At 36.0% G+C, this 72089-nt stretch overlaps 1 protein-coding gene and 3 long non-coding RNA genes across 5 annotated transcripts; 3 read left to right on the top strand and 1 right to left on the bottom strand.

Moving 5' to 3' along the window:
* The first annotated feature begins 6059 nt into the window (after positions 1-6059).
* LOC145109881 (uncharacterized) lies at positions 6060-8248 on the top strand. Of its 2 annotated transcripts, XR_013709295.1 has the most exons (5): positions 6060-6277; positions 6441-6491; positions 7071-7208; positions 7424-7830; positions 7939-8248. It is a non-coding gene; the product is annotated as an uncharacterized LOC145109881 (long non-coding RNA). The 2 variants fall into 2 exon arrangements; XR_013709294.1 differs by having other exon boundaries at positions 7424-8248.
* An 8231-nt stretch (positions 8249-16479) lies between these two features.
* Positions 16480-16800, bottom strand: LOC145104734 (secreted RxLR effector protein 161-like). Its single transcript, XM_079041927.1, has one exon. The coding sequence runs from the start codon at positions 16798-16800 to the stop codon at positions 16480-16482; it is 321 nt and encodes a 106-aa protein (XP_078898053.1).
* Positions 16801-21288: 4488 nt separating this feature from the next.
* LOC145105405 (uncharacterized) lies at positions 21289-21966 on the top strand. Its single transcript, XR_013707302.1, has 3 exons — positions 21289-21364; positions 21704-21751; positions 21833-21966. It is a non-coding gene; the product is annotated as an uncharacterized LOC145105405 (long non-coding RNA).
* Positions 21967-23830: 1864 nt separating this feature from the next.
* LOC145103888 (uncharacterized) lies at positions 23831-25842 on the top strand. The gene is made up of 3 exons (XR_013706921.1): positions 23831-23889; positions 24354-24452; positions 25759-25842. It is a non-coding gene; the product is annotated as an uncharacterized LOC145103888 (long non-coding RNA).
* Positions 25843-72089: the final 46247 nt, after the last annotated feature.

A 72089-nucleotide genomic window follows, 5' to 3' on the forward strand; every position in this document is an offset into this window, starting at 1 on the left:
AGCCCTCCAGCAGTAAGATTTACCTTAAGACATATGACATCCAAATAATTAGTAGTATTTCATTAAAAAAACAAAAATTTATTAATTCCCTTTATAAAAATGTTTTCTTTTGTTTTTTTACAGTTTCACCGGATGACAAAGTTTGTATATTCAATTTTTCATCTCCGAGATGATGATCCTATTGCATATGAACTTGCAAGTGAGCACTAGACTCTGGCCCATACGGTATACCAGAAATAAAAATGTACTAGATCTATGTGGTACTCTTGAACCAACTAATCGTATCATGAAATATGTACATGTTATAGGGGTTTAATGCATTTCTCATGGTTCTGTAGGGTTGGAACTGTAAGTTCTCCATATTCTTTATAAATATCTCTAATATGAAATCATATTTTGACTAGGTTTGGTTTGCATGCGAGAGCCAACTTTTAATATGATATCATTATAATGCCTCATTGGACAATTGACATAGTTACTTGTGGCTCTTACTTAAATGATTTACATGGTTATGGAAGGAATTTAATTGTTCTATATGAGATTCTTTATGCATGTGTGGCACAAATGATTTACTTGAAGATAATAAAAGTAAATCTAAAAGACAAAAAGGTTATCATGCTCTACACCATGCTGATTTATAGTTACAGACAACATGGTTTGACTTCAAATGGATCAAAGTGGTTAATTACTCTTCCTAACAACTATTCTATTGGTTTATGTTCTACATTCCAAAAAGGAATTTTTTGTCATTTCAGGAAGCAATTAATATTATTGTGGCTTTGATTGAAGAGCAAGTACCTCCAAATTATCAAAACAATTGAAACTCAAGAGGGTGTTTGTTTGACTATATAGTGAAATGCTTGGTCAATTTCTTTGTTCATTTATTTGCTAAAGATTACTTCCAGATTTACTTATGTTTTTGTTTTAACTTTAAAACAAATGAACTATGTCTTGATGTTTAAAGGTACCATAATTGTGCAATATAAATTTTGTCCATAAGAGATAGAGCTCCAAGAATAAAAAATTATTTGCCAAGAAAGGATGAGATTGGAGCTTCTATGCATCACCATTGGCCATTTGTTAAGCCCAAAAGTTAAAGTACACGTAAGCTGTGAACTAAAATAAGTCAAAGTGTAGATTTATCATTTTTATTAGATTACATGTTTCTATAAGGCAGAGGCTGAGCCTTAAGTATTGTCAATTAATGCCTAAGTTCAACCATTGCAACAATATTCGGTTCATATGGGAAAATTCTTGCATATTTTCTAATTATACTATCAAAATAATCGTTGGTAAATGTTTAAAGGTTTTGAGTGGACACCGAAGAACACCTTCGGTGGTAAGATACAAAAGCATTAACTCATTTTTACTATTGTGACCTAATTAATTTAACATTTTACTTTCTTTTTTTGGTTTTACGGTTTAGATTCCACCTGTTGTGTCTGATGGGTACTTTTACTTTTTTTGCCATCTTTTTGCGGGCTAAAGAGTGTCCCCGCTTTTGTTTCAATGTTAAGGCATGATGATAACCTGAAAATTGGGATGGGAAGTAATATATTCTTGATCATGAATATAAGAAGCCTTAGCTAATACATATGTACATACTTTCAGTTATGTGTTCATGAAGATTTCATTTCTATTATGACAGCCTACTTCCATTCTTACATATTAAGGATGAAACTTGCATTTTTTGCAGCAATGGGGAACACTTTTGTTTCCACATCTTTTTGATATGATCAAGGTGCAAGATGAAAGGATGAAACTTGCTCTTTTTGCAGCAATAGGGAACACTGTTGTTGCCAAGGATATTGATCAGGTATTGTATTTATCCCATTAATTTTTTTTTGAAAATAAAATCATCCTTCCTGTTTCCCAAGGATATCTTTACCTTTTTTTAAGAAAAAAATAAGTATTGTTTCTTTATTTTATATCAATTTGATTTTATTTGGTTATGTAAATTTGCATGACAAAGAATTTTGCAATTACAAAAAATAGGTGGTGGTTAAAGGTATGCATAGTTTACTAACATACGATTTATATAAATTTGATATCTTTGCCCTTATTAAAATTTTGGATTTTTAGGAGGGTACGTTTAATGTACAGTTGATTACAATGAGAAACGACTACTTCATCTTCAGGTCATCGTATACTTGATTCTGATAAACCCACAAAATAATTGTCACTGTTCAATTTTGCCCTAACAGATTACCATCATTTCAAAATTTTGGGATAGCTTATCGTTCTTGGGTGATCTGATTACTAATTTTTTAATTCGACTCTCATCGTTTCATTCTTTTTATTCTACTTTTTCTTCTAACAATAAGTTAAGAGGTGAGTTACTACAATTAGTTTTATTTTATTTATTTTATTTGGAGTTACAAAAAATTGTTTTGGTTTTTGGTGTTGCTTTTAGGTTCAGATTGGACAGCCTCTTAATACTTAATGAAACATGTGACGTATATTGATGAATGCAAAGAGAAGAAAGCACGTTAATGTCTTGAATGTAGTTACAAGGATACATGGGGAAGCTATGAGTGCACGTTTAGTGGTCACCTTTTGTATATAAAAGACCATGATATTGTTCGTTCCGTTACCCAATGGAATGGAATTGACCATTCCGTTATTCTGATGTTCATTAGAAAAGCCAAAAGCAAAGTACATCGTTATTTTGTGACTTTTTAATGTTTGTTATATTGTCAAATTTGTAAAGAGACATCATTATCTATTTTAAATTTTACAAAAACGATTACCCTCCTTTATCTTACATCGTTCAATCAAAACAAATCTTCACCACACCCATCCAAAGCAGCGCCAACGGGTGAAATAGATGATGGTTCCATCGATATCCCCTATGCAAATCTTTCCATTGAATTAAAAATTGAAAATTTTAATGATCAATAATTGATGTAACGAGATCAGGAAGTATGTGTTAAATGAAGTACCATACTCATGTTTATATTATGTAATATTAATTATTTTTAATTATTTTTGTAGACATTATGACCAAGGTTTCTTACCGTAGGTTCCAGAAGATGAAAAGGAAGTTGCAGAGCTCTCATATGGGAGAAATACTAATACTCCATCAGGTTAACTATTATTATTTTTTTCTTTGTTTGTAGAGCTTTAAAGCTTTGGATTGAATGTTGGGATTGAAAATTAGAAATGATAAATATGAACGAGGGAAAAAAAGATAATGATTTGTTGTTAAAATGTGACAAGTTTGATGATGCACATATGGTGCTCGATGAAATGCTAGAAATTTTTTTAATTTCTTCTTCCTTCTCTGAAAAAACCCAAAAAAATTCTAGAGTTGGAGTAGTTTTGCTGATGCGAAATCCTATCTGAACACAAACTGTATTTCATTCTTTGTAGGGTCTTATCTCTTAATTCAAATGGAGTTTGGTTTGACTTTTCAACATGACAATGCTTATAAATATTTGACTCCATGAAAAAGTTGACTTCGAAGATACTAAAAAAAACATTTATGTATTAGTTTTGGTAGTTTCAGACTATCAAACCCATGTGTTGATAAACATTTACCTCTTCTAATAAATGAAACCAAAATTGCCACATGTCATCTTTCTTGACCCTATGTTTGATACATGTTATTTTCATATTATTTTAGAAAAAAAAATCCGGCCATAAATATTAAGTCCACAATTAAATTTTCTCCGATTAAATTGATATAATTTTACAGAATTTTCTCCTATGAATTAGGTATGCTTTTGAATTGATTAGGAAAATCCCTAAATTTTAGGATCGAAATTGATTTCTCAATTGCACTATTTATAGGGTTATCACTCCAATCCCATTTTTAGTTTTTTATTTATAGGGTTATCACTCCAATCCCATTTTTAGTTTTTTACCACTGCTATCTTCATCCTAACTCCAATTTCAAAACAAATGTTTTTCATTTTCACTTCCTTTGCATAATCTTTGTTATTTGTATTTTAATTTCTTTTTCTCTTATTAATTCATTAAACTGTTATCTAAATTAATTAATTTTTATATGAGAAATTGATTCTGATCTCTTTTGGGTTCATAAGTGAAAATTTTACTTTGTAGACTTTTTAAACGTTTTTAAAAAACGAAGCATCATTAGTTTCGTTTTCTATGATGTTTAAAGTTTTTTTTTATCTATTTATCTTAAATTTGAAGCTTTTTTAGGTCTTTCTTTGAATTTTAAACAATGCTAAATTTGAAATTATATGCTTAAAGATGCTACGTTAGAAGTCCTTTTTAAAAGTGTATTGTAATTTCATTACTTCAAGGTGGGGTGCTTGAATCAACAAAACCGAGTAAACCAACTATAATAAATTTTATTCAAGCAATTTGAGAGTTTAGACCATTTTTTTCATAAAAAGTTTGCTATTCTTTTTGAGGTTACAATTGGATGCTTAAGGTCAAAGTACATTTTGCATTAAACTTTTTTTTTTATCTATATTCAAGAAATAACAATGTAAAAAATTTTTGATTGTGTATTATTGCATCTTTGTGTAAACCGTTGCAAAAAGGCAATTTACTTCATTTTTTCTTATTACAGCAATGTATCGTGAAATATACCCAATTATAACATCATACTTGTGTCTCTACAAATGTCTTCTGATGCTCAACGCCTTTGGGGCTATTGTGGTGATTGCTTCCTAATTCCCAATCAGTTTCATTGTTAAAGTGTTGGTTGGTGCTATGTATTTAAGAGTTGGCTGCTAAAGTTTGTTGCATCTTTTTAGGTTCTCAAGTTATTTAGTCATGGCTTCCTTAAGACTCAAATTGAATCATAATTTTTCTTATTATCATTTTCCTCATTAAGACATTATACAATTGACAAGAAATGGCAACGTATTTTTGTTGATTTATTTATTATAGCATCATACTTTTAGTGTTTTCCTATGTAACATTGTATTTTGAAAAATTACCAAATTATAGCATGTCATCCAAATAGATTTAAATATTGTTGCTTTTTTCTTATTGCAAACCACTTATTATGTATTAGTTTTGCTATTTTAATTTTTTAATCCGTGTATCACACGGGTTTTAACCTAGTATATATATATATATATATATATATATATATATATATATATATATATATATATATATATATATATATATATATATATATATATATATATATTCATCAAAATCCTATAAACTCTTTGTTTTGGTTCGGTTTGGTCATTTTTCTTTTGCACTTACGGTCATTACTCTTATTTTACATGTCAAATAAGTTTATGTCATGAATAGCTCCCGGTTTTACGGGTGATATTAGAATTAATAGATTTATCCACATGAAATCCACCTATATAATTACTTATTTTGATTTCTTTTAACGTACAAGTAACTAAAAAAGTTCAATTAACATGAGATAATCTTTATTTCTTTTTCATCCCTCTTACCGTCTCTTCCATTGCATTGCTTCTCTGTTCCTTTAATATTTTTTTCTTGGAAGGTCTATTAATATCAGAAGTTAATTCATGCTTATGCCACCCAATCGTCGGTTGTCTTCTTACAATCATAAACCACTAGAATTCTTCAACTTTTCCAATAAAGCTCCACTGGAAGCATACTCCAACACCACATTATACAATATTTTACTGTTTTCTATTGTCATTGAATCTTCATAACACCTAATGATATCTGGGCAATCTTGAAGCTCTTCCAAGATCATACACTCGTTAGTTAACGAATCACAGTTAGGGCCGTTTGATAGTTACTGATTGAGTCAGATCAGACTGACTGAATGATAAAAATAACCATTTTAACCTTATATTTAGAACATGTTAATTTATCTCATGAATTTTCATAATTTTATTTTTTTAATTCATCATTTAGCTTTTACCAATTAATTATTATAGTTGGCACTTACTTATCATTTATTTATTTATTATAAATTATAAAACAAAAGCAAAAAAACGTATTAATACTATAGTTACTTTTCGTTTATTTATAATAATAATTTATAAAACAAAAGCAAAAAGAAATGTTAACTTTAACCTATTATATCATTCCACCTAAAGTATCTCTTTATTTCCATATCTTCTCATACATCGAACCCTAAACCATATTTTCTCTGCCGACATCATATTCCTCCGTCTCCTACCCCTTCTTCCTCGTGGTGTGCATATCAGTGATTCAAACAAATACCAAATTTGGAGTTGAGTTCCAACCTTATAGGTTTGATTTTGATGAAGATCAAACATTTTTATTTCGAAATTTGGGGAGTTTTGGTGTGTATGTTATTTCGACGACATCGACCTGAGTCCAGAATCTCAAGACGGTAATATGAAGTTCTTTGATTTTAGATATGTCAGCAATTGTAGTTTTTTTCTTTTAGATAGGTCTAGTTCTTCATAGTCTTCATAGTGTTTCCATAAATTCTGTGTTTCTCGTATTCGTAGTGATTCATGAAACTTCATTTGGATTTTGATTTTTGTGGGCAGGATCGATCGGTAAAATGCGAGGCAAATCATGTCTTTTTCTTCGGTCACCAGGTCAGCTATCTTTTTTGGGAGGACCGAGTCAGTCATTTTTTTGGACCGAGTCAGAGGTGTGCCTTGGGTTAGATACAAATCAAACATTCCGACTGGACCGAGTCAGACAAAAACTTCTAACCGGACCCGGTCAGCACCAAATCAAACAACCCCTTAGACACTCCACAAGGCTTCACTACCATTAATGGCGGAAAATATGAAGTGTAGTTTGTGGGTTTCCCCTCCGCCTTACTCTTCCTTCGGTGACCAAATCTATAGGGACCACTAATTTTTTCTTTTGAACTAGATAAATAATCTACATATTAGAAAATCGGAGTCCTCAAGCCCATTCTAGAGTTATTAGTGATAGCCTCTTGGTTTGTTTAATCTAATTTTCTTTTGGATTTATCGCCTTTTATTTTTCTTTTGGTTTGACGTGGACTTCACTCTTTTTTTTTCTTTTTCTTTTGTGGTTAGGCATAAACTTGTTATTTTTATGATTCAGATACGATATTTGATTTGTACATTGTTGTATGATGACTTGCGGAGATGAAAATTCAGATGCGATTTTTTTATTTGGACATTTTTGTTATGATTCAGTTTCTCATTTAATGAAAAAATGCGGTGGGCAAACCAGATTATGGTTAGGTGGTGGGTGGAGGTTTAGAGAAGATGAATAGTGGTGGTGGACGGTGGATTTAGTTGTATCGGCCCGAACTTTTCCATTTCATCACCGAGGTTAGTTTCGTTATGTCTTTCCATTAAGTTACCTTTATGATGGGTTAAAGTTGCCAAACATGCATGAAAATGATACTTGACCATATAAAGGCGTCATGGGGTCATTTTCTCACACTCTAAGGGCCTAAAATGAAAGTTAACTCATATTTAAGGTAGCCTAAACCCTAAATTCGGGAATACAACCCTAATTCCAACCTCCATCTCTATCTTTGAAGCTTGTTGGGAAATAGTTACCATTTGTGAAGTTGTATGAAGATGTAGTGAAGTAGAGTGGTGTTTTTGGTGTTATTCTTGGGAGGAAATCATCAAGTGACGATCAAGTAATCTTCTATCCTTTCTTCTCCTAGAAATCTATCATATTTCCATAGGTAATCATCTTGTTCTTTTCATCTCTTGTCACTTTCTTGTTGCAAGTTCTATTGGTTGGGGTGGTGGCCATGTTTATGCACTCAAGCACGTGTTATGGACATGTTGGGGATGTTTTGGACACCCAAATGCTGGCCACCATGCATAAGACCCATGTAGATGTTCTAGGAACAATCTTTCCAGTCGAAATGTTCATATGGATGGTCAGAAAAAAAATGGAATGTTAAAGTCGCAAATCCCGGAATCTATCTGTCACGTAAGCGTCGCCACACCCTTCATGAAACGCGGCATGCATGACAAACAGTGAGGGTGTTTTTGTTGTTTTTGCTGTCGTTCTGATTCGGGTTTTTCCAATCTATTGTAGGGTACTTTGTAGTTGCTTTTTGGTCGACTTCCCCCATTTCTAACTCATTTCATTTGGATTAGAGGTGAGTCAATTTTTGTGGCTTACTTAGTACATGATTTGGATGCTTGTATGTTTGCTACAAATTCATAACTTTGGTTTATGAGTGAGATGTTGTAATCTGAATTTTTGATGATGTTTGGCTTCTGAAAATATGTCATATGGCTGTAAGAAATAATTTAGGAGAAGTGTGATATTCTGGATATAATAAAATAGAGAGTTTATGCTTGAAAATAGTGGTATGATCAAGCTAGTGGTGAGGACTAGAGTTTGTGACATGTGATATTATACATGTCAAGGTATTATTTTCACATGATAATATGAAGGTAGGGAAATGCATCCTAGTAGGTATATTGTTAAAATGAATGTTCCACCACACACTTAAGTGTGAAATCATGTGGTGAATTTGTAAATACGCCTTGCTTAATAATTGGTGAGTTTTGTCATGTTTATGTTGTTTGGTGAGTTTTGTCATGTTTTTGCTGTTTGGTGAGTTATGTCATCCTAACATGATTATTTATGAGATTTGACATGATAAATGCTAGTTGGTGAGTTTTGCTATGTAAAATCTTTAATGGTGAGATTGTTAAAGTGTAATGCCATAAATGGTGAGGTAAAAGTGTTGCATGTATAACTCATAGATGAGACTTAATAATAAACTAAAATAATGGGATATACATATAGTGGGTAGTAGCCTAAGTCAGGGTGCATACCCTGGGTGTACATTTTGGTGAGGCAGAGAGATACAACTATAGTCGGTTCTAATGGTTTTCTAAGCGACAATTCGGACACATGGTCCAATATGCGATAATGGAGTGATGTTGGTGATCTCGGATGCCATGTACAAACATCATGTTTGAGTGGGAGACATGTTCGCGGAAGTACCTGTAACGTCCCAAAAACCCAGAACCATTTATATATATATATATATATATATATATATATATATATATAAAGTAAACATCAACCAAAAGTGTTAATCAAACCCATAAGAAAGTCATAGTGTATATATATATATATATATATATATATATATATATATATATATATATATATATATATATATATATATATATAAAGTAAACATCAACCAAAAGTGTTAATCAAACCCATAAGAAAGTCATAGTGTATCAATAATTACCCAAAACACATCAGAGTCAATAAAACGGAAAAATCGTGGTGTGTGCGATACGATCATCCCGAGCTCTTCCCTTCGAACCGGAAGCACCTGAAACATAAATTGAAAACCGTAAGAACAAGGCTGAGTGAGTTCCCCAAAATACCCCACGCCATACATACAATGGGCCATGCCCACCATCCATCGGGCCCCGCCCGATACAGATCTGCCAGTCATATGCGATGGGCCCCACCCAACGTACTCATCAGATGCCACCTGGCGTCGAGACCCGCCCGACATACATACAACACATTCAAGAGTCACACAGACAACTAGCATACAAATAACAATAATCCATGGACCAACATTGTTGCCTTCGACCCGCCAAACACTAGGAGGAGACTCACCTCAATCTGTTGTCAATCAAATAGATGCTGGAACTGTTGATTGGAAAATCCCCGCACTATATGATCAAATAATACCCTAGTTAATAACTTGGTCATAAACCATAACCGAGACTTAATTCACTAATCCCGACTCCTAGGGTAAAAGACCATTTTACCTTTCCCTTAAGTGGCCCAAACTCAATGGCACTCAAAGCCCAATAATGGCCCAAATCCAAAAGACACTTAAATCCCAAAACCCTAGAGTCCAAAAGTGGCCCAAAATCAAAAGAAGTACACAACACAGTGCACGCCTCGTGTACCCGGCCTGTATGCCCCGCATACGTGCATTGACCTGAAAACAGGCGGTTGACCCAGTACGTGCAACATACTAAGAAATACGCCCGACGTACTAGCCATTGAGCCATTCTTCCACTATTTGACTTAATCTATTAAGCCCTTAATGTCTAACCAACATATCTACTTCATTTAAAGATCTTAACACGTAAAGTTGGCGACTTTACTCACTTGCATGTCTTAATGGGACCCAACACTAAGCCAAAGGTCCAAAACTTCATATAAAGGCCAACAAATCAAACATGGGTGAACTTTAACTTCCAAAATTCGATTTTTATGACTCCATGCACTCCTAAATGCTCAAAAGAACAACTCAAATGGTCTGGAGTAGTCCATACTCAAAAGACCAAGGTTTTGGGACAATAAAGTGCATAAACATGAACATAATAAGATCTAGAACAAAGAACTTCAAGGTGTGAACTTGATACCTTCTAAAGATGCACAAAAACGTGTAAAATTTGGATCCAAGGGCTTGAATGCACCACTCCTTCAAGGAACTTCCTTCACCACCAAGAACCACACAAAACACCAAAAGATCACTAAAAGGCTCAAGAACAATAAAAATAGGGCTTGGCTTTTGTGGGATATCTTCTAGGGTAAGGAGGCTGATGAGGGGAAAGGTCTTTAGTCTATAATGTTGCTTAAATAGGGTCCAAGCCCTAAAAATCAGGGTTTTTCCCCGGACAACGTACCCCCCGCATACTAGAGTACACCCAGCATACACACCCCTCCCTAAATGTTTCACTTTTCACCCCTTGGAACCAAATTTGTAAACTGATTTAATATCAACGGTCAAAATAAGAAATACCTAGAATCTGGGTGTTACAATTCTTCCCCACTTGAATTAGACTTTGTCCTTGAAGTCTCCTGTCGCAAATAACTCTGGGTAGTGCTCCCTCATCTCGTCCTCAGGCTCTCACGTCCACTTTGAACCCTTTCGGTGCTGCTAATGCACCTTCACGAGATCCACCGCCTTGTTAAGTAAGGTCTTCATCCTCTTATCAAGGATCGCCACTGGTCTCTCTATATAATCCAGGCAACCATCCACCTGAATGTCCTCTAATGGAAACACTACGGAATCGTCAACTAAACATTTCCACAACTGAGATACATGAAAGGTACTATGGATCTGACTGAGCTCCTCTGGCTGATCCAGATGATACGCAACCCTGGCCACCCGGGCTATCACCCTGAAAGGACCAATGTACCTGGGGCCTAGCTTACCCCGCTTCCTGAATCATATGACACCCTTTCAAGGTGACACCTTCAGGAGTACCATATCCCCAACCTGGAACTCCAAGTCTGACCGGAGTCTATCTATGTAACTATTATGTTGGCTCTGTGTTGTCTGAAGTCTAACGCCAACCTGATGAATCAATTCCATCATATTGAGTACCACCTGCCTACTCCCCATGACCCGCTGACCGACCTTACCCCAACATAACGGGGTCCTACACTTCCTCTTGTAGAGCATCTCGAAAGGAGGTCGATCAATGCTGGTGTGATAAAAGTTGTTATACTTACGCCAAAGGAAGATACATATCCCAACTCCTGCCAAAATCCAATACACATGCCTGTAGCATGTGCTCCATTGTCTGAATAGTCTGCTCACTTTGACCATTAGTCTATGGGTGGAAAGTCGTGTTGAAATGCAGACGAGTACTTAAATCCTCATGGAATCTCTTCCAGAACCTGGAGGTAAACCGAGTATCCCTATCGGAGACCACAGAAACCGGCACCCCATGCCGTGTCACCACCTCCTGAATGTAGATATCTGCCAACTTCTCCTCCGAAATATGCTTCTGAATCGGAATAAAATTCGCGCTCTTGGTCAATCGATCCACAATGACCCATTTTGAATCCACTACGCACGCCATCCAAGGTAATTTGGTGATAAAATCCATCATAATGTTTTCCCATTTCCAAACGGGGACTTCCAGCGACTCCATTTTTCCGTGAGGTCGCTGATGCTCGACCTTGACATTTCTGCAAGTCAAGCACCTGTCCATATACCAGGCCACTTCTCGCTTCATATATAGCCACCAATAGTCAGACCGAAGATTTTTATACATCTTCTTCTCTTTGGGATGAATAGATAATCTCAACTTATGTGCCTCCTCCATTAGAACCTGACGCGCACCACCTCAATAGGGAACCCACACCCTCTGATGAAGGGTCAATAATCCTTAACTATCATAATCAAAGGAAGCCACCTGACCCACTATGCGCTCACTCTTCTGGTGCTCTTCCTTCATAGCCTCAACCTAAGCCTCTCGAATATGCTCTAAGAGTGGGGTAATCACTGTCATCCTCAAACACAAATCCCTAATCGGTGTAGCAACAACCTTTCGGCTGAGAGCATCGACCACCACGTTGGCCTTCCCTGGGTGATAAATGATCTCACAATCATAATCCTTCACCATATCCAACCATCTATGCCGCCTCATGTTCAGATTCGACTAATCCATCAGATAACTCAGACTCTTGTGACCAGTGTAAATAGTACAACAGACCCCATAAAGGTAATGTCGCCAAATCTTGAGGGCAAAAACCACCGCTCCCTGCTCCAGTTCATGCGTGGGATAATTCACCTCATGAGGCTTCTGCTGCCTCGAAGCGTAAGCGATCACATGACCCCGCTGCATCAATACCACAACCAAACTTGTGATTGATGCATCACAATACACCACAAAATCCTCAACACCCTCCAACAGGTTCACAATCTCTTTCTCAGAGTCTCAAAAGCTGCCTGCTGCTCAGGCCCCCAACGGAAACTAACAGTCTTCTTCATCAATCGGGTCAACAGAACCACTATCTTGGAGAAATTGTTGGGACATGATTTGTGGTTTATACTTTACTTTACATAGCTTTTAGAGTTCTCGGTCTAGGACTGAAAACACCATTAATTCGGTGGTGTTTGGACCGAAATCACCATGTGATTTCGGTGGGCTTAATGATGCTTTTGGTTGGGCTTTGGGTTGGGCCTTTGTAATTAGGTCTAGGTATATATATAGTATTAATTCAGCCGTGTTTAAGGTTGGTCATTCTAGTTGATTGATTTCGAAATTTTGAGAGAGACAGAGAGAACCGAGAGACATATAGAGTCTTATGTACTAGACTATTGATTAATATAGTGTGCATTGAAGATTCAACATTGTGTTCTTATTTCATATTTAAAATTTGTGTCATTCACTTGATTGGGATTCTACACCAATCTAGTGATTTGGATTGATACCTAGATCGGGGTTTTAACAATTGTATCAGAGCAAGGATTAGTATCAATTGATTTGACAACGTTTCTTGGAGTTTCTGGTGTTTTTGAGTTCTTTTTGATGAAAATTATTGCTGCTGTTCTTCGTGTTCTTCACTACATTGGAGACTTTGATCGAAATTGGTCTTGATAAATTACCATTTCATGTTTCTGGTGTTTTTGGGCGTTTTCAGTAAGATCTGGACGTTTTCGGCGACAAACTTCAAGTTCTCGGTTAGGTTTAGGAGTTTTCGGCGGCCAATTGATCGAATTCGTTTAGGGTTTTAATATTTGACTTCACATTTCCTCGGCCAGCTCCTCGGACTCAACTTCGGAGCTCTCGGTCTTAGCCTCGGAGTTCTCGGCGGCGACTTTGTGCTCTCGGCTAGGTCAACTTCACTTCTCGGTACATTTTGAGTCTTCGTTCAACGTATTTGGTCTGCATATTTGGCTCCGCATCTTCGGTTCAGCTTCTCGGTTATTGAGATTTCGGCTAAGGTTCTCGGTCAAGAAACCCCATTCTCAGGTGTTGACTATTGGTGTTTTTGGTCAGAGAGCATTTATTTTTGGTTTTCGGTCAAGATCAAATTGCACAATCAGTTTTTTTTTCTGTTAGTCAATAATGAGCTCTTACATCAGTTCAATCACAACTCCAGGTACCAAAGAGGTAAGTAAAACCTCAAGCTCTCAGTACTGCGAAGATAAAATAAATAAATACCGTGAACAAAATGAATTATTAGTTAGAGAAGTTTTTGATATTAAAAATGAAATCTATGAAATTAAGAAAGTAAACAAGCCTCTTAAAGAAAAACTAGATGCTCAAAATAAAGATCTAATTAGGATTAAGGAGGAATATAGCATTAAAAGTGTTCACCATCGTTATGCTAAAGAGGAAATTGCCAAATTAACTGCCGAACTTGATGCATTAAAAGATAAATTTAAAGATGCTGATTTTAATTTTAAGAATTTTGATGTGTCAAGTGAGATAGTTGAGTCAATGATAGAAAAACAATTAAAGTGGAAAGATAAACAGGGTGAGGGTCTAGGGTATTATAGTGTTCCACCTCCTTTCAATGATAACTATACTCCGCCCCTTGAAACCAAAGAGATAGAGACACCTACACAATATGGCCAGCCCCCTGTAACCGCCGCAATCAAGACTGAACAATCCGGCCCAACTGAGAGTATTATTGTGAACGATACTAATGTTTCTACTTCATGTGCAGATAAAGTAACAGTGCAAGATGGGTTCGAGCAGAACAAAAATAATTCTAGTTCTGTTGAAAATGCTTCAAAAACTTGTCATGATAATAATCCTACTGTTGAAAAATTCAAGCTACAAAAATTTGTTAAACAGTCTAATAAATGTGCATGTGCTTGTGCTTGTGGAAGTTCTTTGAAACAAACTTCATTTGGACAAGGACCATGTTACAATCTTATTTATTTGAAAAGACAAACGTTTTTTAACTGTGGGACTCCCGGTCACATTGCTAGAAATTGCCCACATGGTTCATATGTTCCCTATTATGAACAAGGTTGGCAGAACGTGCCAAGGGGGAGATCTTCCAAAAGAAATTCATCGAGGTCACGTTCAAGCAATGGTATTGGAATGCTCAAAAGACCAAAAAACAAACTCTCCAAGACAAGAAGATTGATTTGAGAGATAACTTTGTCAAACCAAGATCGGTAAGTTCGAAGTCATCTCGACGATCGGTCTCAAGCTCCAAAATAAGTGTTGAAGCGTCCATCCGATTAAACAAGAAAATGGTTAAACCTGACTACAAATTGGTACCAAAAGTTCTCACTCCCAAATCACCTAAAAATTCTAACATCTCTTCATTTTTTGTGTTTGATAAACATGATATGACTTGGGAATGCGTATCATGCGTAGATGGCAAAGGTCAACCCAGTTTCAAAATGGAGTGGGTTCGCAAAACCAATTAATCCCGCACTCTGTGCCGGAGTAGCTATGGAGGAATATCATCAGACCTCGGTATGTTGATAATGACTGTTCCAGGCACACGATAGGAGACATCTCTCATCTGCATGACATTCAAAATTTTAATGGAGAGCATGTGTCCTTTGCGGAAAAGGGAGAAAGAAAAGATCACACAAATGGGGACCGTATTTAACGGCGTGATGAATTTTGAATAAGTTAACTTCGTTCCATAATTGAAACACAGCTGAGGTTGAATACGTCGCTGCTTCTGCTTGCTGTTCTCAAGTCATCTAGATGCAACTTCAATTGCTGAATTACGGTTTGAATTTTCTTGACACTCCTCTCTTCTGTGATAATGATGCTGCTATTCAAATTGTTAAAAATCCAGTTCAGCATTCTAAAACCAAGCACATAGATATTACAGTTCATTTTATACGAGATTGTTTTGAGCGTAAACTGGTTCATGTGGAACAAATCCACACTGATAATAATGCGGCCGATTTATTTACAAAACCTTTTGGAAAAGCTCGTTTTGATGTGCTTGTGAGTTTTCTTAAAATGATTCGTTTTGAAGACTGACATAATTTTTTTTTTGTACATTTTGTATTTTATTTTTGTTTTCGTTAAATTTGTTCATATTTTTTTTTCTTTCTCCTCTATACACAAATTTAAGGGGAGAATTAAAACCAAACAAAAATCATAAAATTCAAAAAATATGTTTATTTCTGTTTTTTTTTCTTTGTCTAGAAAATCCTAAAAATCCAAAAATATTGTGTTGAGCGTATTTTAATTTTATTTTTATTCTTAGTTATTTTTATTTGTTTTGTGTGTGCTAAGTTTATTTTATTTTTATTTTTTTATCTCAAAAATTTCATTTGTCTTAAAACGCGAATTCAAAAGAAAAGAGACCCAAGGAGATTGTGTTGGAATTTTCTGTGCAAGAAGAGACCTCGAAAGTAATTGACGGACATTACACTTCACGCTACTTTCACAAGGAACTGAAGGCATGAAACTGTACAAATTGTCAGTTATGCAGTATCTTTGTAAGAACTGTCGTATTTAAGGAATTGAAAGTTTGAAACTGTACAGATTGTCAAAATTGGTCTTGTCAGTTATCTTTACCTAAGAACTGTCATGGCACCAGGGCGATTCACCCAATCAGGAAACAGATATCGCTGAACATCTTGCCCAGGGTCTTGACATTCTTTTGGCAGATCACTTGACTAAAGGTCTGAAAAGAGACTTAGTGCACAAGTCTGTAATCGAGATGGGAGCGCCATTATTTCACAAAATCAACCGAAATCACTCCATTCATGCTTAGTTCTCTAATCATACTATGTCTAACACCTAGGTGTTTAGACTTGCCATTATAAACTTGGCTGTATGCCTTAGCCAAAGCGGTTGCACTATCACAAAGGATATAATAGGTGTTATCGGTTTAGACCAGAAAGGAATCTCATATACTAAATTCCCTTAGCCACTCTGCTTCTTTACCAGCAGCTACTAATGCAACAAACTCAGATTCCATTGTTGTGTTTGTAATGCAAGATTGCTTCTTGGAAGACAAAGAAATGACACCTCTTCCAAACAATAATACCCAACCAGAAGTTGAGGAATGGTCCTCCATGTTGGTTATCCAACTTGCATCCGAATGACCTTCTAAAACTGAAGGAATCCCCAAGTAACTCAAACCATAACTGATGGTTCCTTTGAGATTACTAGTGCACCTGCTCAACTTGCCCACAACAAAAGCAATATCAGGTCTGGTACTTGTCATGGCATACATCAAGCTACCAATAGCCTTAGAGTATTTCAATTGTGAAATGGGAACGCCATTAATTTGGCATTAATTTCACACTTGGATCCATATGAGTACTCACAGGAGAACAATCGGTAAAATTAAACCGCTTGAGAATTTTCTCAATATAATGACTTTGTGTCATTACCAAACCTTTGTTCATCCTTTTAATTCTTATTCCAAGAATTACATCAGCATCTCCTAAATCTTTCATGGAAAACTTAGATGATAACAATTTCTTTGTTTCATCTACTTGATTTTGGTCGGTACCCAAAATCAACATGTCATCTACATATAAGCAAATGATCACTCCAACTCTAGTAGCATCATCAAATCAACTATAAACGCATTTGTCACATTGGTTTGTCTTGAAACCAGAAGACAAAATGACCTCATCAAACTTTTGATGCCATTGTTTAGGCGCTTGTTTCAGCCTATACAAAGATTTGACAAGTTTACTAACCATATGCTCTTTATCGGGCATAATAAACCTTCTGGTTGTTTCATGTAAACTTCCTCGTCAAGATCACCATTTAAAAAGGTTGTTTTAACATCAATTTGGTGAATAACCAGGTTGTGGATACTTGCTAAGGCAATCAATAATCTAATAGTAGAAATACGTGTAACTGGAGCATACGTATCAAAATAGTCAACACCAGGTTTTTGTCTACAACCTTGAATGAATAACCGGAATTTGAATTTTTCAATAGTCCCATTAACATTCATTTTCTTTTTGAAAATCATTTGCAACCAAGTGGTTTAGAACCTGGAGGCAAACCAGACAACACATATGTGTTGTTCTCAAGAATTGATGACATTTCATCATCAATTGCTTCCTTCCAAAAGGCACTATCGCGAGACTCCATGGCCTCTTGATATGTCTTAGGATCATCTTCCATAAAATATCAATAAGAGTATTCAATATTAATTTCATCCCTTGAACCTTCTACCAAATACAGTTGGAAGTCGAATCCGAAATTTTTAGCAATTTGGCCTCTTTTGCTTCTACGAAGCTCTTGTGGTTCTTGCACGTTACCACCATCTTGACTTTCTGAATTTTTCACTTTATTTGTACCAAAAGTCAGATCCTTAGGCCTTTGAATCGATGAAAAACGCATCTCATCAAAAATTGCATCCCGTGATTCAATAACGGTGTTAATCGAAACCGAATCATTAGGTTCTATTACATAAAACCTATATGCCTTGGAATGTTCAGCATATCCAATGAATATACAATATGTTCCACATTCCACCAAAATTTTCTTTTTGGGCTCGGTGAGTTTTACAACTGCTCGACATCCCCAAACCCGAAAATAACTTAGATTCGGCTTTTTGTTGAACCAAAGTTCATATAGGACTGTTTTGTTCCTTTTATTTGGAACCCTATTTAATATATAGTAGGCCGTTAACATGGCCTCTCCCCATAATCCATCACTCAATCCCGAGTATGACAACATCGAATTTACCATTTCCTTTAATACTTCATTTTTGCATTCAACAATACCATTCGGTTGGGGTGTGTAAGGTGTCACTACAAGAAAAAGACCCTTTTACGACGCGCAAACCACGACACTCATTGATTTATGTTACAAAAAAGAGAGTGACATTAAAAAAGTGTCATCTCTTCAAAAAAATATAAGGATTTAGGTCACGCATTATTGCGTGCCCTGAAATTAGTGTCATAAGAAAAAAAATTAAAAACACGGAGGGCGCTGTATCTTAAATGCGCGTCCTCTAAAAGTGTTGCTTTATAATTTTAATGAACGCGCGTTTAGTAGATACGGGGGAAAATGAAATCCCCAAAATTTTCAAAACCCGCCTTGTTCTTTTCTACCTTGTTTCTATCTTTCATCGTCGCAATCGATTCTCCTCTCTCCCTCCTCTCTGATCTGCTTCTCCGCTACTCCTGACCTTACTTGTTAATCGTCTCATCGGATCTCTACTCTAGTGTCACTCTGAAGATCAAGAAATTTCAGGCCCTAGTCTCCCTCTGAGACAGAGACGAAAAGAGAAGAAACATGAAGAATACACCTATCGTTGTTACGACTTATCATGCTTCTCAAAGATTCTCAAAGCTTTTGATAAGAACACCGACTCAGATGCTTCTCAAAGCTTTTGATAAGCACACCGCCGACTTTGCATACCAGAACATCTCATAATCTTCTATTTATCCACCTGTATTTCTTGCAACAAGTGTAATTTTCACTCTCTAAACCTCACTCCATATCTCGATTTGTATGATTTATAGCCCTAATTTAAATTTCTAGATTTTGCAGATGCTCGCATGCCTTTTTCCGGTCATCCTTCTACCTAGGTGTTGTTTCTTTCATCGGTCCTTTCGATTGGTCTTCTTCTTCATCACCATCTACTGAAAGACTCATTGATTTTGGCAATTATGGCTTCGAATTCAATTCCATCCAATTCTCCACCAGGTTTCTCATCTGTTCTCCATAAATCCCCCTTTACCATCATTACGTCTGCAACCACACAACAACCACTCACCACCGTTCGTAAGTCCATCACCACCTTCTGAAGCAGGTTGAAATAGGAACCGACAATGCGAATGCTGAAGTTAGAGTGATTCCCGATGTTCAGGTGAGAATATTTCCATTTACGTATATAAATCTCGATTGTGCTCTCTTTTCTCCTCTCTCATCCTAACATCGCCATATCAATATTGAATTGAAATCTTCTACAATTTCTTCTAGGGATTTCTCTCCTTAAACCCAGAAAAAGCCTCTGTTTCTGGGTTCTTTGGAAGATGTTTAGGTTATTAATAGTGGCTCTTCATTTGATCGAGGTAGGTGAGTATTTTACAATCCCTCTCAACAAGATAGAAGACTTTGGTGCTCACATTACAAACATATGAGTCATATGGATAACTGTATTGAGCTCATGTTTTGATTTCTGTTCTTGGTCAAAGTTATTGGGAAAACTAACAATATCGAGTTTAAAGGTTATAGATTAAGCCAAAAGTAATTAGTTATCTCACTTCTTTTCTCTTTGTATTTATTTATTTGTACAGTCAACACACTACTGATGTTAACTTGTGAAATTTCATCCACTTATACTTTTTTTTTGTTTTCATGCTTTTCTCATATATAAAATATCTTTGATTCGGTTGCATTGTGCAGCGAACTCAAGTTACTTACAGTAGATTTTTGATCTCTCTCTTATTGTTGTCTGAAAATGATACATAAAAACTTTTATTTTATTTCTAACAATGTTAAATTCATTTAAACCTTATGATATATCTACCACTATTTTGTTATCAGGCAACAAAAAGAAGAAGCCCTTTCTTTTCGTGTAGCCAAAACTAGTGAAGTCACCCAAATTGAGAAGGTATGACCTTTCAAATTCTCATATTATGAACCACTTCAAGAATACTGAAAATGTCATTGCAATTTCCAGGAGTTGGGAGCTGAAATTAATGAACTTGAAAAGCAAAGAGACAAACTTGAAAGTGAATTAAAGAAGGTGCCTTCAGCCTTCTTATTAATGAGCATCATATATATATATATATATATATATATATATATATATATATATATATATATATATGTCAGTGTGATTGTTTGAAAGTAACTCCATGTCTTAGGTCAACAACTTGTTGGCTGTTGCAAATGGTCGTCTTCAAAATGACACAGAAGAAAGGGAACATTTTGATTATGCTAATAATCAACTTCTTGTACACTTCAAGTCAAAGGTTGGAATGTCTTGGTCCCGATACAATTTAAGGTTTAAAAAACTTAAGATAATTTCATGACACTTTACAATTCCATGTTATAAACCCTAATCTAAATTTCATGATCATGATTCATGTCATGAGAGGATGAACTCTCGAAAACAATTATTTTGTATAGAGTAGAAGCAGATACTTGTAATGCATTTGTTGAGTTTCTAGAAGCTGCTTGGGATTTCCAGTATTCTTTTATGGAGGAAAAGGAAAAGAAGGTCAAGTATGTAATTTCTAATTATGTCCATATTCAAGTGTATATATAAATTCTCTTACTGAAAAATACCCTGTTTTATTCGACATACTCAAGTGATGAATTAGAGACTCATGAAGAATACTTTATAAATGTGGCTAGGGGTCTTTTATCTGCTTACAAGTTAATTAATTATAAACTTGTTAAACTCCATTTTTACTTACCATGTAATCTATAATCTCATTACATCTTACTTGTTTTGTGTATATATATATATATATATATATATATATATATATATATATATATCTTGTTCTTTTAAGGATGCACTAGGACCCGCTATTGCCATTTTGAGGGAACATGCGAAGAACTTGAAAAGGTAAGAATTTCTTTTTGATTGTAAATTAGTTTATGTGGATAGAAAAAGAAAAGTTCTCTCTATCTCTCTCCCCCCCCCCCCCCCCCTCTCTCTTTAATAAAAAATATTAAATTTGGGCTTACAGTTTTGGTAATGTGGTAGGCATGAGAAAGCAATTGACCCACATGAAGAATTTTTACAAGATAACGAACAAAGAAAAAGCCTTGAACATGCATATCTAGCTGCAAAAACCAAGGTATATTTTAATTTTACACCTTTTGATTATTTATTGGCCTAAAAAGTAAAAACACTGAAGCACTTTTTTACTGTTTTCATTTGGTGCAAGTTCTTACTATCTTTTGTGCAGTAGATAGTGTTAAAGAGCAATTTTACCATGCAATTGATAATGTTTTTAGGCAAGATGAATTCATTTAAGTTTTTTTTCCAATAATAAATATAACAATTTTGTTTGAATGTGTTGGTTGATGTTGAGCAGGAAAGTCTTCCAAAAATAAACATAACAATTATCTGTTATAATGTATTTTGTTTATATATGCTTTTCATCAACATAATTGCTTCTTCTTTGTATGGCTAGTTCTCCTCTCTTGACCATGGAGTAAGCAAGCTGTCTCTTCTATCAAAGGTTAGAATTGCGAATTACAATCAAGACATGTGATTAGTTGTATATGTTGAGCTGTAGATTATTTGGCATTTTTTGCAACAGGTGTTAGCAGTGATTGTGAGATTCATTTAAAAGGATGCAGAGGAGAAGAAAACATCATTCAACCCCAGACCGTATTATTTAAGGTTATTCATTGATTGGCTGCTTGACCTTAGTACCCTTGATCCGGTTTTTGAAGGTGCAAACTTTCAGGTGGGTATTCACTTTTCTCTTTTCTCTATCATATCATCTTGTATTGTATTGAATGTTAAGTTACCGATTTGCCCTGTGCAGCTTTTGACAGCTCTAGCAACCTCCTTCCATACCCTGCAACCTCTCAAAGTTCCTGCATTCAGGTTATTCTCTTAGAAAGGAAATTGTCAAAGGAGATTGTCAAAAGAGAACTTACTCATGCAGAGGAGAAGAAACATCATTCAGTCTGTTTACAAAGTGTTCAATTATTATTTCATCATGAATCCTCAACTGTGTTTTTATATTTATTTATTTATTTATTTTGGGTGTATTTATATTTTACAGTGGATTGGAGGTGTCTAAAAAGCTGAAAAATCTTACATGCTTCTTGTTTTAATATTTTATACAGGTATGGGCTGTATTGAAGCCTGGATTCTTGGCAAATGGTATTTTACTACATGTGTATTAAATTTTAATATTTTATAACATAGATTGATGGTGCTTGAAGCCTTTTTGAATACTAATGTGTTGATGATGAAAATAGGTATCATGTGGAAACAGAAGAAGCATAACAATAAGAAGTAGAAACAAGAAGATGTTCCTTAATAGCAATGTAGTATTAGGTTATATAGTTAGTGAAAACCTCTTAATAGCAATGTACAATCAAATCCCCTTAATACCAATGTATTACAATTTTTGACATGATGTTATTGGATGAAATTGATTGTTTTGATATATATTTGTTTCCATATTTTTGTATTATGCGTAAATGAGTATAGTAAAGATGTGTCGTAAATGTATATCGTAAATGGTTGTTGAAGTTTATGTGACATCCCAGAATTTAGGTCTGAATCTATAAACGGTCAGTTCACCGCAGACCCTTTTGTATCTTGACCGATTGAATTTTAATGCATATTTTAGTTGAAATATAGTGTCATTTCAAATAAAATAATATATGAAATTATATCTTATCTCAAATTATAGAAAATATTGATCGAAACTTAAAACGCAAACTGTAACTCTGGTTAACGACGGAAAAACTGAAATATTGTATTAAGCGTCTATAAACAAAGAAAACATTCTAGACTCGTAGTACATGTTTTCTTGATCGCGAATATATAAACGACGCCAAAAACAGAGTCCGTGTGCAAAAGATATGACCATTTTAAGAAACCACACCGGTATAACACTACCTTTATCCGATTTCATAAACCGAATTGATCAGTTGAGGCCCTTGCGCACATCAAATGAAAATTTCGAAAGCGTTTGGACTCATACTAAAGTCTAATATACACAATGCTATAGTTAAAATATTTTTAACAAAATATTTACAAACTCGAAAAAATAAATAAATAAATAAATTTGTTCGGGTTTCGGAGCCGTTGAACTTAAAATTATTATTCGCCATGTACCCTTTAATTTATCTAAAAGAATAATAGAAAATAATACTTAAATAAACATAACAACCATGAATAAATAAAATAAAAGTAATAATACGATGTTTATTTAAATAAATTTCTTTCACATGACAGCCATATTAGTCTTAGGGGCAGATTTGTAATTTCCTGAAACTAATTTGGTGACAATATATGAGATTAGGTGGGATTGGTTAGAGTGCCAAATTACAAGGACCATTTATGCCGAAACTAGGAAGATTGTGTCTTCTTCCTCACTGCATACGAATGCATTATGCAGTTTGCATATGACTTAATCCTTTTTCCTCCATTGATAACTGATGCAAAAACGAATCTTAGAAAGCCAATTTGACTTACCCCTCAAATGTTATCCCTTTAACTTATCTGATAAATCTCTTTCCATTCCTTATCTTAAAAGCTCAAATCGTTGGTGAAATAGGAATCCCGATTTGAAGTTCCACAATATCCCCACCATAAAAACAGCATTGCACCACCGTGAACCGCCTACCCACTGTAAGCCCTTTCTCCATCACCATCATTCATGTTTTAGCCCTTACGAACAACCAAGGCCAAGAGACCCGGCAGATGGGTCTCGTTTTCCTCCATTCGTCTGTGAATCACGTCCAGATGAGGAAGACGATCTGTTCAAACTCCATTATACTTTACTTAATTTAAACCCTGTGGTTTCCAAATGTTACGACTTAGCCCCTTCTGTGAAATAAGTCAACAATAAAGGTCAAAGTCCCATTAAAATTTAACAGATTAGGCCCCTCCTCCAGAAGCCTTAACAAGTTCGGTCCTGAAGCTCTAAATCAGCTTCAAATGTACATGTTTAGCCCCTGGTTTAAGCACTGTCTGCAAGATCAGTCCCTGGAGTATGATTTTGGCAAAAATCAATCCCTAGAGTTTATTTATTTTAAAAAAAAGACCACCCTATGCTTAATAATAATACCAAAGCTACCCTTTTGGTTTATTAGGTAATATAAATAGAACCGGTGATTCGTTTTAAGGGCATGTGACGTCACGAAACGACTTTCACGACAAATTCACTCTCGAGCCTCGTTCACGCTTCAAGGGTGAGTGTTTACGACCCCCTTTTAATATTTTTACGCTTTGGGGGAGAATACATGTGTTATATATATATTTATTGATCTTGACAAACACTTACCGATTTCAAAACTAGTTTATAAATATTATTTTATTAAATAATACTTCATATACAAATAAACTAATAAATAAATATGTTTGATGTAAATATGTTACATTTGCTTTTAAATAATACAACTAGTCGAGATAACAAATGATTTCTGCATACAAAATATCATGATTTTATGAAAAGATATGTTATAAAACTTATGTCATAAAAAGTTACCACATTTGTAGTATTTCAAGCGCATATCAAACATACACATATGAGTTATCAAACTCTTGTCTTGAAATCATTTATTTATTGTGTACACTACCATGAGATTTACCACTTATTTGAACGAGCATTACACATTTTTATGGATTTTCTTATCGAGTATAACCGGCTTTTCATGACAAACTCTAGTTAAGGGCCTTATGAGTGAGACATTATTCATTACCCTAAGTGCAAACAAACACTTAGAAGACCCACACCACTATAACCGTTAATCTTCGGAGCTGAGATACGTATGTATAGATCTATACGGGTTGACACCCCCACCCGTGGTTGCTAGCTACAACCTCGACCGATCAATCGAAGCGGGTGATAAATATCTAAAACAGTTTTACGACGTCCAATGAAGCGTCGTAGGGGTAGGTACAGTCACATAGCTCGTTTATAGGACTCACTATAAGCGTTAACTAGATCTTATAATCTAGAAACCACAGATCCGGTTTCTCTGATTATCAAACATTTTAAGTATGGATTTACTCACGGTTGTCTAAGTACCAAACATTTTCAGTATGGATTTACTCACAGTTTCTCTGATTACCAAACATTTTGAGTATGGATTTACTCACAGTTTCTCTGATTACTAAACATTTTGAGTATGGATTTACTTACGGTTCTCTGATCACCAAACATTTGAGTATAGATTTACTCACGGTTTCTCCGATTACCAAACATTTTGAGTATGGATTTACTCACGGTTTCTCTGAATACTAAACAGTTTGAGAATGGATTTACTCATGGTTTCACTGATTACCAAACATTTTAAGTACGGATTTACTTATGATTCCTCTGTCTATCAAATATTTTAAGTATGAATTTGCTTACGATTTCTCTTTTATCAAACATGGTTCAAACTACAAAAAGAATACTTTTTAGTCTTTTAAAGTATCATTACTGCGGTTAGCAGAAAACCTGTAAACTCTCACCAACCTTGTGTTGACCCTCGAAAATACATGTATTCTCAGGATATCACCAAACGAGCTATCAGTCAGAAGATTAGTCATGGATTTCAGGCGACCTAGTTTTATCTAGCTATTATTATATCGGCCTATCTGTTATGGCAAATTTATGAATTTTTTATTCTGAACCTTGTATTCAAACCTTAAAGTGTAATGTAACTGCTATGTTGTTATTGTTGTAACTTGTGATGTATATTCAATTTGCTTGTGATCCATGAACTAAGTCGCACGGCCCGGTGTATTCCGCCGCCTTGGCCAGGGGTGTGACAGTTTATGACACGCAAATGCGTGTCATCTTATTTTATGACAGGGGCTTTAGTGATACGCAATGCGTGTCCTAAACGCGCGTCGTAAGGTTACGACACACAAATGCGTGTCATCTTCCTTTATGACAAGGCCTTCCTTGACACACAATGTGTATCGTAAACGCGCGTCGTAAATGCGTGTCGTAATTGCGCGTTGTAAATGTCCGTCGTAAATAGACGACGTGCAAAAGAGTGCTGTCTCTCGTTATAAAAGGCTGTTTTTCTAGTAGTGTGTCGTGGTCTCATGAATGATACTCACTGATTGGAAGTATATGAGATTCATATATTCACCTCCCCTATCAGTCCTAAGACATTTAACTGGATTGCCCAATTGCAATTCCCTCGGTTTTATATATTTTGAATTTATCTAAGGATTCGTCCTTAAAATGTAACAAATACATATAGCAAAACCGAGTGTAGTCATCAATGAAAGTGACTACATACTTTTTATTTCCCAAAGAAGTAGTGGAGTGAAAATCACACAGGTCACTGTGTACAAGTTCCAAAACAGCTGAATTTCTAGTGGCACTAGGAAAGGGTTGTTTTGTTACTTTTGTAAGCATGCATGTTTTACATTTATCAGATGTCATATCAAAGGCTGGAATGAATCCATCTTTTGACATCTCATGCATCCTTCTAAAGTTGACATAACCTAATATTATATGCTAAAGCCTAGATTTATCAACATTAGAAGCAAAAGATACAAATGCAGAATTTTGAACAAGTAATAATTTGTCAACAATATTCAAACGAAACATTCTATTATTTAAATATCCAAAGCCGACAAAAATTCCACCGTTAGATAATATGAACTTATCCGACTCAATAACTTGTTTAAAACCAACAGAATTCAAACAACTAGAACTAACAAGATTTTTGCGAATCTTGGGAACAAACAAAACATCAAAAAGCCTAATTGTCTTTCTAGAAGTAAATTCAAGACACACGAAACCATCACCACAAATAGGAATAAAAGAATCGTCTCCCATTTTCAGCACCGACCCATCTTCAAGCGGAGCTAATTTTTCAAACATACGTTTATACTTGCATACATGGTTCGTTGCCCTGGAGTCGATCCACCAAGCAACATCATCATCCTGTACATAGAATGATTCAGAAATGAATGAAACATAGTAAACATAATTCTGATTAGAATTATAAAAGTTAGTAAAAAACTGACCTCCTTTAACTTGGGCCGAAGACCCGTTCACCTTTCCATTGGCTCCACTGTTTCCAGCATCATTGTTGCCTAAGTTTACACGACAATCACACTTTCAATGCCCAACCTGATTGCACCTTCAACAAACCATATCCTTTTTCTTTTTGTTAGAGTTTCTTGGGACATGTTCCTTCTTAGATTTTCCATGTCCTTTGTGGTTCTGATTTCTTGGTTTGTTTTCAACCATATGAACCGAGGGCTGTCCAGATGCAACTTTTCCTTTGGGTTTATCCGATTTGTCACTTTGCTTCGCACCAAGAGATTCTTCAATACGAATATGACTCGCAAGTTGAACCAAAGACAGTTCATCATTTTTATGTTTTAAGTTATGTTTGAAGTCTTTCCAGGATGGAGGAAGTTTGTCAATGATGGTTGACACAACAATGGATTCATCCATATTCATACGGTGCAGTTTAAACTGACCATATATGCCAAGGAGTTCATTGTATTGTTCAGTGACATACCTTGAATCTTCCATCTTATAATTACTAAAATCACTGACCATAAACTTCTTACTAGAAGCGTCCTCAATGATGTATTTCAATTCAAGGGTGTCCCACAACTCCTTGGCACACAAGGCTTCACTATGGATATCAAATAGAGCATCAGACATACCGTTCAGAATGTGACTTTTGCAGATGTAGTCATTGTTGTCCCACTTCTGTCTCCTCCTTATCTCTTCAATTGTCTCAGTAGCACTTTCCTCAACATCTGGTGCTCTTGGAGTAGTAAGTATGTATGTTGCTTTCAGAGTAGTCAGCATGAAGTGCATCTTCTTCTTCCAACGCCTGAAATCGATGCCTTCGAACTTCTCCAGCTTTGCAAACTTCATGGTCATCTCGCAGATTGAGTCTCCCATCTCCAGAAACAAGAATATTGGTTCGATTGTTGGAGGAACAAGGTTTTATTTTGGAGATCTGGATACCTATTGGATCGTGTGAACACTTTCTGAACTGATATTTCTACCCTATGCACGGGTTGCAAAACATTCAGCCTAGGATAATCCAAGATGACACTTACAAATCTGGGCACAGAAGTCGTAAGCCAAATTGCTATAAGGATTCTATGTTCGTTTGAAGAAAAAGAGAGTTAATGATTTTCATGTCCCTCTTCTCAAAGAGAAGAGTCGTTTGTATAATAAACGAGATTAGGGTTTCATTAGGGTTAGCCGTCATGGGTTGCTTTAGAAACAAGTCAAGGAAATTCAGATTTTAATGAGGATTTAGGGTTTCCAAAACTGACGAATTTCGTCAGTTTTACCATAATCACCCTCAAGAATTCGTTTTTCCCACTATGTTCCCATATATATATATATATATATATATATATATATATATATATATATATATATATATATATATATATATATATTTCGGAGAGTTTTTGGGGCACTGCCCCTCGACCCCCCCCCCTCCCCGCTAACCTGGCAGCGGGACCCCAGCCAGGGGCTCTGCCTCTTGGACCCCGCTAAGGGCGCTGCCCCTAGACCCCGCCAAAGGGGCTTTGCCCCCGGACCCTCGACTTGTTGTCGAACCGGCTTCTAATTCGATCTTATATATGCGTGCACTCCGCACAAATCCGTACATATATTAGAGTACTATGAAGCCCTTAACTCACATGTTAGTTCAAATTACTAAAATCACCAACATGTGGCCTCCTGTTAACGCCATTAAAGTGAAAAGAACACCACCCCCTTTAATGCCCATTTTTTCCCATTGCCACTCCAACGCCCATCAACGTTCGTTTCTCTCTTCTTCATCTCTGCTTTTCTTTTTTCTTGGTCTCACAACTGCGTTTTCATGTACAAACACCATCCCCACAACGGCGTTAAAAGCTTGATGATGATGTGGCACCGTGGTAACTAGTACCCATACCCAACAATCTAAATCTAAATAGACTTTGAGAACAAGATGTTAGTATCTTGATTCTTGAAACTAACTTGGCAACATAATAAAGACATGTTAGTTAATAATCATTAAAGTTAGCATTAAAAGGATAAAGATAAAAAAAAATTTAAAACAAATCTCGTTTGATATTGTGACAGTTTGTTTGAGTTCTTAAGGGGAAGAAATCGACGAGAAAACGGAACCGGATTTTCCATAGCGGTAAATATCTTTTTACAAAGCAATAAATCAATAATGGTTACTTGTTACTGATTATATATTGATAATTAAGTTTGTTTTGTGATTATAAATTTATATAATGGAACCTTAACAATGAACCTGGTAGAACGATCTTAAAAATAAAAGAAAAATTGATTGAAAAGATCTTTATTTTTCATTAAATTTGTTGAAATATCAGTGATAAGCGTTTTGAAATATGGATTATTTTAATATAAAATATGAAAATAATATTCAGTTGTATTATTGAAATATATGTGGGGCTAAGTAAAAACAAAAATGAAATCTGGATGTGAAATTAACAGACAATAATTTAGTTTCTGTGAAATTATTTAGGATAAAAACAAGATTAATATTCTAATAATGAATTAAATAAGTCAGCAGAACAAGAAAAAGTGCACAATTCCAAGAATGAATTGACGTTGATAACGAACTAGAGCGTATCAAACTATGTCACAGCATTATTTTCTTTTTATATCTTCTCTTGTAGTTCGGGCGTGTCACGGTAGTGTGGTACTATACTACCACACATTATTACATTATTACTGTGATAAAAGATATATTTGAATAAAAAGTATAAAAAGTATACATGTTTGATATATGTTTTGTGGTTTGAAATATGAAGGGTTAATATATATTTATAATAGATAAAAAAAATTTTAAAAATAAAAAATCTCGTTGAATAACGGTCACAAAGAAAGCAACATAGCAACACAATATGCGCGAAGAACGTCTAGCGCGGTGGACTTATCGGACCACCGCACAACTGGTCGTTGTCGTGTCACTGCACCACCATGGTGAAACGTCACCTACCGCAGTGTGGGGTTTGATGCCATTCCGATCGGTCTGACTTATAAGAAATGGTCACCCTTACTGTCTCTCACTTGTTTTTTCTATTTTTTATTTATATATGTTAAAATGCAATTTAATGACTATAAAATATTTAAAATAAATATTCAAAACAATAAAAGAGACATTTCATTAATTTAATTAAATGATTATATATTTATAAATGACAATCAAATAAAAAATAAAAAATAAGCCTAATTAAAATATTTTTCATAATTTCGTCTTTCGCACTAAAATCCATCGCAAGCTCGTCTCCAGAAAGTGGTCGATATTTCGAGTTAAAAAATCCATATTGCGAGCCTTTTGGTTTTTTCTTCTCGCACTTTTTGCTTCTATTCTCACACTTTTTCTTTATTGTCTAATTTCTCCTTATCAAATTGCAAACGAGTTTCGAAATTCAAATTATATATTTCAAAACTATTTGTCACCTTCTGCACGTCATCTCCTCTTTTGGCTTCTGATGCATTAGATGAAGACCCTTTATTTTTCACTTTATCTCGACCCATTGTGCGGACTACCTCTTCGAGTTTGAGCTCGTCATCTCTGTCACACCCCCGAACCAGACGGTAGAAACGTCCGGGGGCTTGTGTGACTAACAATTGAATAATCATCACAATGAATATACATGAATCATAACACGATCATCACCAACATTACATAACACAACTAGCATTGTTCACATCAAGTACATTGTTAAAATACATAAGTTCAAATTGTTAAAAGTACGATAAGTGCTATTACATAAAACGAAACCATGCACACTTGCATATCTTCCAGCTTAACGATTACCTGAGAATATAAGTTATTTTGAAAATGATCAACATATATAATGTTGGTGAGTAAAAGTCTTTGTATTCTTCATAAAAACCCAGAAAATCCGATATTTTCTGTAAAATGTCTGAAAATGTTGTGAAATTCAAGTATAAATGCATGTGCGAATTTCATAGTTATAACTTGTAAAAGAGTAGTTTAGCTTCATGGTATTGTGAATAAATGATAAATGTATATGAATAATTTCCCCCAGAATATCCGATATTTTATGTTTTATAGCAATGTCTAGATTCTTGTATGGTTAAATAAGTTGTTTTGAATCCATATATGAGCCGTTATAACCATGCATGATAATGACTAGGTCGCCCGTCTTGGTATTTTTCCAAATGCCGGTCTTGCTAAGGATGTTGTCGCCCTAGACTGGCCTAGTCTAGCTGTAGCGAACAGCTAAGGCGTGGGGGGTCACCCCGTATAGATCTATACACAAACTCCCGCTTTCCTACCAGGAAACTCTGATTATAACTACATGCTATGATTGTACACTCAGTGGTGACAACCGACAAGTCTCACTAGATTCTCAACCTCTTTTTGTACTATGTTTAATGTTTACGTATTTGTGAGATGTCTTTGTATTCGAAAGGTACATGAATAAATTTACGAAGTTTAATGATTACATAAGGGTATCGTTACGACTTACTAACACATGAAATTTCCATTCCAAGCCCTATTAGTACGAAATTTGGCTACAAAGGCCCAATCACATGTAAGAGGGTAATTTAGGCCCAATAGACATGTAAATGGGCCACAAAAGCCTAGTAAACATGTAATCCATAAATTAGGCCCAAATTAACATGTAAGTGGGCCACAAAACCCTATAAACATGTCATGGAAAACATTGGGCTCAAAACACACTTAATTGGGCCCTTAGGGCCCAATGGCCAAGTAATGTGAATATTAGGCCCAATAAATAGTTTTTGACGTATTTCGTTCGTTTGTTTTATTCGGTTGTTTGTTTTAGTTCGAGGCTTAATAGATTGATGATAAAAAGCTTTCATTTTGTAAAAATGACATTTTTGACCAATAATACTCCAAAATTTAATTAAGGCCCAAAGTTTTGTAAAAATGACGCTTTAGTCCATAATTTATAAAAGTTTGCAATTTCGTCCCAAATGTCTATAAATTTATGGTTTTAACCCAAAATGTTGTATTTTCACATTTAGAACCCTGTTTTGCAGAAAAATACATTTTCAGCCCCTTGTTTGCAAAAGTTTACACTTTCGGCCCGATTTTTGGAAAACTTTACTTTTTTGGTCTAATTTGAAAATAAATGATATTTTCACCTCTAAATTTGGTTTATTTACATTTAGGACTCAAACTTTGGCCAAATAACATTTTTAAACCTTAAATCTTCATTTTTTCGCAAATTGGGCCCAAAGGCCGTGAGGCACAAAAGTTTGGCCCAATAAGCTTAAAATTGCATTTTTGACCCTTTTAAAAGTATGTTTAGCATAAAAATACATTTTTATACATGTAGGACCTGTTTGGCCCTTTTAAAAACAGAATTTTCACTTTTTACCCTTATCTTTTGTTTTCTTGACAATTTTGACCTTTAACAAGGTTTTTGTTGAATTCTTTCGCATCTTAAACATGTGTTCACTTTTGGCTTGATAATATGATGTATGTAGTGTTGTAGTTTTTAGATCTTTGCTACATCATACTTAAAATTTCAAGATTCACTAAGATCTAACATATTTTTACCAAATAAACTAAGAATTCACACAAAACATGCATATAACACATAGATCTACACACTTTACTTGCATTTTCCCCCAAAAATCGTATGAAAACCGAAAACAAGGGGGTATGAACTCACCTTTGCGTTGATGGTTTGGTTTTGAAGAAGAAATGAAGAAGATTTTTGGTCCTAGCAAGCTTTCTTGAGTGGATTTTGAACTTAAGAAGTTCTAGGAAGCAAAATCACCAAAAACTTTTCTTAAAAGAGTGATCTAACATGGGAATGGAGTTATAAACTTGGATGTGTAAAGACTTACCAAGAAGTGGTGATTATCTTGTGAAAACCTTCTTGAAACACAAGCAAATTTCGAGATTTTTGATGGAAGGAGTAGGATGATCCTTGAGAGTGTTTGAGAGAATTTGGTGTAGTGTGTGTGTGTTTGTTTGTCTTCGGCCGAGAGTAGAAGAGGAGAGGGGAGAGAGAGATGAGGTGACTAGTATAGATACATGGTGGTCCTTGCATGGATATATGTTGTATAAAATGGAGGTGACACCTCCCAAAGTCAACCCCCCTTAATCTCTTATTTTCCTTTTTTTTGTTTTATACATGGGCCGAGATTTTGGGCCAAGAAGAAATGGTGGAGTAGTTTGGGCCCATTAATTTTAGCTAGGACATTTGGATCCTAAACATAAGGTTTTTCGGCCCATTGGGCTCTTGGAAGCATTCACGGCCCAATTAGAATAAAAGAATGGGCTTATGGTTCACTAAGGTTAAATGGAATTAGTTATGGCCCAATAAGGCCCATTAGGGTTAGAATGAATCATTCTAGACCCAAGTGGTCCAAAATGTTTTAGATTTATGAATTGGTTCCAATTAGGATCCAATTAGGGCTTCTAAGTCCAATAAAGTTGAATTGGGTGCTTATTGGTCCATTAGGCCCAATAAGGAAATCCTAGTCCAATATGGACTCAACCATGGTTCTTAGGGCTTCAGACTCTTTGAGGAACATAATTGATGAATCTATATGAGCATTGAGTGAGATTTACTAAGAGTATAAGATTTACAATAGTTGAATGGTCACACAGGAATAGAATTTCCTAGCTAAAATGCTAGTTGTGACAATCTCCGTTCAAATCAAACCCGAAATGGGCATCCGATTTATGGATGAGCTTTAGAGATCTATTTATAGATTTAAAACAAACATCTCGAAATATAAATATTTGTTTTTCATGAGAAAATCACAAGGTGTGATTTCATCAAAAATAAAGATGACTTTTTTGTTTATAAGAAAACTAGTGGGAGCACGATGATATTCATAATCTTGTATGTATCTAACATACTTAATGCACGAGAAACGACATTTCGATTATGCAAGACATTTCTGTCTAGACTCGGGAAGCATTTCTAAATGAACGATTTAGTAAAGGACATTTATATTCTTGGAATAAGGAATTATAGAAATAAATGTTGCAGAACTCGTTATTCAGTACTCGTTTAGGGAGTAGTGATTACTCGGCCTAGGCGGTGAGTACTCGGGGAATACTCGAGTATGATATTTTATAAAGAAATTAAGTTTGGGGAAATTATATATATGAAAAAATCAAAAGTTTATTAAAATTTATATCAAAATATGTGAAATCAATAAAAAAGAAACATGTTTGAATGTTAAATTAGTTCAAAAAAGTAAAGATTTTAATCATTAAAATCTTGAAGATGAGAATGAGAGAGAAAAAAACATCTACAATTCATTTATTTGGTATCTTACTTTAGTTTTAGGGTTAGTGTGTTAGATAAATTATAAAATATACATATTAATCTTGATTATTGATTTTTTTTTCTCTTTTTAAGTCAATTTTAACCATTTGACCGAGTTTGAGTTGGCCAAGTTTGACAAAGTTGGTTGAGTTTGACTGAATTGGTCCGAGTTTGACTGAGTTGGATCAATTTTGACCGAGTTTAACCGGATTCTGAATTATTTAGCCGAGTTGGCTTAACTCGCCTCAGTAAGAGGTTGAGGCCGAGTACTCGACTGATTTGGCCAAGTTTTACAAAACGGATAGAGATAGATCAAGGTGAAAGTTAAGGTTAAGTCTTAAAGTATATTATGACTAAATTTTAAAAAAGATCAAGATGCATGAATCGTAGAGAGGTTTCTTGCTAATGTCACATGGTTTCATTTTGAGCTCGTCTCAAAAAGCCTAACACAATAGAGAGCTAGATACCATGAATGATGTTCCATTTGCCTTGAGAAATAAATCCATCATATATACCATGCAATGCACTAGACTTGATGTGAGATAATTCTTTGAGCATGGGGATAAGATTATAATAGGATACATGGAGGTAATATTAATATATTAATATAAAATTAAGTATATTAATATATGAATATTACGCGGTATATTTTAGATCTATATGCTCAAGAATCATGTTAGGATGATATTTTCTAATAACATATGATCCTATAAGATCACACCAATAACAAGTAAGCGCCAACTGTATATTTATAAAGATTTGATCTTAATAAATATTTATAATTCCTGCAATTAATTGTAAGTTATTGAAAGATCTAGTATGCTCAAGAATCATATTAAAGTGATATTGCTAATTAACATATGATACTAATAGGTCATACTAACAACAATTTGATATAATTGACTATTTATTAGAAATTGAATTTAATAAATATTCAATAAACTCTTATAATTAAATTGGAAATTATTTATTTCTAGGAAATAATAATTTTCATTAGCAAGTAACATTATATATAATTCATATGGTATGAATTAATAAGTCATGCACAACATTTTGGACTAGATAAATTCTTTTTTCTTTTACCAAAAAGTTAAAGTTTATATTTTATAAACTTGGTTTATAAAATATAAAGCTTTTGTCTTCTTCCTTTTATTATTTTTATAAAATAAGAGTCAAAAGACAAGAGTATGGCTTTCATGTTAATTTATTCAAAAGTAATAGGTATGGGAGAAAGCATGGGGGACAAACTTGTCTAAATGGATTAATGGTTAAGGACCTTCAGATTAAGTCTTCACTTTAACTAGCTTAGAGGCTTTCATGTTGTGTGTCCCTTTTTACATGAAAATTTCGAAATTCCTAAGTTCTTCCTCATTCTCTCTTGTTTTGTTAAGAACACTTGAAGATTACTTGCATTTATACTCTCTTAAAGTTCATACTTTGGTTATAAACATCAAACTTAAGAGTGTAAGAGTTTATGGACTAGCATCTACATCAAGTTGGCTTCATGTTGGTGTGTTAAAGGTCCCACATTCTTCATCAACTTCCAAGCCTCCCAAGAGGACCCAAATAACAACAAAGGTTGTTATTTCTTCATCATTTCTTTGGTTGGTGTTTAAATCTTTCTATAACTTGCAAGAAGATCCATGGTGGGTATAAAATGTTTATGTTATTTCAAAAATCATAAGTCTTCCGTTTGCCATATTTTTCTAATTTATGAAACTATTTTTGAACTAAAATCCAATAGTTATTTGTTTGAGAAAATATTATTGTTTCTATGAAAGTATCATGGTTTATATCATAAGGTAAGATATGTAAAATGATGGTTTTTCTAGGTTACAAAACAAATAAAATACACAGCGGAATCATAAAACCATTTTATGGGCACATGTTACCTATATATCTATGGCTCTTCTCATAATAGCATCATACTACGAAAACACTAAACTATCTAGGTATAATCGAAAATCACATGGATTGGAATACATACCTTGTGCTATAATCATATATAACTCTTCTTGATCCTCACGCCTTCCTTGGAAAGCTAGTACCAATAGTGTGCATGCCTCTAATGGCTCACACCCCAAGCCTTAGAATGTTAGAAATGAAAATGAGAGAGAGGAGAGAGGAGAAGAATTTTTTGATTCTTCTAATCAAGAGGTTAGGATGAAAATATGATGCTTAGGGTCTCTATTTATATCTGGTGGATCACCAGGATAAACCCTAATTTGAATAATAAAATATCCCAATTTTATCTTATTCAAATTGGTTATCCTTATCAGCTATGGGAGGCTTCCAGAACCCTTCTAAAACCTCATAGAAATCGTCCTATCTAGGAGGTTTCTAGAATTGCCTTTCTTGCTAAACTATTAAACAATTACAATTCAACCCTAGCACCTCCAATTAATTCTATTAATAAAAAATTAATATCCAATTAATTCTTATTAATTGTAAGTCAATTCTAAACCATTTCCAATTAATTTATTAACCAACTAATAAATTAATAAATTTATTTCCTCTCTCTCCTAAAATTGTTTCTAGCTATTTTCAGTTCTTGAGGGCAACCCAAAAGACTTTGCTTTTATTCCATAAGGTTATATTAATTTATTTGTGACATTGGATACCTTAATCCAACAGTCTCCCACTTGTATAAGTCATCAACTTCAATTACAAATATAGACATTGACTAACTAACAAAGTGTGATTTCCAAAGCCACTGTTGAACCCTAAATTAAATCAGATAGTGACCCTAAGATAAGCAATCAACCATTCCTTCATTCTACAAGTTATCGTATGGATACAAGACATGGATAAAAATCAATCTCAGACTCCAATATTTTTTTTCCTGATTCCCGATTTATGATGACCTTATTAAACTAAAAATTGAATACATCAATTTAGCCTAGATTGGACCCAACACTATAATGTCAACATCAAATCACCAAGGGGCCTAAAGATATTGTTTTTCCTTCAATAAACAAAAGGAACAAATAAACTTTGACTATATAATTATAACTTTTACTCATCATGCTATACATGGAACTATATTTTATACCATCCAGTTACGGGTGCGTTAATGCAATACCAATGCACAATATAGTTGCAAACAATAACTCATACATCTTTGTTTCAAGAATAGAATATATTATCATTCTAGAATTACTCATGATTGAATCCATGAAGTAATATATAAGCGTGGGTTTAACAAATACTTAAAATCCCAATTTAAGCACTCATGATTATAACATCAATCTCCATGATATATCCAATTAATATGAACAATCTACTAAAAATCCATGACAATCTTAAATCATTACTTACTTCCCAAAAGTATGAATGACTGTGATGTTTTGAATAATTTAATACTCAGGGAGTAAGCATGCAAAACGAAAAAAAAAAAAAATAAATAACCGAAGATGGTAATACACAAACTCATAAATAACTCTATTATTTAATCACCAAAAACAATTATAATTCATTTTGTTAAATTGTTTCAAACTATCAACTCACCACTAAGACTAAGATCATCTCTTAGCCCAATGCTCCTTGCATGCTCGAAGTGTTTGCTCTTGCTTAACTCCTTTGTAAAAGGATCTGCTATATTTTTCTCTGATGATACTCGATTCACTATGAGGTCGCCATATTCAACTCTACGTCAGATGTAATGGTATTTTCTTAGAATGTACCTTGACCTCCCATGATCCTTTGGTTCTTTTGTTAAATCAACTGCACCTTCATTGTCGCATAAAATTTCAATGGCTTCTTGGATTGATGGAACAACTCCGAGATCTCCAATGAAATTCTTCAACTAAATTGCTTCATTTGCCGCCGTGCTTAGTGCGGTGTACTCTGACTCACAAGTAGAATCAACCACCGTCTTTTTCTTGGAAATTTTCCAAGTTACCTGTAACGCCCGTGTGTCTCGCTAGGCATTGATGAAATATGAAATCGAAGTCGGTCAACAATTGTAATCCTTTTGTGAATAAATGAAAGAAATTATCTGAATTTATGAGAATTTGTGTATATAATATTAAGTGAATATTTTTTTAATAAATAGGAATAACATAAACATCAAAAAAATAAAATATTAATTAGGAAAAATATCCTTGATGAAAGTTGAAGTAGTCGAAATGAGGGTTTCGTGGATATAACGGATGCCTAAATCTGACTTCGTATGAAGAAGTTATGATTCGTCGAAGTCTCGCGTTTAACCTATACGACAATGACTTTCGTAAATAGTGAATTGGAGATAGGTTGTTTATTACCCTAAGTAATCTAAACGAAAGTCGTAGTAATCGTAAAATTGAACTCGTGTATATAGAGAACGTCCAAATCTGACATCATGTAACATCCCAAAAATGTCAATACAAATTTTCATTTTAAAACATCGAGCCATACACACTTTGGTTCCAAATCAAATCAGTACTATATGTATTTTCAAATATCAGAGTATATCAAAAGTAATCAATACGAAAAAAGTCATCGGGGGATGTTGTGCAGTCAAGCCGGGCCCTTGCCTTTGGAACTGAAAGTATGTGAAAAATGTTTAAACCACGAACCGTAAGCACAAAGCTTAGTGAGTTCCCCAAAATACTACATAACATACATACAATTGTCATGGGCTACCCCCATAGTGTTATCCTGAAATGCCATGGGTAGCCCCCATGGTCAAACATCCAGGTGCTATGGGCTACTCCCATGGTCTTTTGTTGAAATGCCATGGGCTGCCTCCATGGTCTAACATCCAAGTGCTATGGGCTATCCCCATGGACTTTCATATAAATTCCACGGGCTACCCCCGGGGTCTTCCATGAAAGTATCACAAAGACAACTAGCACCCTACATAGTATAGAGAAAAGACTCACCTGGCTCACGAGATAAACTAAACCAAAACTCAAATGCCCCGCAATAGATGCTACAAAACTCATATAAAAACATACAAGGTCCAACCTTAGTCTACACACTAGATCCATCAATACTGACCTAAAGTCAAGCTAGATCAACAAGTCATTGGTCCAAGGTCAACGCTCGAAGTCAACAACCCAAAGAATCACCTCAATGAATCGCCACATCGTGGCCTTCCATTGGCCACGCTGTGGAAGTGTGAAGAAAAAACAATCGAGTCCTTACCCAATCGCCATGTCGTGGAAACCTGAGCCACACCATGCGGACAGGTCTGAACAACTTAACATATTAAGCTATTTTCCAACAACTGCAATAGCTCCAAAGCTTGGGTCTGGTACATCCCAAGGTCTTAATGGAAAAAGTTTTCAACTTTATCCCTTAAGTCATCCCAAGAAGCCAAAAATTCTAACCCCAAGTTCTTAATGACATCTTAAGACAAGAGTTAGCCCATTAAGCTCTTAGTCAACCAAGTCACCCAACCAAACTTTCAAAAAGACTTTCACACCATAAAAATATGTGCTTTATGGACATGCATGTCGAATACATGTCTCACCCAAAATAGGTCGAAACCAACAAAGAGAAATGGATCAAACTTGAGAATGAGGCTAAATACACCACGAAACACTAGATCTGGAACATATAAATTTAAATGGACCTCTAGGATCCATAAAGTTGCAAACTTTATGGAATCCATTTCTTCAAACTCTCACAAAATGAAGAAAAAGGACAAGAACCCTAGATTTAGAAGCACAAAATAGAAAGCATGGAACTAGAATGCTGACAAGGGTCCAAAATATGTTCAAGGTGGTGATGGTGAAGTTTGCTTGCTGGATCAATGCACCAATACACCCTCTTCTTCTTCTTTTAGGCACAAAGAATACCAAAATGAACCAAAAACCTCTAAGGGAGGCTAGGTTTTTGAAGTAGAGGGTCGGAGGATAAAGAGGATGCCCTAATCCTCTATAAATGTTGCTTAAATATGGGAGGAAACCCTAAAATTATGGGCTAGAGCCAGAACAGCTGCCACGTCGAGGCCAACCTATTCTCACGTCATGATACTCATTAAAACACGCGTTCCATTAACTCCATGCCACGCCGTGGGCATCCTTTCACCACGTCGTGGCACAAAGTTTTTCCCAAAACTCCATCTTTGGTCCCTGATAAATATTAACCTAAACCAATATGGAACACGGGTGTTACAACTCTCCCCTAATTAAATTAGATCTCGTCCTCAAAATCATTCCTTACCGCTTCCAGTGCCAAACCAGTTGACTCTACCCAAACTTCCTAAATTCCTATTAGGACTAAGAAGTCCTATCGTACAGATGAGCACCTTCCAACACGGTAATCAAAGCCCAAAAACTTAGCAAATATTACAAATACTGATGAAAAACAAACCTTAACACTCCGCCCTCAACCAAGGAAAGAAGATCCAATTGATCTGCCTGAGAACTAAAAACCTTATACTATGTCTGACTTCTAGGAAGACAGAACCATCCTATATCACATCCATAATAACTTCACTCCACACCCAAACCGAATCAATCCCTATGACCTTGAATTATCATGATGATAATTGGAAAACAGAAACCCTGACTATTCACCGATAACCTTGAACCTTAAAATAAAGGCGACTCCCACCATAAATCTCAACCATTGGTGAAAAACCATTATATAAATCATATCCTTATAACCAATAATTCACATATTCGATCTATCCGAGATCTCTTGATTCCTCGCTGACCTTCTAATAAACTGAGATGCAGAATCCTTACCCGTTTACTGAGATTGACAATCTCACACACGACTGCACAATGAGACTCCGCCTATGAGTCTTACTGATAAAGGCTACCCTAGCCTATCTGCCACACAGACCCAACCCTCTGATCATTGAGCTTCCCTACTCTAAACTTGCTCTAACGCTCCAACCATGCCAGACCCTATTGGGTCCCACCATTATGAGTCATACACTTACTAATTCATGATACACCGACATCATTTAGTACACTTGAACGTTAGGATCACAAAACACATTGATTTTTATATCATTCCATCACTGGCCCATGGACTTCCAACCAGCACTTCATGTCTCGATTATAACCTCAAATGCCTGAATAGTCCGCTCACCCAAGATAACATAACCAAACCGGTTTCACCCTCAATTGGGATCCATACCAGTCTAACCACCAATACAGCTCTAACAGTCCTGTTGCCTAAACACTAAATGGATAAATAACAAAAACAAGCATGACACAACTCAAACGAAGGATGTGATCCGCTCATAGTATTACAACCATTCCAGCGATGGTCTAACTCATCCTAGAGAATGCTACGAACCAAGTCATAGACTTACAAAACTTCCAAAACCTCCTACCAACCTAGTGAATGCTACGACTACCCCACAGTCTTACAACACTTACACAACTTTATCAGACAAGAACGGGCCACAAACCCATAAAGTGATACGAGTCGAACCCCCAGCCTGTTGGACCTTATCAGTCATTTGGTTTGTGCTTCGAACCAAAAAGCCTTTATTAGACAAGAACAGGAAGAGAGGTTCTAACACAACCGGACATTTGCTTCCCCGATTACAACCGAACAATTAACATAGTTCCTAACATAAACTTCGATTTATACCAAAACCATAACTGGCTCTCCACTTGTCTTGGAATATAAAACTTCTCCTTTCTTCACACTTGGAAATATTCCCATTAATCCAAACAGTTCTCCCGCACATGGATTCAGCTGCACTCTGCCAACCTCATAACCATTGGATCCGAACCACTTCACAACCTTACTACGCCACCATTATTATCCCGAGTTTACAAGAACTAAGATCCCATAATCAAACAAACTAAGGTACATACATACACACCCCAAAACCAGGTTGAATCCTTTGCTATTCTTGATAAAAGTTTGTTGCATGCAAAGCACTTTCCCTGGTATAATTCCAAGTCCTTGAACAACCTCAATGGACAACAAGGAACGAACAATCCATTATTGGAACAGATGGATAACCAATCCCACAATCCACTTGCTACTAAGCAAAACCCATGCGGATATGCATCAACCATGCACGAAAGTTGATAGATCACAACAAATCTTATCTTACTAGAGATATCAACTGATCTAATAAGCTAACCAAACTTACAACTGACATCCATCCTGAGTGGCACAAGAACCTCTAAACTCTATCTTTTTGTGTCCAGAAGGGACAACCGGCTACAACAAGATCCTTTCCTAAAAGTTTCTGATGCGAGGACCACACACATATCCCTGAAAGCATGAATCGGATAGCAACTCACCTTGCATTCACGTTTTGACGAATCTCTTATACCCCCAAATCACAAAAGATCTCAACCAACTCGAATTCCAAAAATCCAATGAACTTACACTGCATCTTCCATAAAATCATTGCACTAAAACCATTAAAATCGATCTGGCTATTAATCCTTCAAAAAGAACACTCAACTACTCCCATCTAGGGTTCATGCTATCACTAACCATCACTTCTCAAACTGATGCCTACATCCAGCTCGACCAGATACTGTTCTACCATGATCCTCGGTATGCAAATGACATACTGATAAACCTACCAATACTAATAACTATGCCATCATAATGAAACTACAATCCTTATACGGAGACTTAACTGCAAAAGCATCTGACGAAAATCGGGTATCGTTGGTCTGCAACTAAAATGCTCCTCTCCTCACTATTGGAGCCTCCGCCCTGTCCTTGCGGCTATCAGTAATCCTCAATGTAGCTGGATCAGGTGCTCTTATCGCTCTGCTCATCAAGATCGGACAGTCGGCCTTCTGGTGGCCCACCAAATTACAGTGAAAACACATCAGAATCGAACTCCGAGGACAATCCCTACTAAAAATGACCAGCCTGATCGCAACTGAAACATACCCTTCCTTTCTCACGATAGTTCCCCTTATGAGTCCTTGGACACTTGGCATAACGGCCCCAACCCTGATGACCCCTCGATCTTGAATCAAAAGTCCTGGGTCTCATCGCTTGACCCACCACTGACTGTACCTGCTTTGGTTTGTGCTTAGCCCGAAGCTGCAGCTCACCTTCCCGCTCTTGGGCTCCATCCCTCAAAAGGTAAGATGCAAATTCCACCTTTGATCCCTTAGGGAAAAAACTAGCCCACTGACAATCTCCATGTCAGCAATCCACCGCTTACTAGCATTAGGATCCTTCTTCCTAAAGAACTTTAGGACTCCGCAAGCTTTGAACTCTCTAAAAGAGAGGATTCGTACTCTAATATGACCAACCACAATCTTTACACGTAAAGCCTCAAGCCACTTATCCAACAGCTCCATGATGCCCAACTTGATGGTATGAAAAACCACATGTGTCGCATCCAAAATACCGCGAGTGACCTTAGACAAAACAAACTCGCGCATCCTCTCATCCATAGGCCCAACACTAGCACCAGATCCTGAAACTGAACTGGAAACAGAACCTTCTCAATGAATGTTCATCACCATACTAAAAAGCAATCCATACAATGATTTGAACATACCCAAAGAATCCTAATTCTACAGGCCTCTTAGAGTCCTCGTGACTTTCCTCGATTTGAGTATGGATCCCATGCTTTCTATAGTGCGGGACCAATAGTACCTTCCAAACCTATCCATACTTTCCTTAAGAATCATCTTGAATCCTCTAATTCACCTTCTCATACTGGTACTCCCAATACCCACTAAATAGCGCACCACTCGCACTAAATCACTTCCTAGGCTCTCCTAGGATCCCCACCTCACCCTAACATCAACTGCTGAAGAACTCCTACTAAAGTCAGCGAATTACTTCAAGGATACAATTACATGCAACAAAACTTAAATAATCTTTCGACTAAAAGACCCAACCCTACAATGGCTAGACTCAGACAAGAGTTACGAAATTGGGCCGAATCAATCATTTTAGTATTATTTAACCTTTGCAGCATGTAACTCAACATATTCACTTAATAGTTAACTCACATTAATAAGAGTCCCACAAAGCACAAAAAAAGTAGCATTTGTGCACTAACACTCAAAATCCTTAAAACAAACCAAGGACCTCCCAAACTCACTTGCTACTCCGATGCTATGAACTTCCACTAACACTGTCGATTTCCTTATGCCTGCAAATTATACACGATACATAATCAAATAGGTTGTCAAATAAATGATTATAATCGTATACAAGTTTTAAACATACACTTAGCAAATAATTCCACCAACATAGATTCCAAATAATGAAAAACATCCAATTCTTCTTAGGCTACAAGGCATCACAAATCAGGGAATTCTATCATGCAATTCCTAAAGGTCTTCTTAGCCTTCTCCTAGCATGCAAACATTCCATATCACATAACATATCAACATGTATGGATATTTTGGGAATCACTTACTTGAGCTCGGCTGATTGCATGCATCACACCTCTTTCCTTGTAAAATCTTATTAGAAAATATTATTTTCTTTAAAAAAGATTATCAATTCCTCAGGTTGAGTTCAGACACACGCGTAAGTGTGCCCGAATCCCTCAAACCAAGGCACTGATACCAACTTGTAGCGTACCAAAAATATCAATAAAAATTTCATTTTAAAACAATGAGTCATACAAACTTTGGTTTAAAATCTAATCAGTATCAACTGTATATTTAAACATCAGATTATATCAAAAGTAATCATTTTGGAAAAAGCCATTAGGGGATTTTATGTAGTCAAGCCAGGCCCTTCCCTCTGGAACTGAAAGTACCTGAAAAATGTTTCAACCACGAACCATAAGCACAAAGCTTAGTGAGTTTGCAAAAATACCACATACCATACATACAATTTCCATGGGCTACCCCATGGTCTTTCATGCAAATGACATGGGCTAACCACATGGTCTTTCATACAAATGCCACAGGCTACCCCCGGGTTCTTCCATGCAAGTATCACAAAGACAACTAGCACCCTACATAGTATAGCAAGAAGACTCACTTGACTCAGGAGATCAGTTAAAACACAGCTCAAATTCCACACAACAGATGGTACAACACTCCTATCAAAAAATACAAGGTCCAGTCTTAGTCTACACACTAGATCCAACAATCTTGACCTAAAGTCAACATAGGTCAACAAGTCAACGGTCCAAGGACAACCCTCGAATTCAACAGCCGAAAAAATCACCACAGCATATTGCCATGTCGAGACCTTCCATTGGCCACGTCATGGCAGTGTGAAGAGAAAACAGTTGAGTCGTTACCCAGTCGCCACACCGTTGCAACCTGAGGCCATGCCGTGGGGACTGATCTGAACAACTTAACATATTAAGTTGTTTATCCAACAACTCCAAGAGCTCCAAAGCTCAAGTCTGGAATATCCCAAGGTCTTACTGGATAAAGTTTCCAACTTTATCCCTTAAGTCGTCCTAATAAGACAAAACTTCTAACCTAAAGTCCTTAATGAAATCTTCAGACAAGAGTTAACCCATTAAGCTCTTAATCAACCATGTCACCCAACCAAAATTTCCAGAAGACTTCCATACCCAAAAATACACCATAAAAATATGTGTTTATGGGCATGAATATCCAATACATGTCTCACCCAAAGTATTTCCAAATAACGGAATAGAAAGGGCTCAAACTTGAGCATGAGGCTAAATACGCCAAGGAACACTAGATCTGGAACATATAACTTCAAATGGACCTATAGAATCCATAAAGCTGCCAACTTTATGGAATTCGTTCCTTCAAACTCCCACAAAATGAAGAAAAAGGACAAGAACTCTAGATCTAGAAGCACAAAATAGAAAGCTTGGAACTTGAATACTCACAAAGGTCCAAAATATACTCAAGGTGGTGATGTGAAGCTTGCTTGTTGGATCAATACACCAAAATACCCTCTTTTTCTTTTTATCCTAGGCACTAAGAACACCAAAATGAACCACAACTCTCTAAGGGAGGCTATGGTTTTGAGGTAGAGGGTTAGAGTCCGAAGAGCATACCCTAATCCTCTGGAAATATTGCTTAAATATGGGAGGAAACCCTAAATTTATAGGCTTGGGCCAGAACAGCTGTCACGATGTGACCAACCAATTGCCACACCATGGTACTCATTAAAAAAACACTTTCCATTAATTCCATGCCATGTCGTGGGCATCCTTGTACTACGTCATGACACATAAAACCCTAAAAATCCATCTTTGGTCCCCGATGAATATTAAGCTAAACCAATTTGGAACGTGGGTGTTACACTTCATATGAGGAAGTTATGATTTTTCGAAGTTTCAGTGCCACTTTGTTAGAATAGAAATTGAAATTTAAAATTTTTGATTGTTAGCCATAATAATCTAAAGGAGAGTTGAATATTTCATAATTAGGAACTTATCGATATAAAGACAGTCGAGAATGGAGTCCGTATGAAGAAGTTACGAATTTTACACGATTATTTGCAGTGTAACCTTCATAGACTATTAAATTCAATTGGGAGAAAGAATTAGTCGATGGAGTCTAAAAGAAAGTTGTACTACTGAGAAAACCCTACGCGTGGATATAAAGAACGTAGAAAACAAATCTCGTATGAACGAGATATAAATTTTTGAAGTTTTAGCCGTATCTATCCTTTCTGCCACGCATCCCCACTAGATGAATGCCACGTGCTACGTTCTGGGCGGAGAACCCCCACCTACCCAGGGCGCGGTGCGTCTGCCCCAAAATTTTCCCAATAAATTGATTTCCACCCCCATTCTTATCCCCACCACTCTCTCCCTCTCTCTCTCTCTCTCTCTCTCTCTCTCGAATTTCCACTCCTTCGGTCAGAAAATTTTATAGTATTTAGGATATTTTGGCAAGCTCAGAGGACTCTGAGAGCCCGACAATTAGAAGCTCTAAAGTCGTAGTATTGCGAGTGTGATTTTCGACTTCTAGCTAAAAACTCTCTGTAAGTTAAGCCACACTTATCTTAATTCAAGTTTAACTTATATTTATATTCATAGTCGTTGTTATGAATTTATAAATAATATTTATCAGTAACTCCATGTCACATTTAATAAGTGAGTCCATAGTTACTTTCATCTTACACATAGATATAAAGTATTTAGATGATTAAATGCTATATCTACCTATTATCTTCATTTCTTGATATGTGATAAGGCCTGTAATTAACTGTTTATGCTTATGTTGTCTGTATCGATGATGACATGCAAAGGTTTTAATATATTAATGAAAATTGTTTCTTTGGAAATACTTTATTTAAATATTTTGGAAACAAATTTTGCGTTAAAAGAATACTCTAAATTAAATAAGCATATATAAAAAGGTTTAAATTGGTCATGAAAATGGGGATGTCACATTTGGTATCAGAGCATTAGTTTAAGTGAACTAGGAATTATAAGGATTTATAGACTTAAAATTAGAAGGCTAAGTGATGATCGTGAAATGTGTGTCTATTATATTAGGTAGTATACCTGAATTGACACTAGCACTAGCTTACTTTAGGATAAGTGCCTATTTTGATGTAATGTGCTAAATGTTATTACTTAGGATGCCTATCTAGATTGTTATTACTTGATTAGATTTAAGGTCTATTGCTGACGTTGATTATGAAATTTTATGTGTTCAGGATTCTAAACGTATAATTAATGTATTAGAACCAGGGGAAATGCTTGCGCAAAAACCAATAAGGGGAAATGCTTAAGCAAGAACCAATCACGATGGCAAGAGTCCAAGCAATGATTCAGGCCATGTTAGCCGAACAAAGGGAAGAGACGAGAAAACTATTATAGGACAATAGGGACAAACCCACTGCACCTGTTGTATAACCCCGGGTGAATAAGGAACAGTTAGAGGAAGGAAACTATGGACTGAATGTTAGCAAACTGAGCCACAAGTGGTTTGAAGAAACCAACTAGAACTAGGAAATTATAGAAATGGATGCAAGTACAAGGACTTCATGGAATCCAAACAACCAAGTCTTTCTGGAAGCCTAAAACCAGTAGAAGTTATGGACTGGATCTCTGAGATGGAGATGGTATTTGAAAGTTACGACTGCAGCAACAGACAAAATCCTGTCCTTACAGTCAAACAGTTAAAGACTGGAGTGTTAAGCAGGTGGAAGTTGTTGGCTGATACCATGCCCAAGGGAGAATCCATTAAGATGTCATGGGAAGACTTCATTGTGTAGTTGAAAAGAGAGTACTGTTCTGAGCAATATCTTCTGGAGATCAAAAATGAATTCCAAAATCCGAAGAAGGGAAAGATGAGCGTTAGCGAGTATGCTACAGCTTTTACTGAGAAGATGAAACTAGTTCCTTATTTGGTTCCTAATGCACTCTACAAGATAAACAATTTTGCTAGTGGAGTACCAACATAAGTTTGTCCAACGATAAAGCTAGCAACCAATCTGAAAGCATCCATCTGGGCAACTAAGAATGCTGAGACCCAGATAATAGAAAAGGGTTTGGAGATAGCTAAGTGAGGAGATAAGATGAAGTTTGAAGGTATTTAAAATCCAACAAGAAAAATAGATTTTCGAAGACTGGCCCCAACGACAAGAAGTTTGGGTGTAGCAAAGAAACGAAGTGGTGCGAGAAGTACAAGAAGAAGAAATTTGGGAAATGCAACGAGGAAGTGACCTGTTACAAATGTAGAAGAACGGGTCACTACTCCAATGAATGCACATTTAATAAGAGAGTGTGTTACAAATATGGAGATGATTGGCATATTTAGAAGGACTACCCAAATAAGAAAGAGGCTGCAAAACCTAATGTGCCGTCAAAACCAAAGGCGAGAGCACATGTGGAAACAACAATGGAAGATGCATATGTCGCTTCAGGTACATTTCCAGTGAATGATTTTCCTGCCAATATTTTTTTTTGATTTTGAAGAAAACTACTCCTTCATTTCTCATAAATTTGGTAAAAGACTAGCACTGGCTGTAGATAGACTAGATAATGCCTTAATTGTCGAGGTAGCGAGTGGGAAGTTTTCACCTGTTAGCAAATGCATAAAGAACACCTTCATTGACTTGAATAGGAATAAGTTCCATGAGGAATTGTTACCCATTGAGTTAAAAGGATTCGGAAAAGTATTGGGAATGTATTGGCTTAATGTGAACGATGTTGAGATACTATGTAGAATGAAGATGTTGAGAGTAAAACCTCCTGGAAGAGAACCATTTATAGTGTACGGGGACAAAAGCCGATTGAATTTTGGAATCATCTCAATGATGAAAGCCAGAAAGTGTTTGGCTAAAAGGATGTACATCATATTTAGCATTTGTAATCTATGCAAGGAAGAGAAAAAGGATATGCAAAGAATACCAATGGTGTGTGATTTTATGGAAGTATTTCCACCTGATAGACAAGTAGAGTTTCAGATAGACTTGTTGCCCGAAAAAACACCGATAGCAAAAGGACCATACTGATTAGCACCGACAGAGATGAAGGAGCTTATGATGCAACTTCAGGATTTATTGGAAAAAGGTTTCATTATACCCAGTTCTTCACCCTGGGGAGCTCCGATGTTATTCGTGAAGAAGAAGGATGGAAGCATGAGAATATGGATAGACTACAAAGAGTTAAATAAAGTAAGGGTGAAGAATAAATACCCACTGCCTAGGATCGATGACATGTTTGATCAACTGAAAGGCGCAAGGTACTTTCTGAAGATTGATCTTAGGTCAAGGTATCATCAGCTGAAGGAAAGAGAGCAAGATGTCGAGAAGATAACTATGAGAATGAGATACAGTCACTACGATTTTTTGGTTATGTTGTTTGTACTAACTAATGCTCTAACAACATTAATGGATCTACTGAATAGGGTTTGTAAACCTTTCCTCGATAGATTTGTAATAGTGTTCATCAATGATATTTTGATTTACTCAAAGAGCCAGCAGGAACATGGAAAGCACTTGCGAGAAGTATTGGAAGTTCTGAAGAGGGAGAAGCTATATGTAAAGTTCTCCAAATGCAATTTCTGGATCCAAGAAGTGCAATTCTTGGGTCATGTGGTTAACCAAGATGGTATAATGGTTGACCCATCGAAGATTGAAGCTATGATGAAGTGGGAACGACGAAAAAGTGACTCATAGTTTTCTGGGATTAGTTGGATAATACTGAGGGTTTATCCAAGGCTTTTCTTCAATAGTTGCTCCATTGACATCCTTAACTCACAAAGCAGCTCAAAACCGATAGAAGAGTTATGAAGATAAGAAGCGACAACTGATTACTTTCAAGTTTGGAGACCAGGTATTGGTTAAAGTCTCTCCATGGAAAGGACTTATCAGATTTGGAAAGCGAGGAAAGCTGAGTCTAAGATTCATTAGACCATTTAAAGTGCTTCATAGGATTGTGAATCAAGCTTACAAGCTGGAGTTGCCAGCTGAATTGGAAGGTATTCACAACAACTTTCATGTTTGTTACATGAGGAAGTTCACGGGAGATGTTCCCGATATGGTTTCACTTTCGGAGTTAAGGATCAATGAGAGTAGGAGGATGATTGAAGAACTAGAAGCGATTATTGAACGTAAGAAATAGAAATTACACAGTAAGATGGTCGAATAAGTGCTAGTGCGATGTAAACATGCGTCTGGGCTGAACCCTAGCTGGGAGGCAAAAAGTGACATGAGGACTCATAATCCACATCTTTTTGTTGATGCGTGATTCCCGGACGGAATCATCCTAAGGGGGAGATAATTGTAACACCCAAGTTTCTCGCTAGGCTTTGATGAAATATGTAACCGAAGTTGGTCAACAATTGTAATCCTTTTGTGAATAAATAAAAGAAATTATCTAAACTTATGAGAATTTGTGTATATAATATTGAGTGAAAAAAAACTTTAATAAATAGGGGTAAAATAAATGTTAAAAAATAAAATATTAATTAGGACAAATAGCCTTGATGAAATTTGAAGTAATCTTAATGAGGATTTCGGAGATATAAGCAACGCTTAAATCTGACTTCGTATGAAGAAATTATGAATCGTCGAAGTCTTACGTTCAACCCTATACGCCAACTAGTGTCATAAATAGTGAATTAGAGATATGTTTCTTATTAGCCTAAGTAATCTAAACGAAAGTCATAGTAATTGTAAAAGTGAAATCGTGCATATAGAGAACGTCCAAATCTGACTTGATATGAAGAAGTTATGATTTTTTGAATTCTGTGCAACTGTGTTAGCACATAAATCAAAATTTAAATCGGTTAGTTGTTTGCCGAAGCAATCTAAACGAGAGTTGAAGATCTCGTGATAAGGAACCCATAGATATAAAGTCAATCGAGAAAAGGAGTCTGTTTGAAGAAGTTATGAATTTTACACGGTCATTTGCAGTGTAACCTTCATTGACTGTTTAATTCAAAATGGGGCAAGAATTAGCCGACAGAGTTTAAATGAAAGTTGTAGTACTCAGAAATACCTACATGTGGATAAAAAGAATGTCGAAAAGGAGCTCGTATGATCGAGATATGAATTTCAGACATGTCACATTCTGGGCGGAGGAATCCCCACCTACCAGGGCACGACACGCCTAATAGGTGGCGTAGTTCGGCTCTCCCGAATTTTCCCTATAAATTGATATCCACTTGCATTCTTCTCTGCATACCTTCCAATATCCCTCCCTCTCTCTCTCTCTCTCTCTCTCTCTCTCTCTCTCAAATTTCCAGTCCTGCGGTCCGAAAATTTTCTAGCATTTAGGATATTTTGGCAAGCTCAGAGGTCTCTGAGAGCCCGACAATTAGAAGCTCTCGAGTCAGAGTTCTACTAGTATAATTCTGAATTTTCGCTTGAAAATCTCTGTAAGTTAAGTTGCACTTATCCTAATTCAAGTGTAACTTATATTTATATTCATAGCCATTGTTATGAATTTATAAATAAGATTTATCATTAATTCAATATTATAATACTAATCGATCTACTTACGAGGGTGATGTCTAGGCTGAATTTAGGCGTTGTTTGTTTTTTGTTTGCATGTCTTTTTGACATTTCTTGTATGCACCGCACATACCATGTGCAAACATTAGGCTTCGCAAAATGTTTGTGTTTTTGAAGACTGCAGACTTAAAAAGGTCCGCACGTCCTCTTCTTGGCGTAGATGTAGACAAGAGTTATTAAACATTTTTAGACATCTTCTAGCCTAAAAAACCACATATATCTTTGTTTTTTAAACTTAGTTTATTCCAATTTTATCAATGATAAACAATTTGGGAAAAAAAAGTTACAAGACTTAAAGAAAAAATATTCAATGACACAATCATGATCTTTGTGACAAACTTATAAATAAAGATTTAATTACAATAATGATCGTTGGAGTTGTTTATATAGATATGAAAAAATCTTAATATTGTATTATATTTTTTGTGTCAAATTTTATAAAAGATTATTTAATGTAGTATCATCCATTTTTTGGGAAAAATATTTATGCATAATTTTTAATTGATTTAATTGAAAAAGTAAAATGAAAAATTCGAAATTTTCATTTAAAATCAAAGTTTATTTCTATCCATTTTATATGTTAAATTCTTTTAACCCTAATCACAATGTTTTAGTATAATTTTGCGGACTAATATCATAAAAGTCCTAAGTTTTTAACGCGTAATTGGAAAAAGCCTTATTATTGATTTTTTTTATTGCTTTGGCCACAACTTTGTCACATAATTATCACTCTAGACCACTTAACGAGTTTCATGGTTAACTTTTTTTTTTTTTTTCTTTTTTTTTTTTGCAAAATCAATGCTAAATTGAGTTTAAAGTTCAAATTGCTCCCTTTAGTTTGCAAAAAATTACATAACATGATTTTTTAACTTTGTTTTTCGTTTTATATACCTTATTTATTTCGTTTATATATATATATATATATATATATATATATATATATATATATATATATATATATATATATATATATATATATTGTAACGACTGAAAAATCACAACAATTTTTTAACTTTTCCAAAAAAACTCAAAATCATAAAATGTTTACAAAGTCTTTGTCAATATCAGAGTATCCCAAAATCATACGGCCATAAAACAGGAGAATGTGTACGGTCACGCCTTCGCCGTTCCGCGATCATCAGAAGTACCTGAAACAATAAACTAAAACCATAAGCTAAAGCTTAGTGAGTTCCCCTAATGTACCACCACTAAAACATAACAAACACCAGCATGCATACAGAGCCTTCAGCATGACCGGACCGCCTCAACGGGCCTTCAGCCTATCTGGACCGCTCTCTGAGTCTTCGGCCTGACTGGTCCGCCTCACAGGCCTTCAGTCTATCCGGACCGCCGTGGGTATCTTGGCCGTCAGCACACAGCAGGACCGCCTCAACCCAGTACACTATCACATATCAACATATACCATAACAATCAGTAGCTATCATATAGAGGTGGTCATACAGATCTAACAGATCACTACAACCTAACAACATCCTATATACCAGGATACAGATCTAACAGATCACTACGACATAATAGTATACGGTAAAAACCAGGATATCAATCCAGTGGGCCGACCTTGGTGCCTTCGACCCACAAGTATAGTGAGGAAAACTCACCTCTCAATCCGAACATAGTCTGAATGAATCTCTGCTCCGAAAAATGAAACTACTCGACTCTTACTGATCAAGAAATTTCCCATCTAAATTAGTATCAATTTCCCAAATTACCCTTGAGTCAAACTTGGTCAGTTCCATGATTCGCTGGTCACGTAGTGACCTCTAATGGTCATGTCGTGACCCAATAAGTCCAAAATAGATGAGGATCGCCATCCTCGCGTCGTGAAATATAGGGAATCACGTCGTGAGAACGTCCCTGAATAGAAGTTCTTATTCCTTTTTGCCAAACAACCAAATCTTTCCTAGAGTCTTAGCCACTCTAGATCATCATAAAAATCATGGCGTTTTGGACATGCATGTCCAATGCATGTCCCAGACACCACATAAGTGAATATGAGAAAACGATACCAAATCTTCAGGCAAGAGTCATAAAACTCGAGCAAAATCTAGATCTAGAACTTATAATACTCAAGAGGCACTGGAGATCCATAAAGTTGCTAACTTTATGGATTTTAACCACTATTTCATCATGGGAATGAATGATTTAAGCACAAAAACATTGATCTAAGCTTATAGAATCATAAAGCAATGAACTTGAAACTCGTAAAGGCTCCAAAACGTGAGAGGATGCTTGATGGAAAGACTTGAATGCAGAAATGATGGGCTAGATGCTCTTCCTCTTCTTCTCCTTGGCTAAAATCACCCAAAAATGAGCTCAAGATCAAATATGAGTGCTAGGGTTCCAAAAAGGGGTGCAAGGAGGTGATGGTGGCCGAGGGTGGGCTAACCTTAGCCCTTATTTCCTTTAAATACTGGACAAAACCCCAAAATTAGGGTTTCATCCCAGACTAACATCACGTAGTGAGGCATTGCACTCTTACCTCGTGAGGCCCAAAAATGATGCGCGACTACATCAACTTCCTCACGACGTAACACCCAAGGGCTCACATCGTGAGTAGGGTTAAATCTTGAATTTTTTAAACTTTAGCAAATCCTCACCTGATCTGAATGTTACAATTTTCCCCCATTTGAACTAGACTTTGTCCGCGAAGTCGGCTGCCGCAGATAACTCTGATGATGCTCCCGCATCTTCGCCTCTGACTCCGAGGTCCACTCAGAGCCTTACCGATGTTGCCACTGAACCTTTACCAAATGTATCTAGTTGTTGCGCGAGATCTTCATTTTTCTCTCCACTATCTCTACCTGACTCTCAATATTATTCAGGCGCTCATCGACCTGAACATCATCCAACCGGACCATTGCCTCATTGTCGAATATGCACTTTCGTAACTGTGAAACATGGAAAGTGTTATGGATCTAACTGAGCTTACTCGACAAATCCAGCCGGTAGGCCACCCTGTCTACCCTGGCGATCACACGGAACGACCCAATATACCGAGGACCCAATTCCTCCTCTTCTTGAAGCGTATCACACCCTTCCAGGGTGAGATCTTTAGTATTACCATATCGCCATCCCGGAACTCCAAATTTGATCAACGTCGGTCGCATAGCTCTTCTGCCGACTCTGAGCTATCTGAAATCTCTGATTGATCTGCTAGACGAGCTCTGTAGTCTAGAGGACCACCTCAGTCCTCCCCATGACTCTATTACCAACTTCGCCCAACAAACTGGGGTAGGACATCTACAACCATATAGAAGCTCAAAGGGCGGTGCACCAATGATGGAGTGATAGCTGTTGTTGTAGGAAAACTCCACAAGAGGTAGGTAGGAATCCCAAATCCCACCAAAATCTATGACACAAACCCGTAACATATGTTCAAGTGTCTGGATGGTCCGCTTACTCTGGTCGTCGGTCTGCTGGTGATAAGTAGTGCTGAAATGTAGCCTTGTTCCCAGTTCCTCGTGGAACTTCTACCAGAATGGGAAGTGAACCGAACATCTTGATCTGAAATAATGGAGATCGGAACCCCATGACGAGCAATAATCTCCCGAATATACACATCAACCAACTTTTCGGCCGAAGAGCTCTCTCGGATGGCCAAAAAGTGGGTACTCTTGGCAACTTGGTGATAAAATCCATGGTGATCTATTCCCACTTCCAACTGGGAACCTCTAAAGCCTGCCGCTTTCCATGTGGCCTCTGATGCTCGACGTTGACCATCCTACAGGTCAAGAACCTCTCAACGTACCAGGCTATCTCCTTCTTCATACACGACCACCAGTAACTTAATCTCAAATCCCGATACATCTTGGTGGCTCCCAGGTGTATAGAAAAGCGAGACTTATGAGACTCCTCCAACACTATCTATCTGATGCCACCAGAAACTGGAACCCAAACCCGACCGCACCGGGTCAACAACCCCCGAATATCGGTAACAACCCTGTCGATCTCGCCCCTTATCCTTTATTGTTTCCAGTTCTACTTCTTTACTCCCTCTGCATGTGCCCCTTTGATAAAATCCAAAATTGGAGAATCAATGGATGTCCTCATACACATCTCCCCAGCTGAAGATCCAGCCGACTTGCAGTTCAAGGCATCTGCTACCACATTCGCATTACCCGGATGGTAAACGATCTCGCAGTCATAATCCTTGACCACGTACAGCCACCTATGCTTCCTCATGTTTAGGTTCGGGTGATCTATAAGATATCGCAAACTCTTGTGATCCGTGTAAACAGTACAACGAACCCGATAAAGATAATGTCTCCAAGTCTTGAGGGAAAACACCATTGCCCCCAATACTAGGTCATGAGTAGGATACCGCGTCTCATGCGGCTTCACCTGCCGTGAAGCATAAGTAATTACTCATCCCCTTTACATAAGGACCACCCCCAAACCAGTGAGGGATGCATCACAAAACACCACAAAGTCCTCGACACCCTCTTGAAGGGTCAACACCAGGGCCTCACATAGTCTTTGTCGCAGCGTCTCAAAAGCAACCTGCTACTCAGGGCCCCATTGGGAGTCCACTCCCTTCCTCGTCAGATGAGTGAAGGGTACTGCAATCTTAGAGAAGTCATGAATAAATCTCCGATAGTATCCCACCAAACACAAGAAACTCCTGACCTCTGAGGGAGATTTCAGAACCTCCTACTACATCACGACCTCGAACTTGGCCGGATCGACCAAAAACCCGTCTTGGTTAACGAGATGTCCTACGAAACTGGACCCCTCGTAACCAAAACTCACACTTCGAGAATTTGGCATACAGACGTTCCCGCCTCAGCACTCCCAAAATCTCTCGAAGGTGCTCCCCGTGCTGCTCTATGGTCTTGGAATACACCAAGATATCATCAATGAACACAATAATAGATCGGTCGAGCATTGGCCTGCACACCCGATTCATCAAACCCATAAACACTGCAGGCGCATTGGTGAGCCCAAATGACATCACCACGAACTTGTAATGCCCATAACGAGTCTGCAACATGGTCTTCTCCACACCCTCCTCACTCACCCTCACCTGATGATACCCGGACGTCAGATCGAACTTGGAGAACCAAGATGCACCGTGCAACTGATCAAAGAAGTCGTCAATCTGTAGAAGGGGATATTGGTTCTTCATCGTCAACTTGTTCAACTCCCAGTAATCAATGCACATCCGGTGTGAATCATCCTTCTTCTTGACGAACAATTTCGGTGCTCCACGATGAACTGCTCGGTCTGATGAACTTCTTGCCTAACAACTCTTGAAGCTAAGAGGAAAATTTGAACATCTCGGGTGGTGCCAAGCGGTACGACGCCTTGGTAATCGGAGCCGCAGCTGGCAATAGATCAATCCTGAACTCAACCTGCCTCTCGGGAGGCACACCGGGCAACTCCTCCAGAAACACATCAGAAAACTCCCTGACAAATGGCACGTATGATACCGAAGTCTGCTCCCCCACTTGAGTTTCAACCACATAAGCAAGATAAACCGCTCACCCATGCTCAATATACTGCCGAGCCCTGGCCGCCGAACAAAACATTGATCTAACCATGGTAACATCTCCATATATAACTAGTTCTCCCCCACTTGGGGTTCGAACTATCACTCACTGAACCTTGAAATCGATCATAACACCAAACCTGCTCAACTAATCCATCCTCACTATCATGCGCACATCCCCCATGGGGATATGGATCAAATCAATCGGGTAAGGCACCCCGAAAATCTTCAATACACAACCCTGATACAATTTGGGTGCAGAAACCATGTGTTAGTTGGTGATAGAAACCCGCAACGGAAACTCCAAATCGCAAAGGGGCATACCAAAATCCCTACTAAAAGATCGAGACACGAAGGCCGAATCGAGCCCGATTCAATTAACACAAGAGCAGGTAAAGAGTTCACTAAGAATGTACATATCTGAAACATAAATATAAGCATACCATGATATAATTACAAAATAATAAATAGAAACATAATGGTCACGACGTCTGGCGCTGCCCTGGCCTCCTCAGGGGCTCCGCCCTACCCTGGCGCCCATCAGTAATCCTCAGAGTGGCTGTTGCCAGGGCCTACACCGGCTAGGAGGCGAGCAATAGACAGTTGACCTGTACATGGCTAACCTGATCACAATGGTAGCAAATCTCGGTGCTCTGTACTGGGGCCGGCTGGCAACAATCCCTCGCAAAGTTCCCCTCTTTGCCACATTTGTGGCATCCAGAAGTAGATCGACAAGAAGCCTCATGCACCTTGCTGCACTTACCACAAACGCGGCCCCTCTAACTCCCAGATCTCACATCAGTGGCCTTGAGCCGCTTTGATGTGGGTTGCGGATGCACAGGGGCCTTCCTTAGCTCCCTCTTCTGGAGCTCTATCTTAATCTCACGGTGCCTCGCAGCCTCCTGTAACTCAAGGAGTGAACCATAATGCTAAGTAGACACAAACTGACGGATGTCCATCTTGAGCATGATCAAGTACCGGGTCATCTGAGCTTTCTTAGAAGCATCAAACCCAGGGAAAAACATAGCTCTCTCTGTAAAAATCTTGGTGATCTCCGTCACCGCCTCGGTCCCCTGCCTCAGATCCAAATACTCCTTGGTCAGCCTCTCCCGCTCCACCAATGGAACATATCTCGAGCGGAACATCTCAGAGAACTGCTCCCATGATACCGCAACTCGCTGCTCTGGGGTGTATAAACTAGTAACCAGTCTCCACCAATCCTTCGCTCCGGATATAAGAAGTTCCAGAGCGCACTTGACCCTCTGGTCAGCTAGATAGGAGCAAGTAAAGAAAAATCTCTCGGCATCTAACATCCACCTTATGGAAATGATCAGATCCTGAGCCCCGTCAATCGTCAGGGGCTTCATATTGTCGAAGTCCCGGTACTGGAAAGCTCTCCCAACGCCAATCCCTATGGCTGTGGTGGCTGAACCAGCAACCTTTGAAAGTGCAGCGTATCGGTCATCAAAGAAATCCATGATGGCGGTCTTGATAGACCCAAACAACTCCGGTATCTGCCCCTGGAAAATAGAAACAATCTCCTCATGAATTATCTCCCTAACCCGGTACTCAGTCAATCATGGCCCATCCTGGGCACCTGCTTCGGCTCCTTATCCGGATCCTGACTCAAATAGCCTCATAACCACCATACTAAAAATAAACCAGAGAGATATCAGATAAAACACATATCATATCATTGAAACCATTCTCCAACAAAACCCTAGGGCTTGTGACTTCCCTGCTACGCGTACGGGTCCTGTTCTTCCAGTAGTACGAGCCCATACTACCTTCCGTACCTACCCATATTTGTCTCAAAGGATCATCATAACAACCCTAACATCACTCACTAGAATACACATACACCCTATTCCCACTTCCTAGAGAAATGATAGACATCCCTCGACTGGTTGACTGACCCCACATAACTCATCCATGAAACTTCCACCAACCCTGCAACGCTCGTGTGTGCTAATCATACAAAACACTGGATCATATAGACAGTCGAATACTTGATTCTACCTTAAGCCCACAAACAAAAAAGGAATAGGAAATAAGGCTAAATCAAACATTCTCAAGCTATAAAATATTGGTTATGTACAATTTTGATGCATACACTAAGCAACTACATTAATGAAGCTAATTTCATATAAGGAAGAACCGTAGCCGTAGGCTATCAAGCATCATATAATTAGGCAATTCATATCATGCAATTCATGAAGATCCCTAGCCTATCAATAGCATGATGTTCTAACATATCACAATATCAAATAACAGTGTGGTAACTTGGGGTTTACTTACTGGCTCCGACTGATCGTACACATGACAACATTTCTTGATTATTTTTGAAAACAATTATGAATTCATTTTTAAAACCTTTTCAGTTCCTTAGTTTGAGACTAGATTCACACGGGTGTTCCTCCAATTCACTAAAACCAAGGCTTTGATACCAACATGTAACGACTCAAAAATCACAATAATTTTAAACATTTCCAAAACAACTCAAAATCATAAAATGTTTACAAAATCATTGTTTCCAAAGTGTTTGTCAATATCAGAGTATCCAAAAATCATAAGGCCATAAAGCAGGAGGATGTGTAAGGTCACGCCTTCGCCTTTCGACAATCATATGAAGTACCTGAAACAATAAACTAAAACGGTAATCCAAAGCCTAGTGAGTTCCCCAAAGTACCACCACATAAGCATAACAAACAATAGCATGCATACAGAGCCTTCAGCATGACTGGACCACATCATTGGGCCTTCAGCCTATCTGGGCCACTCTCCGGGGCTTCGGCCTGACTGGTCCGCCTCAGAGGTCTTCAGTCTATCCGGACCGCCCTGGGTATCTTGGTCTTCAGCACAAAGCATGACCACCTCAACCCGATACACCATCACATATCAACATATACCATAATAATAAGTAGCTATCATATAGAGGTGGTCATACAGATCTAACAGATCACTACAACATAGCAACATCCTATATACCATGATACAAATCTAACAGATCACTAAGACATAACAACATACTGTAAAAACCAGGATATCAATCCAATGGGGCAACCTTGGTGCCTTCGACCCATAAGTATAGTGAGGAAAACTCACCTCTCAATCCGAACATAGTCTAAATGAATCTCTTCCCTGACAACTAGGACAACTCGACTCCTAGTGATCAAAACATGGTCAATTCCATGATTCGCTGGTCATGTTGTGACCTCTAATGGTCACATCGTGACCCAATAAGTCCAAAATAGATGAGGATCGTCATCCTCACGTCGTGACATCCAGGGTATCATGTTGTGAGAACATCCTTGAACAGAAGTTCTTAGTGAAGTTCTTATTCCTTTTTCCCAAACAACCAAATCTTTCGTAGAGTCTTAGCCACTCCAGAGCATCATAAAATCGTGGATTTTTTGACATGCATGTCCCAAACACTACTTAAGTGAATATGAGAAAATGATACCAAATCTTCATGCAAGAGTCATAAAACTCCACCAAAATCCATATCTAGAACTTATAATACTCAAGAGGCACTGGAGATCCATAAAGTTGCTAACTTTATGCATTCTAACCACTATTTCATCATGGGAATGAAGGATTTAAGCATAAAAACCTAGATCTAAGCTAATAGACTCATAAAGTAATAAACTTGAAACTCACAAAGGATCCAAAACGTGAGAGGATGCTTGATGGAAAGACTTGAATGCAAAAATGTTGGGCTAGATGCTCTTCCTTTTCTTCTCCTTGGCTAAAATCACCCAATAATGAGCTCGCGATCAAATATGAGTGCTAGGGTTCCAAAAAGGGATGTAAGGAGGTGATGCGGGCTGAGGATGGGCAAACGATAGCCCTCACTTCCTTCAAATACGAGATAAAACCCCAAAATTAGGGTTTCATCCCAAACTAACCTCACGTCGTGAGCCATTGCACTCTCACGTCGTGAGGCCCAAAAATGATGCGCGGTTGAACCAACTGCCTCACGACATGACACCCAAGGGCTCACATCGCGAGTAGGGTTAAATCTTGAATTTTTAAAACTTTAGCAATCCCTCACCTGAACTGAATGTTATACACACACACACACACATATATATATATACATGTTTTTCATTTTCGTTTTTTATATACTGTAGCAATCCCTCACCTGAACTGAATGTTATACAAACACACACACACACACACACACACATATATATATATATATATATATATATATATATACATGTTTTTCATTTTCATGTTATACACACACATACATGTTTTTCATTTTCGTTATATATATATATATATATATATATATATATATATATATATATATATATACTTTATTTATTTTTGTTTTTTATTTACTCTAATATATTCATACATTTTATACTTTTTATATTTTTTTTTACTTTTTTTTCGTCTTATATTTTAATGTTTTCGTCTTTTTTTTTTTAAAAAAAATTCATATTTTTTTTTGTATTATTTGTTTTCATTTTTTTTTGTATTTTTAACATCTTGTTGACATTTTTCAAAAAATATAAAATGTATTAATATATTATAGTATTTTACAATTTTGGTACTTTATAGTTTTTGTAATTTTTTTAATTTTTATTCAAGTAAATAAAATAATTATATTCATATTTGTAAGTTCGGTCAAAATTATTTTCTTTTAATTTTTTTTTGTTATTTAGGGCTATTATATTTATGTTATGAAAAAACGAAAATTAAAAAATAGCTTGTTTATTGAGACTTAATATTTCAATGTGTGATATAACTTGCAACTTAAATCATATTTCTATATGTGATATCAACAGTTTAAATTCAAGATAATATTTTTCAATTTGATAATAGAGTAAAAGAAAGAACAAAATAAATAATAATAACCGGTTTCTATAATAAAAAACAAATTGTTATAGTATTTTATATTGAATTCAAGTTCATTTACTTGAATCAAAATAAATAAAAACATTAGAAAATTCATAATTAACTAAAATAGAAAAAAAAATAGAAAACAAAAGGTAAAAAAAATCAGATTGTTGTAAAACAAAGCTAAAAAATGAAAATAAATAAAGTATATATAAAAAACAAAAATAAAAAACGTATATATATATAAAACGAAAATAAATAAAGTATACAAAAAACAAAAAATAAAGTTAAAAAGTCATGTGATGTAATTTTTTTGCAAACTATAGAGACCAAATTTGAACTTTAAATCCAATTTTAGGACTGATTTTGCAAAAAATTTAACAAAGTTAACTATAAAACCCGTTAAATGGGCTAGAGGGATAAGAAAAAAAATGTTAGGGCTTTTTCCAATTACGAGTTAAAAACTTATAAGTTTTATGATATTAGTACTATTTTTGAAACCAAAGTTTGTTGGTTTTTATCAAATATATACATTAATTTATGCCATTTTATTTTCACTTTTTATACAATAATACATAAAATTTGATCTATGTTTGTTAATTATCTATAATAAAGTCATAAAATTCTTGAAAAACTCTTTTAAATTTTTTTTAAAATCATTTTAATTAGATTTTAGTTTATTCTAGCAGCTTGTAGATGTTAAAAAACAAACTATCTTCTTCTTTCAGATTGCATAAATTTTGTCCACATCTTCTACTATAGAGTGGTCTATAGACAACAAACATTTTACCATAGAAAAAACAAAAAGCCCCTTAGTGAGGTATTTAAAGTGGGATTTCCAAATAGTATACTCTATATATCAAATAGACTCTACCTATGATATGATCTTACCTGGTTGCACCTTATTTGATAGATCTTGATGTAGACATTGATATTGTTGAGAAATCTAGAGTGTCATTAGTCACCTGGAATATAAGACTAAGACTTAGTAATATGTACCTACGTCACATCATATGAAAAGTTAAAGTGCTAGGCGAAGAGCTGCCCGAATTTCGAGTCATCCACTTTTAACAAGTGAGTGCATAGTTACTTTTATGTTACATATAGATATAAAGTATCTAGATGATTAAATGTTATGTGTGCCTATTATCTGCATATCTTGATATCTGAGTTAGATGAAATAAGTTATTTTTACATGATTTAATCGAATATGCATTTTCATATATATATATATATATATATATATATATATATATATATATATATATATATATACATGGCTAGGTTAATGTGTTTCTTACATTTATTGTGTGCTACAATGCACAAATAGGAATTTAGTAAAATTAAATAATTATTTAATTAAATAAAGATAAATATTAAATAATTTCCATAATTGTATGTATATTAAATGATATCCATAATTATAATTCTCTTTTTATGGAAACTAATTAAATTCGTCATTAATGTCAGCATTAATGTCAGCAGTAACATTCTTTCAGAATGAATTCACATCTAGGTTTTTATGTATCAGTTCACTTTTTGTTTCAGGACTCACTCACTTAAAATAGAATAAAGTTGCATGGAGTATGAAGAACGAGAGTGTATTCTACTAGAATACACTCTCATTCTGCTATAATACACTCTCATTCTTGTAGATACGAATTAATTCTGAAATAATATTATTGTTGACATTAATGACAAATTAAATTAGTTTCCATAAAAAAAGAATTATAAGTATGGATATCATTTAATATAAATATAATTTTTACTAAATTCTTCTTGGTGCATTCTAGCACACAATATATGTGAGAAATATTTGAACCTACCCCCCCCCCCCTCTCTCTCTATATATATATATATATATATATATATATATATATATATATATATATATATATATATATATATATATATATATATATATAGGGTAGTGATGGGTGACGAAAGATGGAATGTTGATGAGAGGCCATGAATATTACAGTACTAGGGTACTTATGAACACGCCATCTAGCATAGTATAGATGACGATCACGAACTATTATAGACAGTCGTGTGGAACGTTGGCAGGCTCGCAACCTGTAGGTGTTAATGAACTATCTGTTCATTTGATGTACTCTATCCTCCCATGGTTTTTTTATTGACATATATTGCTAAAGGAACACCCCAAGCATTATTGCCTACCCATCGTGTATGATGATCCTTAGGATAGGTCCCTTGAGATCAATATTTTAGGATCAGATAGTGAGAATAACGAGAATGGGTAATAAGGTGAATTATTTGATGCTAAATATAGAATTAAAGAACTTAATTATTGTGTGTTGAAAAGCCTATGTGCTCACTAGGCTCCTAAGCCTGACGCACTTAATTTCTTTGTATCATAGGTAGCGGTACGAAAGCGCTGGGATGATGAGTTTAAATCCGATGAGGGATTTGAGGAGTCTGTAGGCCATTAGTACGAATAAATGTGATAAGGCCTACAATGAATTGTTTATGCTTATGTTGTCTGTATCGATGATGACATCCCAAGGTTTTTATATATTAATGAAAAGTGTTTCTTTGGAAATAATTTATTTAGATATTTTGGGAACAAATTCTGCATTAAAAAAATACTCTTAATTAAATAAGTATAAATAAAAAGTTTTAAAATTGGCCGTGAAAACGGGGATGTCACATTACCGCTCCACCATTTGGTATAAATACCTAGCCGGATTGAGAACAAAAGTTATCTTGATCCATTTGAAAGCTAGAATCACTATAACTACTCACTCTCAACTCGTCTTTGCCACTGAATACTAAGAACATTTCTTTGGTTCTCCGCAAATACCTCAAAATATTCTTTATTGTTGACCAATGAGCTCCGCCAGGATTATCCCGATATCGACTAATCATGCTCAAGGCATAAGACACATTAGGACCAGCACAAGTCATGGCATACATGATTGATTCAATAATCGATGCATATGAGACTTGACTCATAACTTCTATTTCTTTATCACTACTGGGACATTGAGTCTTACTATTTTTAATGGTATGATGCATGTGTAAATCCCCTTTCTTCGAATTCTCCATATTGAAACGCTTCAATATTTTATCCAAGTATGTACTATGGATTAATATTATTAGACCCTTCTTTCTATCCATGTAAATCCTTATGCCAAGAATTTATGTCACCTCTCCTAGATCCTTCATTGCGAAGCATGTCCTGGGCCAAGATTTCACATCTTGCAAAGTTGAAATATCGTTTCCTATTAGAAGTATGTCATCAACATACAAAACTAGAAAGGTTACAACACTCCCACTAGCGTTGACATACACACATGAGTTATCTTCATTTCTACAAAATCCAAACTCTTTGATCTTTTCATGAAAGCAAAGATTCCAGCTACGAGATGCTTGTTTGAGTCTATAAATGGACTTCTCAATCTTGCACACCTTTTTAGGATATTTGACATGTTCAAAACCATCTGGCGGAGTCATATAGAAATCCTCAGTATGCTTCCCGTTAAGGAAATAGGTTTTAACAATCATTTTCCATACCTCATAATCATAAAAGGCAGTTATGGAAAGCATTATCCTAATTGACTTGATCTTAGCTACTGGTGAGAATGTCTCATCATACTCATTTTGTTGGTGTGACAACTGTGAAAATTAGGTCAACTTTCGTCAAACAATATCACTCCGAACACTTACGTAATAGACCTAATGAGTAAGATTCAAATCATTTTCATGTATGTAAAGTTTAATACTTTGAAATACATACGGAATATCAGTTAAATCTTCGAATAGTACATCTTGTTGACGAACAAACATTTTCATTATATATAAGTAATGATTTGATATATATGATTAAAAAATATATATGTATTAAGTATTATTATGTATAGATGATATGATAAACATAGAGTACACGTAATTACAAAACAATGAACTTAAACAACATCGAACACATAGTTCATATGCAAAAGTAATGTCAATCCGTAGAAAATAGATAGTTGAACAACGACACACGACTTGTTGTCGTGATAATTAAACTTCTAACGATATCTACTACGTCTTAGAGGATGAATTTTCAACTTCTAATCATTTTCTATAAAAACTAAATTGATTTAAATAATTATCACACCCCTAACTTTTTTTTCCCGAAAAGCCCAACATTGTTGTAGATAAGATCAAGCAGTACAATACCATCTTTTCCGTTAACGAATCTTCTATCGATTCGTTAGGTTAGTTATGAGATTCATAACAAAAAGATATTTATATCTTATGGACTAGGAAATGGTCTAGTATTTGAATTAATTGTTAACTTTTTTGTTACACAAAAAACCAACACTTTCATAAGACGAAATACAAAACTGCAAGCAAATTTCTACCGAAAACAAACCTTCAAATGAATCGTTAGGGTGGTTACATTATTTCTCATAAAATAGTTTTTGTATTTTCCGAAGCAGGAAATAGTCTATTATTTGAAATATTATACGGAATCGCCAAAAATTAAAATTTCACGAAAAGACCGACACCGTGTAGGATAGGATCAAAGTCACATCAACGAATCATAGCTGTTGGATGAGATGTAACTTGAGCCGTTGGATTGAGAAGGGAAAAACTGTAAATAAGAGGCCCCTCCTACATCTTTCACTCACCAATTCACACTTTCTCTCCCCTTCCCCTCTCTCTCTCTCTCGGCTTTTCCGACCAAGAAAACCATCGGCAAGCACCACCAAAGTGAGCCTATTTTGCGGCTGACTGGCGACCAACCTTTGATGAAACTCCGATGGATTTTCTGGCATAAAGCTATTCACCGGTGATATTTTTCAGAGAAAAACTATTCATCGACAATTTTTCTGGTGAACTTTCAGGCGAAGCTCCGTCGAGTTTTTCGGCGACCACTATTCACCGGCGATATTTTCATCGACAACTTTTTTCGGTAAACTTTCCGACCACTTTTCCAACGAAGCTCCGGTGAGTTTTCATGCGAAAAACTATTTACCAATGAGATTTCCAACAAGTTTTTCAGGAGAGTTTTCCGTCGAAGCTCCTGACATAATTATGGAAAATTCATAATTCATTCGACAGAACACTATTCATCAATAGGAGGAGCATCCATTTTCCGGATTTTCGCAATTAATTTGGTTTAAAGTTACACTAACTTCGAAGTGAATTTCACGGTCCCTTTTTATAATATATTTTACAGTTTTCGGGGGAGAATACATGCATAAACTGCTATTTACCTGTTAATTAAACTCACATTTGTACAAACTGATCTTTATACATTGTGGAACCTCTGCTTCCAAAACTATTATAGTAGGATTATACTATCGAACCTCTGCTTACAAAACTATTAAGTAGGGTTATATTGTCGAATCTCTGCTTACAAAACTATTACAATAGTGTTATACTATCGAACCTCTTCTTACAAAAGTATTATATTAGGGTTAGACTACCGAAACTATGATACAAACATACAAACATATAAACATACAATCTATGTCCCGGAGGGCATACAAACATATAAACGTATAAGCTATTTCCTAGAGGGCATACAAATATACAAACACACAAACACACAACCAAACAAGCTTTTGCTTAGAAGGCATACAAACATGAAAACATGCAAACATAGAAACTTACAAGCTCATGCTTGGAGGGCACATAAACATATAAATACTCACTACTCATGCCTGGGAGGCACACTCATTACTCATGCCTGGGAAAGTTTTGTGCAAGTTAGGGCTTACAAACTTATACATATCAACAAGCATATCACTCAATGGTTTACATGAGCCATAGTCATTACTTAAGTACTACAATACTTAAAAGTCCCCTGATATATACCGTTAATCTTTATTAGTGAGAGAGTTATGTATAGATCTATACGGTTGACACCCCACTATGGTTGCTAGCTACAACATTGACGTTCGAGTTACACCAAGTGATAATTCTATACACCTTTAGGACATCTGAGGAAGTGTCGGGAGGGTCATTACATTCAAGAACTCAGTTATAGAAACTCAATGAAACACTGAGAGCGTTCTAAATACATTTATATATATAAATTGGGAAGCCACTTATATACGTTTTTGTTAGAAACATACTTTATTGTTTAAATGGACATTTGAGTCAAACATTATAAACTTGTGATTCGTTCACTAATAATTCATACATTAAAGAACCTAATGCATACATTAAGGTATGATCCATTCACTAATAAGTTGAAAAAAAATATTTATTGTAGGGACTACTTTCAAGTTGAAAATCTACTACAATTAGAACTATTTTCATACACTGAGGAACTCTTTTTATACAACGAGAAACTACTTTTGATTAAAAATACTTATGATTCAAATACTTCAAAATTGTGAACTTACCAACATTACGTTGACACTCTTTCAAAACACATGTATTCTTAGGGAAATAAGAGCAGGAAGATTTCAACTTTGGAATATAATCTTGGAGTCACAACCTTTTATAGATTAGTTTGACTAGCCTAATTTTGGAGGCGTACTTATGTATTCCAGTTGATGTAACTCTAAACAAGTATCAATATAAATCCATTTTTGGTATAACATTTCCCACTGTTATGTTATTTGTTGTGCTTGTTCGATGAATTCAAAGACTCTGATCCATGATGTCGTCCCACCACCTACCGTTTTCGCCGCTAGTCGGGGGTGTAACAGTTTCGTATCAGAGCCATTGGCTATAGAGAACTCGTATCTTCGTAGAAGATTACAACTATAGCTCCAAGCTTATAAAATTGAATTAGGTTTATCCTTAAACCTAAAGTATAAAAGTATTATTATATTACTTGATAGTCATGAAGTACAAAACAAAATTAATAAGAAAATTCAACAAAATTATATAGTAATATATAATTCAGTAAACACACGAATTATATATAGAGTTATACAATTCAGAAAACTCGGGCCTTCGATGAGAACACGACTACAGAATTTAGGTCAAATACATTATATAAAGTTAGTACAATACATGGGCCGAACTACAACTAAACATAGACGGATCGCTCATGTTTAATTATGGTCATACCAATGCACATTTGAACTTGGATATTGTAGTTGATAGACTAAGCACTTGGAGATTCTAAGAGATTCAAACATGATCAGAGAGTTCATAATACATAAGATAATTCTTAAGAACTCACAAGAATACCCAAAACATCTTATGAATACTTATACTTGATAAATATAAGTATTACACATCCTTATACAACTCTAGCACTCATAAACATCAATTATGTCTGATGTTTATTACAAAACACTAGTTACTCAACTATAATACATTATATGTGTTCCTATTAGATACTTATGAGTACCTTAGGAAATACGTGCGCAAAATATCGTTACAAGTTATAGCTACCGATGACTTCCATACTATTAAAGCGACTAATGTGAAATGGATAATGTTCATTTCACATAGATGTCTTCACCACTACTCATAATCATCATTTTTTACTCTGATGAGGGCCAAGTTTTTCCATGCTTATTTTATGGAATAAGTGGTTCTGCTTTCACCACCTCATTGCCCCATCCCATCGACTGTTTCGTCACCCACTCACATATGATGTGGAAGAGCCTTCTAAGGAAGAGATCTCGCCCGTGCAAATCACAACCACTTTCAAGCCAGTAGAGGCTGAGGAGTAATACCCACTACTACACTACCTCCACCTCCCCATCAATCATACAGATCCACTACTAGAGGCGTGCTTCACATGAACACACCCAAGAAACACACCATGCGACCTCACCCTCAGAAGAGACCATTCTCATATATTGTAACAATGTATCATCTGCACCAACACTAAAGAGGACCACCAACAGGCCACCATTAGGGCTGGTATCTGATATTCTACAACTATAAAGGGTCGTGAAGGAAATACCCTCCACATAAGATATAGGTTAGTTATTCCAGAATCCCGACCCAAATCTCTCACTAATAAGCTAGAGAGGATCACCATACCAATTCTAGTGGCATATGGCGCTCATCGTATTCACCAACTCAGATCAATTGATGATAGCATTGGAATGAATCAAGGAGAGTATTAGATCCCTAACTGGATGGGTGCTAAGCATCGAGAAGGGCCGCCACTTTGATGACCAAACTCTTTACATATTATGCAACCAACTTGGGGACACTCAGAGAGACACTAGTACCCTCAACATCAGGGTTCCGATCTAGAGTATGGGACCCAAATTTTAGAGTAACGGATGGTATCAAATTCAAAGAATAGTTATGATACCTATGATAGTGCCAAGAGACTGGCCTTCAGCTTAATGGGCTTAAGCGGTCTGCCAAGGAACCAATTAGGGTTTTTAGGTTATGAATCATATGTACTTGCAGAGTTTCATATAAAAAATACTTATGGACACATGCAACACAAAATTAGATCTATGGATAATTAACATATGATCCTAGGGGTCACACTAACAAAAACTTGATATAATTGATTATTTATTAGAAATTGATTTTAATAAATATCCAATAAACTTATAATTAATTGGAAAATATTATTTCATGGAAATAATAATTTTACAATGAAAAGTAACACATTATTTCATATGGTATGAATTACTAAGTCATGCACAACATTTTGGACTATAAATACTTTTGTCTTGTAGGAAAAAGTTAAGTTTTATATTTTATAAAAGAATTAACTCTTTTATAAAAGTTTGACTTCTATTTTTTGTATCTTAAATCCGTAGGCATGGGAGGAGTTTTGGGTGAGTTCTTTTGATTTGCTTAATCATAAAGCATTACCCTAAGAAAACATGTAGGGATATGATCATGAACTGGAGATATGGTTGCTAAGTGTTAAGACCTAATGGTTAAGGACCTTGCTTTAAAACCATAACTTGAGACTTGTATTTTCGCTAATTCATTCTTGCATGAAGAAGTCATAGGTCTCCTCTTCTCTCTCATTCTTACTCTTCTAAATGTGTTAGGCTCACATTTGCTCTCTTGAAGATCATAACTTTGGTTATATCTTCAAGCTTAAGAGTGTTATCACCAAGACTAGCATCTTGAAGTCAAGTTGAGTTCTTGTTGGTGTCTTAAAGGTTCCATATTCTATATCAACTATCAAGCCTCCCCTTGAGGACCTAGGGAACAACAAAGGTTGTTATTTCTTCTTCTCCACTATGGTTGTTTTTTTATCTTTCCATTTCTTCTAAGATAATCCTTGGTGGGTTATACATTAATAGAAACTTACTTTATGAAACAAAACTAAACCTATGTAAATCGAAAATCATAGACAAAGAATACATACCTTTGTGCTTAAATTGAATTAAGCAATCAAGTACTTAAGGATCTGTTTGGAAAACCTAGCTCCAATTCAGTGGTAGCCTCTAATGCGTCACACCCACAACCCTATGAAACCCAAGGATTGAATATAGGA

The sequence above is a fragment of the Lactuca virosa genome, chromosome 4, assembly GCF_052849685.1.
Source record: "Lactuca virosa cultivar CGN04683 chromosome 4, Lactuca_virosa_CGN04683_v6, whole genome shotgun sequence".
NCBI lineage: Eukaryota > Viridiplantae > Streptophyta > Magnoliopsida > Asterales > Asteraceae > Lactuca > Lactuca virosa.

Coding starts and splice junctions, on each gene's coding strand:
- LOC145104734 (XM_079041927.1), bottom strand. CDS start 16,800: ATGACAAGTACCAGACCTGATATTGCTTTTGTTGTGGGCAAGTTGAGC.